The following is a 60,948-nucleotide window of genomic DNA, read 5'->3' on the forward strand; positions in this document are numbered from 1 at the left end:
CAAAGATGCCCACTTTCACCATGCTTATTTAATGTAGTATTGGAAGTCCTAGCCAGAGCAATGAGGCAAGAAAAAAAAATAAAAGGGATCCAAATTAGAAAGGAAGAAGTAAAATTGTCACTATTTTCAGATGACATGATTTTATATAGAGAAAACTCTAAAGAATCCATCAAAAAAAAACTATTAGAAATAATAAATGAATACAGTAAAGTTGCAGGGTACAAAATTAACTTAGAAAAATCAGTTGCATTTCCATACACTAACAACAATGTAGCAGAAAGAGAAATTAAGAATACAATCCAATTTACAATAGAAACAAAAATAACAAAATATCTAAAAATAAATTTAACCAAAGAGGTGAAAGACTTCTACACTGAAAACTATAAAACATTGTTGAAAGAAATCAAAGAGGACACAAAGAAATGGAAAGATATTCCGTGCTCTTGGATTGGAAGAATTAACATGGTTAAAATGTCCATGCTTCCTAAAGCAATCTGCAGATTCATTGCAATCCCAAACAAAGTTCCAATAACATTTTTCATGGAAATGAAACAAAGAATGTTAAAATATATATGAAACAACAAAAGACCCCAAATAGCCAAAGCAATCCTGAGAAAAAAGAACAAAGTTGGAGGTATCATTCTCCCTGATTTCAAAATATATTACAAAGCTATAGTAATCAAAACAGCATGGTACTGGCACAAAAACAGACACAAAGATCAATGCAACAAAACTTAGAGCCCAGAAATAAACCCACACATTTATGGGCAGCTAACTTTCGACAAAAGAGCCAAGAGCATAAAATGGAGAAAGGAAAGTCTCTTCAATAAATGCTGTTGGGAAAACTGGACAGCTACATGCAAAAGGATGAAAATAGACCATTATCTTATACCATACACAAAAATTAACTCAAAATGAATTAAAGACTTGAATCTAAGTCCTGAAACTGTAAAACTCCTAGAAGAAAACATAGGCAGTACACTCTTTGACATCAGTCTTAGGTATATCTTTTTGAATACCATGTCTCCCCAGGCAAGGGAAACAAAAAGAAAAATAAACAAACAGGACTACACCTAACTAAACTTCTGCACAGCAAAGGAAACCATCAACAAAACGAAAAGGGAACCTAACAACTGGGAGAAGATATTTGCAAATCATATATCTAATCAGGGGTTAATATCCAAAATATATAAAGAACTCATACACCTCAACAACAAAAAACAAACAACCTAATTAAAAAATGGGCAAAATGTCTGAACATTTTCTTAAAGAAGATATACAAGTGGCCATAGGCACATGAAAAGATGTTCAACGTCACTAATTATTAGGGAAATGCATATCGAAACTACAATGAGATATTACCTAATGCCTGTCAGGATGGCTATAATTAAAACGATAAGGAACACCAAGTGTTGAAGAGGATGTGGAGAAAAGGGAACCTGAGCACTGCTGGTGGGAATGTCAACTGGTGCAGACACTACGGAAAACAGTATGGAGATTCCTCAAAAAATTAAGAGTAGAATTACCATATGATCCAGCTATTTTGCTTCTGGGTATTTATCCAAAGAACATGAAAACATGAATGCAAAAAGATATTTGCACCCCTATTTTCATTGCAGCATTATTCACAATAGCCAAGACTTGGAAACAAGCCAAGTGTCCACCAATGGATGAATGGATAAAGAAGATGTGGTATATATGTGTACAACAGAATACTACTCAGCCATAAAAAAGATGAAATCTTGTCATTTGCAACAACATGGATGGACCTTGAGGATATTATGCTAAGTGAAATGTCAGATGGAAAAAGCCAAATACTATATGATTTCACTCATAAGTGGAAGACAAAAACAACAACAACAAATAAACACATAGACATACAGATTAGATTGGTGGCGACCAGAGGGGCGGTGGGGAGGGAGGAGGGTGAAAGGGGAGATAGGGCACACATATACAGTGATGGGTGGTAGTAGTCTTTGAGTGGAGAACATCAGTAGTCTACACAGAAATGGAAATAGAATGATGCACACCTGAAATTTATATAATGTTATAAACCAGTGTTACCTCAATAAAAATAACTTTAAAAAATAATAATAAAAATAAACAAATGAATAAGAAATTGACATTTCCTGTGCTTAACTAGAGAATTTTCTTTAATCCTAAAAGGAAGACAGCAATGAAACAATAACCAGGACTCAAGGCCTGCACACAGGTCCAGATGGACCATTGTAGAGCCAGGTGCTTCTAGAGTCTAGTCCCCCAAAGTGCAGATGGGGAAACCGAGCCTTCAAGACAGGGAGCAACTTACCTAAAGGTGCACAGTGAGCCGTGATGGGCTGAAAACCATGAAGAAGACCCACAAAGAGGATGTGGAAGATGTTACTGTAGACAAAGCAACTTTTTGTAACCACCAGGTTAATTCGCGTTCAGTATCACATTGTAAGCATTTATAACCTAATGTCACAGTTCATTATTTACATATAGATATTTTACTGAGTTTTAGTTACATCTCAAAAATTCGTTGAGTGTTTGGGGCTGATGTGTCATGTGACATAATTTATCCCATTCAAAATAATAGGAAGTCGATTATCAGTTAGCGTGTTTGCACAAATCATGAGATTTTTAGAAGCAGATGCTGATACGAAGAAGGGTGTTTTTTTCTCCCCTCAACAAGTAAATATTTTGTTATTGAGAAAGAGATGTAATAAGGACTCTTATTCAACTTAAAGTAACTGGAGAACAAAAGGAGACTGTGTGAGAAGGATCCTGGGAACTTCCAGGGAACAGCCACTCCCAGGAAGGAGCGTGAGGCAGTCATGCCTTGGGGGCAGCGCAAACCCAGGAGTCAGGCTGCATCCTGGCTTCCACTGCCTCTTCTCAGGTCAGCTCTCTGTGTTGACTTCATTCCTCTCTCTCGATGTGCACCAGCTCTGTCCACAGCTCTTGAGTTTTACATTTGACCATTTTAGACGCCAGAAGGAGACTAATCTGATGTTCTTTCTGGTCCCAGGAAATCCAAGAAAGGAATTCATTGTTTCAGCTTGGGTCAGGTGGCACCCCGGAACCCATCAACTGTTGTTAGGGAAGCGCGGGTAGAAACCGTAACTGATATGGAGGGATAAGTTCCCTTCAGAATGTGGGGGGAGGGTTGCTGAGCAAATCATCTCATAGACATCCATGACAAGACTTGAAGAAAGAAAAACGAAATGAGGAATAACCATTGGGCAGAGTCCGTCTCTAGCCTTCAGCTTTGCTCTTTCACGAGGCACAAGAACTTCCCCCAGACATGCACCACGTGTGGGATCAACAAAGGAAAGGCTTGAAATGTGGATATGAGACCTAGTTTTGCAACTCACAAGCCATGTGACCCTGCATAAGTCATCCTTTTAGAATGGGGCTAATAAGTCCTCCCTTGTTCGCTGCTGTGGTGAAGAACCACTGCTGAGAACTGGGTGGTTCTTAGAGAGACAGCAGAGCCAGTTTACTGGGTACAAACACAGACTCTAGAGCAGTGGTTCTCAACTGGGGTGATTTTGTCTCTTGGAGGACATTTGGAAATGTCTGGAGACATTTTTGGTTGTCACAGTAGGAGGAGTAGGCTCCTGGCAATGGGTGGATAGAAGCCAGGGATGCTGTTAAATATCCTGCAATGCCCAGGACAGCCCCCGATATCAGTAAAGCGGAAGCCGAGCTACCCTGCTCCAGAGCCACGTTACCTCAATTCTAGTTATAGCTCCGCCATTTCAAAATCTGGGAAATTACCTCACTTTTTGTGCCTCAGTTTTCCCACCTCAAAATGGGACTAGTACTGGTACCTATCTCTTAAGGCTATCGTGAGGATCAAGCCAATTAATACATGAAAAGAGCTTAGGCCCTGCCTGATGCATAGTAAGTATTCACAAAATGTAAGCTGCTATCTCCCCCAAACCCGGCCAAGCATCAGAATCACCCTGAGACCTTGTTGAGTAACAGATTCCCAGGCTCTGCGTTAGGTGTACTGGATCTGAATCTTTGGGATTTGGGATCCAGGAATCTATGGGGTTTTTTGAGTCCCCCAGCTGCTCTTGATGATCAGCCAGGTGAGGGGTGACTGCTCTGAAGCCCGGCTATGCAGAGTGTAGTCTTCAGACCAGCAGCATCAGGAGCGCCTCAGAGCGGTGCCACCCAAACACCGACGTGCACGCAAAGCGCCTGGGGGCCTTGTCACGCTGCAGGGTCTGATTCAGGAGGTCAGGCGAGGTCTGAGAGTCTGCGTTTCTAACAAGCTACCAAGTGAGGCCGATGTGCTGGTCCTCTGACCACGCTTTGAGTCACGAAACTCCAAAGCACTTCATATATGCCTGTTATGGTTCCCAAGCCCTCAAAGATGCGAGTGGACCCCAAAGCCTGTTGAATGCCAAAGAGTTGAGCTAAAACAGCTGCCACTGTTTTTTTTTTCTACAACCAAAAAGCAGAGAAAGGACACTGGATATGAGATTTTTGTAGACAACCAACTCATACCACAAATAAGGAAACTGAGGTTTCTTCAGTCCTGGTGCCAGTATGATCTACATCGCTTTTCCATCCTTTGGGCAGAAGCTGTTGCATATTCTGGTGTGTAACATACTCTCCCCTCTCCCCGCCAAGCAAAAGGAATCCAAAATGATACTGCAGACCGCACACCTGCATTTACTGCTGGAAAGTCAGTCACCTTCCAGACCTGAAATTAGGGATGGTGCTTCCCCTGGTGAGCTGAGCACAGAAGAACAACTCCTGCAAAGACAACAGCTTGTACATTTCAACTGTGATTCTATTATTTATTTAACTATTAATACTGTAGCAGCAATCATCATCATCATCCTCGTTGTTGTCGTCATCATCATCATCATCATCATCACCATCCTGGACCACAAAACTGCTCAGAGGCAGAGCCCTTCCTGAGTGTGAGGATGCTCAAGTGCAGATGGCTGGTCTAGGTGACTTTTAAGGTCTTTTCAGTCACTGACTTTGTTATAATTCATTGGTTTCTTGTGCCTAGAGGTGCCTTGTCTTGGAGTTTGTTTTTTCTCTGTTGAGCGTTTTGATAGCTGAGATGAATGAATTTAGAATAATAAACAGCAGGTAAATGAGGTCTCTATGTAAATAAGGAATCACTGTGTAATTATGGTCCTTCCATTTGCAGGTTTTGCTTCTGGAAAATAAGATGCAGGACCCTGCCCAGTTTCCACTCATCCTTTATAGGAGGTTGTTCATGATCACCACCCTGTGCATAAGCCTCAGGCCTTGGCTACCTCAAGTTTGGGGTCACCACCCAGGCAAGCATCACCCTCAACCTCCCCAACTGTTGGTGAGTGAGATCAGGCCTCAAGTCAGAAGGATGCCATGCAGGTGGGGCTGGCTTGGCTTCCCCTTATCAGAGGAGAGTAGCAAGGTATGAATGAGGATCGTCTCCAGCATGGAGAAGAGATGCCAGGAAACTGAACTGTGGAAAGAGGTAGACCGGATAAATCAGGAGACCCGGATTCTTGTCCAACATGGCCAATTAGTTCTCCTGTGTTCTGGGCAAGATATTTCTCCTCTCTATACTTCAGTTTCCCAAAGAAAGGGATTAGACCAAATGGTTTCTGAGTGCCCTCCCAACTTTGACTGATGTGTTAGTCAGTTCTCTCATTTGCAAATGACTGAAAACCAATCTAAACTGGCCCAAGTTTTAACAAAAAGCAGACAGAAGTCCTTGCACATATCTAACTTCAGGCATGGCTGGATCCAGCTACTTAAATGGTATCATCAGGACTCAGTCTGTCTCTATCTCCTAGGTTTGTTTTTCTCTGGGTGGACTTTATTCAAGTAGACTTCGCACGCACACAGTGGCAGATAACTGCTGGCAGCCTCTCAGTTATCGGCCTTTCTCTCATCAACCTCGACGTAAAGAGAGTTTCTCTTTTCCAAAAGGCCCATTGAAAGCCTTGGGATTAATTCTAATCCCCACAGCTTGGGTCACATGTCCATTCTGAACCAGTCCTATGGCCAGTAGATGAAGTATGCTGATTGGCTGGGCCTAAATCACATGCCTTAGTGGGATGGGGTCAGGAGTTCCCTGAACCTAGCGAGCTGAGAGTGAGGACAGGGTGACTTCAGGTTAACTGAAGAGGTAATGGTTGCTGGGTCAATTAATCCAACCAAGGTCCCTTAGAACATATCATAATTACAGTCAAATCTGGGGACCACAGATCATCTCATAGACACTCTTACAACTTCTCAGGAAGCCAGGCAAGCTGTGGGGATCATTGCAAAGGGCAGTAAGGGGGATGTCACTAGAGGGTGGCCAGCAGCCTCTTCTCCTTTTGCTCACCATCTTGACTTTCTACAAGCGCTCAAGTTCTCAGGCACATGGACCTTTTCTCGTATTCTGTTCCCTGCTCTGAGCCCTCACATTAACATCCTCACTGGGAATGTGCTGTGTCTGTGCTCAGGGTGAATACGAATGTGTTGGGTCCTTACAGGTAGATACAGGAAGCGTCAAGTGATGAGCTACAGCTGAGCGCTGTCTACCTGGGGGCCAGGATTGGTGCAAGGATCCCGTGAGGTGAGGTTATGGAGGTGCTTTATAAACTCTAAAACTGTGATTGGGTGCTAATTGCTATTAATTTACCAGGCCCACCAGGAAGTCTGTGTGGACCCATACTGCTCTGGCCAAAATGCTTATGGTCCAGGAAATACTCCTGCTTCTCTCACATCTTTCATATCACTGTTGATGACAATGTGGGTCACAGAACTCACTTACATGGAGAAGCCATCTAGCTGAGTCCTAATGAAATGCTTAAGAATGTGGTTTGTGAAGTGAGTCAGACCTGGGCCTAAATCCACGCTCCCTGCTTGCTAGCTGCATGACATTGGGAACATCTCTTCCCCTCTCAACGGCTCCGCTTCCTCACCTGTAAATGGGATGATCATAGTACCCACTTCATAGGGTTGTAGTCAGAAATAATCTGTGTAAGTCCAAGTAAAGAGCTTAGCACAGTGCCTGTCACGCAGAAATGACTCCATAAATTTTGGTTATTAATATTATCTTCTCCCAAAAATGCAATCCCATACATGTCATTCCTCTTTCTTAAAAAAAAAAAAAAAAACTAAACCAAGATACATTTTTTTCCTTTGTGTGTGACCCCTAATTGATTTTTGACTAATATAAGTTTAGCCCTAAAGAACAGAAATTCACATTTTTAGTCTAATGTATAAATAATATTTAGAAAAATACACTGTGATAACTTAGATTTAGTTTTCTGAGTAATTCACACACATTGTTAAGAAGAAGAAGAAAGAATAGCGAGTATTGATTGTTTCCCATGTACTAAGTGGTTTGCAGGCATGAGCGCGTTTGTCGTGATCACAGCCCCATGTACCCCCTGGAAGACACAGTACCAACTCAAGGAAGCGGACATGATTTGGCCACATTTCTAGCATCATAGAAAGGCAGAGACACACACAACCAAGTCATGTTCCCTGTGAGAGGCTCTGTCACCTGGGTGAGGGCTAAGTATTACAGGGCCTCAAAGGGAGGAGAATTAATCCTGACCAGGGAACAGAGAGGCATCACAGAAACCTCTGAGATTTGAACAAGGAGCAGGAACGTGGCAGATTACAAATGGAGGGAAAGGGCGCTCTTGGCAGAGGGAAGAGTACGTGCAAAGGCCCCCATCGTGAAGGCATATTGTGTGCTCGGGGAATGGCTCTAATTGTCTGTTATGATTGCAGAGTCGAGCACATGAGGTGGACACAGAGGGAGCGGCTGTTGTGAAATGAGATGGCTGGAGATTGGACTTGCCATACGATGGGCTTTGAATCCCCTGCTCAAGCTTAGAACTCTTTCTTGTAGGTTGTGAGATACCATTAAAGGCTTTTCGAGCATTACAGTAACACAATCTCTAAGCTTTTCTCAGTCTTATGTCCACTAAAAAGCAGTGTCTTTTTTCTATTCTTGATAAAAATGAGTCCCATGTGGTTATCTTTTCATGATCATAGAATTTCAGAGACCATCAGATCCAGCCCCTGCCTTTTAGCAGGTACAGAGTATATGTCCCCATTTCACGGATGAGGCAAATGAAGTTCAGGGGTGTAAAGACCTAGATAGTGTAGAGGCCAAATTAGCATTCAGGTCTCCTGCAACCCAACACAGTTTTTCCAACATACACATCATACACTCTCTGACTGCGTGCAAACTCAATTATGAAAGAGCAGGAGAGCTATTTCTAAAGTGCAGACAGTTTCACCCATCACTGCCCTCATTGAATAGATGTCCCTGAAGGATTGAGATGGGAAGTGTGACTCTACCATCTTCTCTGTAGGTCTTAGTCCCTTCATGCTCTTCATAGAGTGAGACTTTCATGCTTAGAGCTATGTGTATAATATTTTCTACTATATGGCCTCAAAACACAGTGCTGTATTGTAGGATGTTTAAGGGATTATTCAAGGTAGTTTCAACAATTCCCAATTTCTGCCTCATGCTCTGGTATGACTGGTCTCCCTGCTGTCCCTCCACAGGTCTTCCAGAGGCTACTGGTATCTGCAGATGGATCTTTCTGATTCCCTTGGCCGTCCGCAGTTTGAACCAGTCTGTCAAGCTCCTCTCCTTGGACCGTATCTGCCTCACCTACCCCTGCAATTCCACGTCCCCTTGGAGATCATCACACCATTCACCATTTCCCGGGTGCTGAAGCGCCGGCCTTCGTGGTAAACCTGGACGTCCACCCTGCCATGGTCTGTCTGACCATGAGTAAAAGGCAAGCAGCCTTGCTTCTCTCCTGTCCGTCCACCAAACCCCAGAAGTTTCCAGGAGTCAGGCCGCCAGGACCTCCCCAGCGCAATGCAAAGTTCCAGGCACAGTAGATGTTTGTGGAATTAAGGTGAACCTAAGTGGGACTCATCCGTTAGGTTCTTTGGTGGCAAGCAAGAGAATACAACTCTGGCCAAGAAGCTAAAACAAAGGGAATTGGGGGTTCCTAACAGAGTCGAAGGAAGAGCTAAAGAAGCAGATGTCGAAAAAGACCAAAACCAGGCAAAGCCTGAGATTGGAGTCAGAGGAATTAAGAGACTCTGCCTCTGAGATAAATTTCTTCCAGCTGTTTTCCATCCTTGGGCTCTCTGCTCAAGATGCAAATTCTATGGAGAGAGAGTCCAATCACACATGCCCATCCAGTGGGCAAGGAATGGTGGGGAATTCTGATTGACAATGCCACCAAGAACGCCATGCAGTGAGAGAGGGATGATACCTCAAGTCAAACATGGGGTTCTGCACCAAAAGAAGGGGGAATCAATGGTGGGGATGTTAATAGCAGCAGTCTAATTTGTGTGGACATCACCATCCAGATGACAGATGTCACCAGGTAAGGGTAACTGTGAGAAACAGGGAAGAGTCAGATATGACATTAGCCAACTTAGAGAAATGGTCACAGCATCTTGAAGTACTAAAAACAGCGAAAGTTGTAGATCAGGAGGAAACTAAGTTCAACACCCAGCTCTCTATTTTTAAAAGGCTTAATCTGAGAACCTGAACAATGATCCCTGAGCTTCCTGGAATTGTGTGCAAACACGGTATGCAAAGGCATGTGTTATTGTTGGTTTGTTGTTGTTGCCATTGTTTTGGGGTGTTTTTTTGCAAGGAGAATCCCTAGTTCCCACCGACTTGTGAAAGTGGTCTGTAAAACATTATGAATCTGTTAACAAGGAGGCTGCCCTCTCTCAGACAGGTCCCAGTCAGAATCTCCCTCATTGGAGCTGTGGGGCGCCATCTTGGTCGCTATTTCTACCAGGCACATGGATGAAGATGGAAATAGCCCCACTTTCTCAATTTGAAAAATGAGAGTCCAGAGGAAACCGTCTCAGGCATTTTCAGTTTAGATGGTGATTATGGATTCTTTCTCCTTGGAAATTCCCAGGATCTCCACAATCTGCTCAGAACTAGGTAAAAAATGTGGTTTTCTCTCACAGCCTACCATGAGTAATTTGAGCAGGGGCCATGGCCACAAAAGGGTGCACAGTTCAGTCTAAAGTTCCCCATCTCCAGGGAGCGAGGGCCCAGGGTAGGCACATTTCCAAATTTACAAGAAGCCAGAAAACTTGATTTTACGTATATGTATGTAACTTTTCCAATTTTTAAATAGTTTCAGCTAATTCAAATTGTTTTTTTTTAAAGATGTGGCCCTCAGGTGGCCAATTTGCAACTAGGATCTAGATTTCATTCCCCAGGTATTTATGAGGGCTTCTGAGCCTCTCTCTCTCTCCTCTCTCATATACCCAAATGCACACTTCCTCACTCTTATTTAAAGAAAATGAGATTGCTTGATAAAAGAGGTTTCCTTCTGTTTCTTCTGGCTTTGTATTCTTTGTTGGAAGATCTTCAGTTTCCCCAGTGGCTATTCAGTAAGGTGGTTTTAAGTCCACAAATGGCAAGAGTGGAACTGCTTATATTGTGAGGTTGGAATAAGCATTAATGAATGAGATGTTGAGGGGGACATATTTTAAGCTCAGTAGAACAGAGAACTGCCTTCTGCTGGATGAGAAGGGAATAGTGAATGCCCCATCTCTGAAAGTATTTAAGCAGAGGTAGGTCAACCACTCATCAAGGGAGGAGTAGTTCTGCTATATGGCTTATGAGAAGTTCCTTCCAAGTCTGAGAGTCCTTTTATTTACCTAATAAATCAGTAAAAAAAAAAAAAAAATTTGGTGATTAAATTACTGAATCTAAAGGATGATGTTTTTGTAGCCATTGTCTGAGGCATTGTAAATAGTAGATTGTGGATGTCATGAAACATATCTGTGTGGCCTGAATACGTTTACTCTGGATGCATAGACTGTTTTCTACACCTTGTCTGACTGAAATACATAACCCGCAGATTTCTCTTCCTCCATTGTTTCTTACTGACTCACCTCTAAAATTTATGAACTCAGTTGGAGGTACACTGAGTCAAACCTCTCCAGCAAGTAACCAGTAATTCATGGAGCATCAGATAAGGGAGCTGAGGGCCAGAGACCAGAGGCTGCATGTTGGGTTACCCAGAGATTGAGTTTCAGAGCCAGGACTAGAACATAGGTCTCCTGATCTCTGAGCTAGGGGCTATCATGTCATGCAGGTTACACTAGGAGGGTTTCTGTAGTATAAAAACATTTCACAAATTTATGTAGAACTTCAGAAATTAAGACATTTACCATGACTGGGGTAAGGTTGTTCTTAACATTCCCTTATTACCCTTTTAATGTCAGTAGGATCTGTAGCGATGTCCCATCTTTCATTTCTGTTATTGGTGATCTATGTCTTCTTCCTTTTTTTCTTGATCAGTCTAGGAAGAGCTTTATCTATTTTATTGATCTTTCCAAGCAAAGAGCTTTTGGTTTTATTGATCGTTTTTCTGTTCTCAATTTCCTGGATTTCTCCTGTTATGTGTGTTATTTCTTCACTTCCACTTGCTTTGGGTTAAATTTTTATTTCTAGTTTCTTGACATGGGAGCTTAGATCATTGATTAGCATAAGCATTTAATGCTATAAAATTTCCTTTAAGCCTGCATTAATACAGTATTCACTAACCACATGTAGTTATTAAGTCACTTGAAATGTGACTAGTCTGAATTGAGATGTGCCATAGTGTAAAATAAACACCAGATCTTGAGAATCTAGTATAAAAAGTGTAAAATACACCATTAATAATTTTTATATTATTACACGTTGAAATAGTAATTTTTATTGTGTCCAATAAAATATAATACTAAAATTGACTCCACCTGTTTTCTTTTTGCTTCCTTCAATGTGGATAGTAGACAAATTAAAAATACATATATGACTTGCATTTGTGGCTCAAATTGTATTCCTATTGGACAATGCTGCTCCAAATCTTGCATTAGCTGCATCCCACACATTTCAATACATTGTGTTTCTTTTTGTTCAATTCAAAATATTTTCAAATTATCCATACAACTTTCTCTTTGATGCATTTAGAAGGGTTTTATTTAATTTCCAGGTATCTGGTGGTTTTCCAGATACCTTTTTGTTATTGATTTCTAGTTTAGTTCCACTTTCGTCAGACAACATTCTTTTTTCATGATTTCATTTCTTGTAAGTTTGTAGCTTTGTTTTATGGCCCAGAATATAGTTTATCTTGGTGTATGCTCCATGTGCACTTGAAAACAATGTGTATTCTGCTGGTGTTAGATGGAACATTCTATAAATGTTAAGTAGGTCAAGTTGATTTATCTTACAGAGACTTGTTGATTTTCCATCTACTTGTTCTACTGATTATCAGGAGAAGAGTATTGAAGTCTCCAAATATATTTATGAACTTGTTTATTTCTTCTTTCAAATCTATCAATTTTTGCTTCATACATTTTGAAGGTTTGTTGTTAGATGCATACACATTTACATCATTTAGATTTGTTTTGATAAATTGACCCCTTTATCATGACATAATGTCTCTCTTTATCTCTGACAATATTCCTTTTCCCAGAGTCTACTTTGCCTAATATTAACACAGCCACTCTAGGTTTCTTTAAATTAGTTTTTGCATGTAATACATTTTTCCCCTTAAGTTTAACAAGTTTATGTTTTTATAGTTTAAGTGGGTTTCCTGTAGACTGCATTTAGTTGGATCTTGCTTTTATATCCAATTTGACTCTGTCTTTTAATTATTGTGTTTAGACCATTTATGTTTAATGTAATTATTGACGTGGTTGGATTAAAATCTACCATCTTGCTAATTGGTTTCTATTTGTTCCATCTTCTCTTTGCTTTTCCTTCTTTCTTCTTGCTTTTGGATGAATTGATTATTTTTTAAGATTCCATCTTATTATGTATACCTCTTTTAACTGTTTTAGTAGTTACCCTAGGATTTTTAATATATATCTTTAATCACAGATTACTTGAAAATAATATTATATCATTTCATGTGTAGTATAAGAACCTTACAGTAGTATACTACCGAGTCCTCCTTCCCTATTTGTCCTATTTTTGTCATATATTTATTGTTATATATGCTATAAACCCATAATACATTGCTAATTTTTTGCTTTAAACCAGGGGTTGTCTAACCTTTTCTTAAAGGGCCGGATACTAAATATTTTAGGCTTTCTGTCCATACAGGCTTTATCACAACTAATTAACTCTACCGTTCTTGCTCAAAAGTAGCCATAGACAATATATAAACTAGTGCGCATGGCTGTGTACCAATAAAACTTTACTCGCAGAAGTAGGCAGCCAGCCCACAGGCTATTGCTTTAGATAGCCTTTGCTTTAGATAACAAATCTCTTTGAGTAATTAAAAATAAGGAAAAAAAATATCTTTTATATTTACCTTTCCTTTAACCATTTCCAAAGATCTTCATTCCTTTTTGTAGATCTCTAACTGTCTGATGTCATATTCTTTTTCCCTGAAGAACTTCTAACACTTCTTGCAGCACAGATCTGCTGGTAATCAATTATCTCAGTTTTTGCCTGTCTCAAAAAAGTCTTTATTTCTCCTTCATTTTTGGAAAATGTTTTCTCTGGATGTAGAATTCTGAGTTGATGGTGTTTTTGTGTCAGCATTTTCAAGATATCACTTCATCGTCTGCTAGTTTGCATGATTTCTAACAAGGATGCTGCACTTCTTAGGTTTGTTCTTCTATATGCAAAGGTCTTTTTTCCCTGGATGGCTTCAGGTTTTTCTCTTTACTTTTGGTTGTGAGTAGTTTGAATAGGTGTTGGTCTAGTAGTTAAGATTTGGCTCTCTCACCGCCTCAGCCTGGGTCCATTTCCCAGTCAGGGAACCACCCCACCCATCTGTCAATTGTCATGCTGTGGTGGCTGTATGTTGCTGTGATGCTGAAAGTTATGCCACCAGTATTTCAAATACCAGCATGTTACCCACAGTGGACAGGTTTCAGCAGAGCTTCCAGACCAAGACAGATGAAGAAGAAGGGCCTGGCTACCCACTTTCAAAAAAATTGGCCATCAAAACCCTGTGAATGGCAATAGAGCATTGTCTGGTACAGCACCAGAAGGTGAGAGGATGGCACAAAAAGACCAGGTAGCGTTCCACTCTGTGGTACACAGGTCAGGTCACTAGGAGTCAGAATCAACTCAATGGCACTAACAACAACAAAGTTTGAATATGATGTGTCTAGGTGAGTGTGTGTGTGTGTGTTTTAGTGTTTATCGTATTCTGGTTTGGAGTTTTTCTCTGAACTTTTGATCTGTAGTTTTATGTCTTTTGTTATTTTCTGAAAATTCTTGGCCATTATTTTTTCAAATATTTCTTTTGCCACATTCTTTCTTGTCCCTCTGGGATTTACAATATATTCGTATGTTAGACTGTTTTATATTGTCTTATAGCTCTCGGATGTTCCAGTTTTTTCACTCTTTTTTCTCCTTGTATTTCAATTTGAGTAATTTTTACTGAGCTATCTTCAAGTTCACAGATTCTTTCCTTGGTTTATTGAGTCTACTGATAATCCTATCAAAAGAATTCTTCACCTCCTATCAAAAATTCTTCATAGTAATTTTTTTATTACCAGCATTTCCATTATGACTACTTTTTATAGTTTTCATCTCTCCACTGAGTTCTCCATTTGTTCACACATGTTGTCCAGATCAACTGCAGAAAAGTCATGAAGTACTCAGAAATAGTCATGTCCTCAGTTCTCTCTGCCTTCTGGGATGGTGGGGAGCAGGCTTGGGGCTGACTTTGTCTGTGAGAAAAACCTTTTGTAGAGGACAGCCAAGATAACAACCTAGAGATTCTCCAACAGGGTCACGGAATCTCAGAATTCTAGAAGTTTCTCATTTTGGAGTCTGGGAAGCTAGGGTTCAGAAAAGGTTCCTAAGATTTTAGAGTTGAGTTTTAGAGCTTGAATACCACTAGAGATGGGAGTTCACCAACTTACAAGGGAGATCAGGCCAAAGAGAAGCAGCTGCCTTCCTTCAAGTAGGGTGATGATGTTAATGCACCACTAGAGGGAGGCCAGTGCCTGTTCAGAGTGTCACGGTCACAACAGAAGCAGGACCTTCCCTCTCCCCCCCCCCCCCACGTGCCCCAGGAATGACAGAGCCACCGATCGGAAGAAGAAAAACAAAGGGAGAACAGTACACCTTTGTCTTCTCTGAAGTGTCATGTAATGCTGTGGGGCCAGGAGTCTTCATTCCTTCTCATAAAAGAGATAAAAAAAACAAGACTATGTCCTAACTTTCTCGAACATCTTTTTCCTTAGGTTTCCTTTTCCAGATCTTTGTTGATAGTTGGAGCTGAGAACAAAACAGATTGTTACTAACTGTAGATTATTTTAACCTCACTAAGCCTCAATGACCTCATTTCTAATGTGGGATCAATTTCTGTTCTGCTTTTCTATTAGGCTTTAAAATGCTGTAATATAACATCACAAAATACTAATGATATACTGTTAAGTGAGAAAGGCAGATAGTAGGACAATATGTATCAAGCAGCATCATTTGTAAGAAAAATGAATGTGGATGTGTGTGCGGATGGGGGTGTGTGTGTCTGTGTCTATGTGTGTCCAGAGGGGGAGATCATAGTTGATCTAGGTAGTGGAATTGTGTATATGTTTGTTTTCTATTTGCTTATGTATATATTCCCATTTTTCTACACTGAATGTAGTTTTTAGAAAGCCAGATTATATTAAAAACTCCAAAGTTTGATACAAATATAAGGAATGATTGTCATTGGTCCATGCAAATTCCCTACCTCAATTTATTTATTTATCTTTCCCCTTTATTTACACCAGTGGTTCTCAACTACAGGCAATTCTCTCCCCCTCCCCAGGGGGACATTTGGCAATGTCTGGAGATACTTTTTGGTCATCACAAATAGAGGAGTGGTGTTATTGGCATCTGGTGGGTAGAGGCCAGGGATGCTGCTAAACATCCTACAATGCACAGGACAGCCCCCCACTTAGAAGCTATTCGAATCAGATACTGGCCCCAAGAAAGTTGACATTGAATGAGAAAGTACAGATTTTATATTATAATCTATTTAACCCATCTTGTATTATAAAACATTTAATTTGTTTCCAATATTCTGATGTTATAAATGATGCTACAAAGAATATTATTATATATGCATTCTTAGGAAATAAGAGAAGGTTTCTTCAAGATGGATACCAAGGAGTAGTGTAGCTGCACCAATGGGCCCATCCGTTCTTGGTTTTAACAGTAGCTGTAAACCTAGGAAGATGGATAGTGTCTAAAAACAGAGACTAAAAAAAAAACGAGAAACAGCATGAGATTTTAACATGATACCATTTACATTAAGCAAACACAGCAACAAAGCAACAACACACACCTTAGAAAAGTAAATATACAACTGTGTATGCTAAATACATCATCACTGTCGCCCACGGTGGGAAAAGGAATGGTATGAATCAGTGTTTCTCTACCTCAGCACTACTGACATTTTGGGAGGCATAATTCTTTGTTGTGGGGACTGTCCTACATGTGCATTGTAGGATGTTTAGCAGCATCCTTGGCCTCTGCCCACTAGATGTTGATAGCAGTATGACAAGCAAAATGTCTCCAGACATTACCAATTGTTCCATCGTGGGGTGGGGGGGCAGGGGGAGCAAAATTGCCCCCAGCTGAGACCACTGGTGTAAATAAAGAGGGAGGATACCTGAGTTTACTGTTAGGAACAGGGTACGAAAGGACTTCTTTCTCTACATTTTCACCAAAACCTGCTATTATTAAGCATCTTTTATGTTTTAACTTTTTATTTTACCAATGTGATTGGTAAAAAACAAAAACTCATTTCCTTGCTTCCGTCACATTGAGCATCTCTTCATGCTTATTGGTATTTGGATTCCTTCTTCCATACCTGATTGGTACTTACCTATGTCAGTGTGTGAGTGCTTGACGTCCAAGGGGAGGAGGCAAAGCCTTCTGGGAGAAGTTTTCTTCATAAACGTAGAAAACTTCCATTGCTTCCTTCATTTCTACAGCAGACTTTGCTAACGGCTAAGCACTGGGCTGTGCTACATGTTTTCTGCTTAAGCAATGTGGAAGGCATAGGGCTCAGGTCCTTTCTAGTATTACAATTCTAGAAGACGATGCATTGACATGAGAGGAGAGAAGGTTGCGTGGAGTGGGGGGGAACCCGAGTCTTTGTGTCAAAGACCAGCTGAGTAGAGGCTTCTCAAAGCTCTGAGTTCCTGTAGCTGGAGTCCTGCAGACTCATTCATTCAACACCTACTTACTGAGCGTCAGACCCTGTTCCAGATCCTGATCAGCTCCTGACAAGGATTGTTCTCTTCTCTTAGAAACAGCAGAAGGCAAAAGTCAACTGTTCAGTCTTTAGGCTTAAAGATATTCTCTACCAACAAAACTGTTTCCTGTCATTTATCAAGCTTTCTCCTGGGCACCTAACAGCATTTTAAGGACATTAATTATTCTCCTCTCTCTTCAGAGGGAGAAGTTATAGCCATGCAGTAGGTAAAGACCCAGAAGAAAGGATTGTTCAAGTTCACAAAAACAACGGGGAGACCATATTACTAAAAGCCAGTCTCCAATCTCTAGGTTTGGAAAAAATTTTGTTCCTGAAGACTTAAGAAAATTACTTTGTCTCTGAGCCTCAGTTTCTTTCCTGCCTAGCCTACCTCATAGGATTTATAGAGATCATAGAAGCTAATTAATATGAAAAAAGATATGCTTTGTTGACAGCAAAGCAATAAACAAATGCAAAGTATCATGAATGTTGCATTAGATCACTGAATATCAGAACAGGGAGAATTTGCTAATAATTTAGCCGAAACTTCCCCTGAATCATCATCCTCCCCATTCTGCCAGTTTATGGACAAGCAAATGGAAGCTCAGAGATGGAAAGTGATTTGTCCAATAGTGGTAAAGAAAATGCCAAATAGTCTGCAGTCATTTTGACTCAGAGGACATTTTGTTGTTGATACATGAAAATCCATAAACTCCAGCTTTTCCTTCCATGTGATGGTTAAAGGGACTTGTTCCTTTCCTTGTTCCTGAGTGTGCCTCACTCCTAAGTACACTCCAAGGTTAAAGGGAGATAAAGCTCAAGAACAGGGTGAGGAATATTTTCTCACATTGCTTGATAATTTTATAAAAGACCAAAAGTTTAATGATTTCAAGCTTTATCAAACCCCGGCCTCAACATAGTCACATTGAAGTTACCCTGCCAAAATATCCTGCTCCGTAGAGCGTTATCAGCAAAACAAGGAGACTCTCTATGTTGTCCTGTGAAATGTTTTCCAACACTCCGCCATGCTAGGACTCTGTAACTGTAGATGTCTTGCCTCCAGGGCCATGGGAAACCAGGTGTCTTCTTCAGCTGCAGGTTTCATGGCCATCCTCATCCCCTGCCTGGTCCTCTCTCTGGTGGGCTCTGTGAGCAGCAACACGCTGGCCCTCATCATCTTGTCCTTCCTGGAGATCACCACCTACTACTCGGAGGGCATGAGCCCCCCCACCATTGCCAAGGACGCCCTGATCAGCATCCTGGGCTTCGTGGGCTTTGTGGTGAGGACCTACCAGGCCCTACACAATCTGTTCCAGCCTCAAGACTCTCTCACCTTTCCCAGTTCCACTGGCACCTTGGAACAGTGTGACCAGTTTTCAACTTGACACTTCTCCCTCCACTCCCTAAACTGACATTCTTGTCTCTTTCATTGCTAATCTCTATATTTTTATGAGGCCACCATGGTGTTGCACAGAGAGGACAGAAATGGAGTCAGAAGATCTGAATTCTATTCCCAAGTTCCATGACTTACTCGCACCTGATCTGGGCTGGGCTGTGTCTCCTTGGGAGCCTTCGTTTCACATGCGGTTGAAGAGTCCAGCCTCACCCACCGCAGAATGTTGTGGGAAAAAGTGAGGATATGTGGACGAACACACTTTAAAAAGATCAAGTGCTTTACAAATGTCAGTGATTCTTATTTCACTATTTTCTCCTGTGAGGGCCAGAAGAGGCATGAAAGGAACCCTTCTTTCTCCAAGCCAGGCTAAACTATCTCTTGTCTTGACAGCTTGGAAGCTGAGCAAACACTGATCTGTGATCCAGGAGACTTGGTTATGGCAACCTTAGGTACAGGTGGCACTGATCGAGGCTAGCTGCGGGCCAGGCAATGTACAAAGTGCATCCCATACATCATGTCACTGTCGTCCTCAGAACCCTGGACAGTAAATAGTATTCCCTCCATTTTACAAGAGAGGATACTTGGGCTCTGAGAGGTTAGGTAACAGTCTAAGTCAAGCAGTTAGTAAATGGCAGAGCCAGAATTTAAACATTTGATGGTTCCTAACCCTAAACACTGTCATTACCTCAGCTACCTGACTTAAGTGACCTCTCTCTGGAACAGTTTCCCCAGGCTGGCCTCCGTTCTTGTTGATGGGGCGAACTATGGCTTTGCCTCCTACCTCCTGTACCCCCCTGAGCTGCTTGCAAGTAGGGACAGGAATGTTGGTGTGTCTGCAATTATTGGGCACCTTAACCAGAGGAAGGTGCTGTTGAGCTCTAATGTATCATCTATATGACATGGGCAGCATCTTGATTCAGGCGGAACAGCACTGAGCAGGGGTTCCTATAGAACTGGATTTTAGCTCCAGGACTACCTCTAGCTAGCTGGGGAGAGTGAACATCTGGGAGGATTCACCTTTCCAGCATCCTTCCTCTCCTTCTGGAAACAATGCCTTGATTTTGCCTTAAAGAACCACCCTTTCTCCCCTCCCAGTTTACCAGCCAAGGGAGGTAATCTGCTCACCACAAGACATGCCAATAGTCAGGAGGAAAGATGGTAAGAGAGAAAGCGTTTCTTTATTACAGCTTTCTAGCAAGAGGGAAGATGACCGACTAACGTCCGAAAAAACTATCTTACAGAGCAAAGACTACAGGCCGGTTATATAGGGTATTTGTCTCCAGGTGGGGACAGACATCTAGTCCGAGTTCCTGATAGTCCTTTTTTTTACTAGATATGCATCAGAGACTGGAGCAACACCCTATACCCTGATCTTTCAGTTGTCATTGATGATGGCTATCAGCGTAGACTCACATTCCTAAGGAACTCAGAAGAACAAAGCTGTCAACTTATAGCAGCTGGGAGGGGCCGTAAAATCTACAAAGCCTGCAAATCCCCCAGAGACAAACCCTTATTTATCTAGGCCAACTAAAGCAAAGATTCAAAGGGGCTGATGAGTCAGGATTAGTTCATCAGAAGTCATTCAAAGTTACCAGGTGGTTTCTTTTCTACCATATGGCTTTCTTCACGTCAACCTTGTGTTGAGCTGGTATCACCAGTCTGTGTGATTTCAGGGGAGTGTTACCAGATACAAACATAGGTTCTTCACCTGCCACACAAGAAGGGCCAAATAAAACCAGAACACCAGGCTTATGGCAAGGAAAGTGTTTTTATTTCGGATGACATCAGCCAGGAGATGAGAGTAAGCCCTCAGATTTGTCTCATCTCCCCAAAAGATGGGAGGCAAGGGGTTTTTAAGGGTTACGAAGAATGTGGCTGCTCATGGGGGGGGGGGGGGGGGGGGCCTCTGGCCTTGCTGGTTGGCGCTTTCCTTCCAGCCTGTGTTTGGCCTTGAGAGGCTGTTTGCAGGAAGGGGGATGGCGAGATAAGGGGATCCACAGGTGGATGTTCTTGGTTATTTCCCTCCATAGTAGATAGTGGGTTCTGGTGCCAGGAAGCCAAGGAGTAAGCAGGGAAAGGGGATGAGTGCTTTGGTTTTAACCCCATAGATGCTGGGTTTAATGTAGGGGAACTGATATCAGGAGCAGATTCCACCCTGACTCCGGGAGCAGGCACATGAGCCAGGTTTGGCAAATCAGTGCATTCAATCCCTCACCCACAGTATTTTATTCTGGGATGGGCATGTGATCTAAGGGCTTTGATCAGTGATATCAGGATGGGGGTAATCTTTCTGCTGGGGTTGCTAAACCCAGATGAACTCACCTGGTATTGTAGTAAACAGATTCTCAGACTGCACAGCAGAAGCACATCTCAAACAGAAGGAAATGGAACCAAGAGATGGAGGAAAGGCCTGTTGACATCATTGGAGCTCCTTCTTCCACTGGTGTCTGGTACAGGTTCCATCTTGTACTTTCCAGTTACCCAGACCAATTTTCTTTTTGCTCAAGCCACATTAGGCTGGGTTTCTCACATTAGTAACTGAAAGAACCCCGACTAAATTTCTCAGTGACCTCGAGCAATTTCTTTCACTTCATTTAGAGTTCATTGCTTCATCAGAAATAAGAGAGTTGAAACTCTTAGATCCTTAATAGTATCAGCATTCTATAATTCTGTATTATATTTAAAATGGTATTTCACTACACATCCATCAGAATGACCATAATCAAAGAGATGGACAATACCAAATATTGACAAGGATGTATAGAAACTGGAACCCTCATACATCGCTGATGGGAAAGTAAAATGGTGTGATCCCTTTGAAAAAACAGTTCGGTAGCTTTCAAAAAGTGAAACATGTACTTACCATACAACCCAGAAATTCTACTTCTAGATAATTTACCCAAGAAAAATGAAAACAAAACACATGTCCAGGGCCAGCCCAGTGGAGCAGCGGTTAAGTGCACACGTTCTGCTTCAGCAGCCCAGGGGTCACTGGTTCGGATCCCGGGTGCAGACATGGCACCACTTGGCAAGCTATGCTGTGGTAGGCATCCCACATATAAAGTATAAGAAGATGGGCATGGATGTTAGCTCAGGCCCGGTCTTCCACAGCAAAAAGAGGAGGATTGGTAGCTAATGTTAGCTCAAGGCTAATCTTCCTCAAAAAAAACCCCGCATATGTCCACACAAAGATGTGCGTGCAAATGTTCATAGCAGCATTAATCATGATAGACCCAAACTAGAAATAGTCCAAATGTCCATCCACTGGTAAATGGATAAAGTAAATGTGGCATATCCATACAATGGAACATCATCCAGCATCGAAAGGAACAAACTATCCATGCCTCCTATAGCATGGAAAAACCTCAAAAACATTATGCCGAGTGAAAGAAGCCAAATGCAAAGACCACGTATTGTGTGAATCCATTTATCCATAAATTTACTAAAATCATTTAATTGTATGCTTGCAATCGGTGAATTGTATGGTATGTAAATTATAACAATAAAGCTATTTAAAAAATGGAATCTCTTCTCTTAGCCTCTCATTTGCTAGCTGAGAGTCGTTCAGGAACATTAGAAGAAGAAAAAGATGCCTCCTTCAGAAATTGCCTCTTAAAAATCTCCTTTTCAGTATAAGTTTATGTTTTCCTCACACCTCTGTTTGTATCAGGAGAGATTCATTAGGGGTGTGGGTTGGGTAGGGTAGCCAGGAGAGTTCCAAAACATTCATGGATGTTGTGCAAAAGTTAGGTGACTCAGGATGGTGTGGAAATGTTAGAAGCTGAAGAAATGGTGGTTTAAACAGTTATCATTGATCTGGAGAAAGAAAAGCATCTGTCTGACAAGTGTTTTATGGCTCTAGGACTCAGTAATTTGCCCAACCCACTCTCTGATATGACTGCATTCGAATCAGTGAGGAATTTGTAAGAAAAAAGTCAATTCCTAAATCAGCCCTCTAGGGTGGGGCCCAGGACTCAGTACTTTAACAAGCTGCCCGGGTGGTTGTCCTGCCCATTGGAGCTTGAGGACCCTTGTTCCAGCCAAGTAGTGATGACTGATGGGGTGCGGGTGGAGGAATTCCTCAGGGAACATGTAAAACAAGTCACAAGATTCAGGTACTAATCCTTTACAATACCAGTGGATTTCTGAAAGTGAAAGAGTGAGAAGACACAGGGTTCACATTCAAAAAAGTTGTATTGACTTAGCTCAGAGGTTAGCAAACATTTTCTATGAAGGGCCAGGTAGTAAATATTTTAACTTTTGTGGGCCATACAACCTGTGGCCACAAAGCAACTCTGCCGTTGGAGCGTGAAAGCAGCCATAGAAAGAGACAGAAATCTTGGGAATGAGAATTTTCTGGTTGTCCATAAATGAATGCGCATGGCTGTGTTCCAATACAACTTCATTTACAAAGACAGGCATCAGGATAGATTTGGCCAAAAGGTCATCGTTTGCCAACTCCTGCTGTAGATTGTCACAAAAGGAGAGAGAAAGCAAATAATAAGATCAGTAGCACTACTTGGCCAAGACGGCATCCCACTCATCTTGTAAGGAAGTAGAAGTCAACAAAGTCTCTTACTCTCCAAAAACAGCAATGGAAGCTCCATCTCTCCCTAGGCAGAATATCAACCCTACCTGGCTGGTGCCAGAATGGCTCCTTTTACTACAAAGGAGAGTGGTAGGTTTTGTCATGCTGATAATGGCAACCAACCACCTTTCTCCTGATGCCTACTGCCTGTTATCACACAGTGCTCAACTCCTTAGCTATGTGGACCTGTGGCTAAAGCCAAGAGGGAGGGCAGGGCTGACCTAGAATCAGACTTTTGTGAATGGGACACTGAAATCTTGGGAATGAGGATTTTCTAGTTGTCCACCACCACACATGGTCATGTTATTAAACCTCTCTGGCCTCAAGTTCCTCATCTGTAACAGGGGACTATAATCCCTTCCCTTCTTCCTCCCAGGTTTGTTGTTAATATCAGTGGGCTTCTGGGTGGGTTAAGTCCTGGGGAACTGCAGAGTCCTGTACCCACGGGAGCACCCTGTCTGGGTAAATACTCTGTTAGCTACTAGATCTCTTTCTTTGGCCCCAGTTGGCTCCCTCTTTTTTTCTGCCTTAATAATCCTCCCTTTGAACAGGGACTCATGAGCAGGTAGAGGGGAAAAGAAGTTAAATTTGAGGAAGAAAATTGTCCCCAGTTCTGTAGCATGTTCTTTCCTGAATTTATAGCAGAGAACTATAGCCAACCAAACAGGTTGACCACAACCTAAATCCCGGCAGTTGACTGATGTGGGAGGATTTTTTGGAACTGCTTCCTTCCATGTGTCTGTGTGAGTGGATGGGAGGGTGGCACTTGCAACCAGACTTCAATGCTTGAATTTCTCCTTCCAGAAGTCAGGAGAGAGCCAGTTCCTGACAGTAATATCAGGGAGGGGACTGAGTGCAGCAGAGGCACCTACTGCATGCCTGACACGGTGCTAAGAATGAAGAGGAATGCAAAGATGATCAACACACAGCCCCTCTCCTCCCAGAGAGTGCTGTCTCCTCCTGGGAGGGGTCATGAGCCACAGACATACTTCTTACCTTTCTCTTTTTCTTCTGGCACTTTATCAGATCCCCCTGTATTCTTCACATACTCTTTTTAAAATTTTGACTTTTGTTGCAAAAATAGTGTATGTGTCTTTAAAAATCAAAGCATTGAAATTAAAACATGAAATTCCCCCCCTGCTTCCACTCATAGGTCTCCACTTAGACTCCTACAAGGTAAGAGGAAATATTGCAAATTCTTTCAGAACTTTTTCAAACATATACAAACATGGATATAATATGTGTGTGTCTTAGTCCATTCACGCTGCTATAACAAAATACCACAGATTGACTGGGCAGCTTAAAAACAACAGAAATTTATGTCTCACAGTTCTGGGAGGCTGGAAGTCCAAGATCAGGGTAGCAGCATGGTTGGGTGAGGGTCCTCTTCCAGGTCGCAGACTTCTCATTGTGTCATCACGTGGTGGAAGGGGCGAGGGAGCTCTCCAGCATCTTTTATAAGGGTGCCAATCCCATTCACGAGGCTCCACCCTCATGACCTCATCACCTCCCAAAGGCCCCACCTCCTAATACCGTCACTTTAGGCATTAGGATTTCAACATATGAATCTGGGGGGACAAACATTCAGATCATAGCAGCATGTATGTATGTGTGCGTGCTTTCTATGTGTGGGTATTTGTTGGCGGTTGTATCTCTGTGTGGTTTCTTTCTTATTTTTAGAAAAATGAGATATTATGCTTAGTGTGTTGAGAATTTCATAATTCACAATAAAATATACTGAACACACCTCCACATCAGTATACCCCGATGTATTTGAGTCTCTTTAACAGCTGCAGTAACTCAGTGGACTTACAGTAATTTATTTAGTCATTATCCCCTCCATGTACATGCAGGTTGTCTCCAATCTTTTGCTGGTGTGGATAACACTGCAGTAAACACCCTCATGTACTGCAGGGCAAATGTCTCTATAGGATGGATTCCTAGAAATGGAATTGCTGAGTGAAAGGGGCTGTGCTTTTTTAAAATTCTGATGACTGTCACCAAATTAACTTCCAGTGCTGCATCCCTGTTATTTTAGTGTGCTTGGCTCTGGTCAGTGGAGAGGTCTTACCACACCATCCCTTGCATTACAGCTCCTAATGTTCAAGTTTTATTTCTCCTACGTGATGAACATCTGTTTCTGCTGCCCAGCATCCAAGACCCTTCTTCTGGTAATTGTTCCCTAATTTTCCTTTGGAAAGCCACTTCTGCCACCCACCATGTACATGATTCTGGTGAGGCTGACTCTGTCCCTGGCTCCAGGATTCAACAGATAACCTAATCCTGGACCATCGGAGTTGCTATCACTGGTTCAGGCACGCACGTGTGTCCCAATCTAGCAATGGCAGTTAGTGCCAGGATTGTTTCTGGAGCTCCTGAGAAAGAGGGAAAGTAGCCCTGGAACCATCTCTCCTTCCTGTCCTCCTACCAACATAGAGTCCAATCCAATGACCACAGCTGAGGGATGGGGCCCCAGGCATAGGGCAAGGTCAACTTCCCTGGGCCTGTTTCTCCATCTATAAAATGAGGAGGTTGGGGGCTAACCCAGTGGCATAGTGGTTAAGTTTGTGTGCTCCACTTCAGTGGCCCAGGATTCCCGGGTTCGGATCCTGGGTGCGGACCTACACACTGCTTATCAAGCCATGCTGTGGCAGCATCCCACATACAAAATAGAGGGGGATTGGCACAGATGTTAGCTCAGGGATAATCTTCCTCAAGCAAAAAAAAGGAAGATCGGCAAAAGTTGTTAGCTCAGGGCCAATCTTACTCACACACAAAAAAATGAGGGGCAGGCCCGGTGGCGCAGCGGTTAAGTGTGCATGTTTCACTTCTTGGCAGCCCAAGGTTCACCAGTTCGGATCCCGGGTGCGGACATGGCACTGCTTGGCACACCATGCTGTGGCAGGTGTCCCACATATAAAGTAGAGGAAGATGGGCACGGATGTTAGCTCAGGGCCAGGCTTCCTCAGCAAAAAGAGGAGGACTGGCAGTAGTTAGCTCAGGGCTAATCTTCCTCAAAAACAAAAACAAACTAATGAGAAGGTTGGATTCTGTGATCTCCAATATTTATCTGAGTAGGAGATCATTTCCTCCACAGTAGCTATTCTGCAAACCATACCTAATAAAATGAAGACATCAGTATTTACCAGGCTGAGTTGAAAACTGCAAAAAACATCCACATGGATGTTTATAGCAGCTGTATTTATAATTGCCGAAACTTGGAAGTAAAACGTCCTTTCATAGGTGTATGGATAAAAAAACTGGTACATTCAGACATGCAATGTTGTTCAGCACTAAAAAGAAATGGGCTATCAAGCCATGAAAAGACATGGAGGAACCTTAAATGAAAATAATGAGGGAAAGAAGCCAATGTGAAAAGGCTACATACTGTATGATTTCAATTACATGACATTCTGGAAAAGGCAAAATTATGGAGACAGTAGAAAGATCAGTGGTTGCAGGGGTGAGGGGCGGGAGGGCTAGGCACAGCACAGAGGACTTTTAAGACAGAGAAACTATTCTGTGTGACAACACAATGGTGGCTATACATCATTCTACATTCGTCCAAACCCATAGAACGGACAACACTGAGAGTAAACCCTAATGTGAACTATGGATTTGGGGTAATGATGACGTGCAGTGTAGGTTCATGGATTGTAACCCACGTGCCACTCTGGTGGAGGATGTTGATAGTGGGGGAGGCTGAGGCTGTGAGTGTTTAGGTTCAGGGGATATACGAGAATTCTCTCTTTTCTGCTCAATTTTACTACAAACCTAAAACTGCTCTGAAAAATAAAGCCTATTAATAATAAAAAAATTTTTTAAAGATAGTGTCAGGTTTTTGTAGTCAATCCCTAAACTGGGAACCATATTTTGGGTTTTCTTCCTGGCTGTATCCCAAACACAGTGTGTCTCTGTCTGCTCACTTCCTTTCTCTGAGCCTCAGTTTCACAATCTGTGGAATGAAGAGACTAGTCTGTGCCTGCAAGTACTACAAGTCCGTGATATCTGAGTTACAAAGGAAGGAAGGAGAGAGAGAGGAGGAGGAGGGAGGGAGTGAGAGGTGGAGGGGGAGAAAGTAGGGGAAAGGGACAAAACAATCACAAAATCATCAAGTGGTAGATAAGGAACTAAGGGAGAAGTCAGAGTGAGCCGGAGCCATCGGCACTATCCTCAGGGTAGATATGGAAGGAAAATGGGTTGGCGCAGGAGCCACATGTGGGTCTTTAGTCCCGACTGCATGAGAATGCTCTGAAGCCCAAGGGAAAGCACTACATGAGGAGACTGAGCACACAGCCACACGCTAGGGACTCTAGCCAGACAGGGAAGAGAAATGCCTGTGTGCAAACACTACCGCCTGAAGGTCAGCAGTTTGCTTCTGAAGTCAGACAGATCTGGGATTGATGATCAGCTATGTAAGGGTGATAGGGTGACCAACAGCCCCAGACGTCCATGTCCAACTCTCCAGAATCTGTGAGTGTTACTTTATATGGCACTTTGCAGATGGGGATCAATTAAGAATCTTGAGATGAGGAGATTATCCTGGAGTATCCAGGTGGGCCCAAACTGTAACACAAGTGTCCGTATAGGAGGGAGGCAGAGGGAGATTTGACTACTGACAAAAGAGAAGAAAACCATGGGATGGAGACATTCAGAGACAGAAGCCACTACATGAAGATGAAGGAAGAGGCCAGGTGCCAAGGAATGCAAGGAATGCAGCTCCAGAAACTGGAGAAGACAAGGAAATGGATTCTCCCCTGCAGCCTCCAGCCTCTGGAGGACACGAGGCCTTGTCAACACCTTGACGTTAGCCCACTGAAGGCGATTTTAGGCTTCTGGCATCCAGAACTGTAAGAGGATAGATCTGTGAGGTTTTAAGCCACTGAGTTTGTGGCAATTTCTTACAGCAGCCAAAAGAAACCAACATAGGCAACAGCGAAGACTTTACCTCTCCGAGCCTTAGTCCTCATGTACAAATGGGAAAAATAACACCTTCATTCATCATGCTTATGATTCATTCAAAATATTTTTTGAGAGCCTACCATGGACCAGGCTTAAGCAATGGGGACACAAAGATGACCAAGTCCTTCCCACTTCCATGGAGCTTCTATCCCAGTGAGGGAGGACAAACAGGAAGGGGAAACAAGTACGTAAGCAAGATCATCACACGTGGTGAGAAGCAACGCGAGGGAAAACAGCCGGGCAGCGACTGAGAGTAACGAGGCAGGCAGAGGAGACTTGCCTCAGATCAGGTCATCAGGGAGGTCCTTGGAGGCAAAGTATCACTGTCATTTCTTAAGAGAAAGAATATTTCAACTTCCCAAAGCTGGAAGGACGTAAGCTCAGGAGAAAGGACCATGTTCGCAATGCTAAGAGCGCTCACTCCTCCCTTCCCAGCAGGTTGCTGAGCCTCACCTTGGGGTTTCCCATCCGTGAAAAGCTGCTGAGGGTCTCCCCTCTCGAGGCAGGAGTGAGGAGTAAGTGAGAACAGGGGCATGTACAGTGCCTGGGTCACAGTCGGGGCCCCACAGAGGGAAACTACTTTTATTCTCTCATTTTATCACTAGGGGGACCTGAAAGGTCATCTCGTTGAGCTGCACTCTCTCTCCAGTCGGGGAACTGAGGCCCAGGAGGGGAAGGGACACAGTGAGTTAACAGTGGTGCCATGGCAGACCGAGACTGTAACCCAGCTCAGGTGTCTTGGTTTCCAAGCCCGTCACACTTACCACTTCTCAGGTGCCTTGAAATGCAGGGCCAATGGGAAGATTCCCTCACTCAGCCAATATTGACCAAGTGCCCACCGTGTGCCAAGTGCTATGGCAGGAACTGGGGAGAACGTGATGAGCAAACAAAACGAGTGCCTGTGTCTTAGCTAGAGCTGCATAACAGAAGACCACAGGCCGGGGCTGAGGAGGGGGTGGTGGTGGGCAGCTCAAACACCGACATTTGTTTTCTCACAGTTCTGGAGACTGGAAGTCCCAGATCAAGTTCTGGCAGCATCAGTTCCTGGTGAGAGCTCTTCCTGGCTTCTGGATGGCATGTGTGTCTCCTGTGTGTTCTCCTGGTGTCCTCACATGGCCTTCCTTGGTGGATGTGCTGCAAAGAGAGCTTGCTGGCTTGCTGCTGTTTCTTCTCATAAGGATACTAATCCTACTGTCACCTACAGGTTACATTGAGGAACTCAAGGGTGGGTTTGGATATTTTAACTGTTTTTCCAAGTTGTTCTTTTTCCTTTTGTTATGTTAAGGAGATACAGTCAACAAGCACCCTGAACCAGACCAAGCCTCACCATAGGATCTACACCTATGACCTTTGCTTTATTTTGAATGCTAAGATCTCTCCAAGAGGGGCTTAGGCCTTATTACCATAACCTGCAGTGTATGTGGAAGCATGTTTCCCAGCTGAGCCTGTGCAAGCAAATACCCACCTCTCCCTTTTGAATCTTCATTCCCCATCCAAAATAAAAGTCCCTGCTTCCCTTTGTCTGGGGATGCCATGACTTTGGAAATGATGTCGCGTGGTCTCCTATTTGATACTTTACTTTGTGAGACAACTCCTTCTGGTGGAGCGTCTGATGTAACTCGCCAGGAGGGAATCCACTTCAGTTTTGGTGACACTATTGGATCAGGGACTCACCGTTATGAACTCATTTAACCTTAATTACAGTCACACGTCGCCTAACAATGGGGATACGTTCTGAGAAATGCATTGTTAGGTGATTTAGTCTTTGTGTGACCATCACAGAGTGCATTTACACAAACCTAGGTGGCACAGCCTACTACACATCTAGGCGATATGGGACTCATCTTACGGGACCACTGTCTTATAGGCGGCCTGTCATTAACTGACTGAAACGTCATTATTTGGCGCGTGACTGTACTTCCTTAGAGGCCCCATCTCCAAATACAGTCACACTAGGGGCTTAGGGCTTCGACATATGAATCTGGGGGGGACAGAAAAAATTCGGTCCGCGACAACCTGCCAGACTGCTCACAGTGTAGTGCAGGAGGCAGACAATAAAGGAGAAACAAATCCCAAATTGTGGTAAATGCCTTGAGGGAAACGATGGGGGTGCAGTCATGGAGGGATGACGAGGATGGGAGAGAAGAGGCAATTTAGGTACATTTGTTAGGAAAGGACTTTGAGGAGGTGGCCACTGGAGCCAAGAACCAAAAAGAAGAGAAGGAGCCAGCCGTGGGAAAACTGGGGAGAAGGGCGGGGTAAGGAGTTGTCAGGTGCTCCAGGCAGAGCAGGGTAAGGGAGAAGGCCTCCTGGGCAGGACGTTTGAGCAGCTGAAAGTAGGCCAGGACAGCGAGTCCCATGATGAAGAGGACAGAACCTGAGGGGACTGCAGAGGCAGGTAGGGGGCTGTGCCGGGCTGGTAAAGAGTTTGGATGTTTTCCAAGTGTGCTGGGAAGTCACTGAGGAGGTTTAGAAAGATCTGAATGGAGAATGGACGTCAGAAGAGCAAGAGAGGAGGCAGGAAGACCAGTGAGGACATGATTGCTGACCAAGTGAGGGATGATGGGGCCTTGGGCTGCTGAGGTGGATGTGGAGAGAAGCATGCGTGCGTGTGTGTGTGTGTGAGAGAGACAAAGACAGAGACAGACAGAAGCAGAGAGAGAGAAAGGCCCAGTCAATGACATCTTGAGGAGTTTTCATGCAAATATTATATTAGGTCTAATCTCTAGAGGTCCACTGGACTTACCATGGCATTTATAAAATTAAAAACTATCCCTCAGAACCCCTAAGTGGCCTGATGATGTATTCTTGTATGTGAGTATGGGCTCTGACACATTTCTGGGTTTCTGAACTTGCTGAGGGGGGATGAGTGGGGCAGGGAGAGAAGGTCAGTGGCTTCACCTGGTGAACAGGAATGAGGACACAATGGGGCCTCTCTCACCTGTCATGGGCGTCAACTCTGCTCCTACTGTCCAATGTGAGTCACTCAGTTAGGTTTGTTTTCAGCAGAAGATAATGATGCTGATATCATAACAAGAGCTACCATCTATTGAGCACTTCCTATGTGCCAGGTACTTAACACTCATTGTGTTACTTAATGTTCACAGCAGTTCTTCATCCTCGCCACCTCCACGCTTGTCCAAGCCAGCATCTTCTCTCACTTGGACGACAGCAAGAGCTTCCTACCAAGTTTCCTTGCCTAAAATCTACATCCTCATGGTAGCCAGCGATGATGCCACCGCCTTGCCTAAAAACTCCCCCTGCTCCAAACTGCCCTGAGAATGCAGTCTAGACTCTCACCACGGCTCACGAGCTCTTGTTATGATATCAGCATCATTATCTTCTGCTGAAAACAAACCTAACTGAGTGACTCACATTGGACAGTAGGAGCAGAGTTGACACCCATGACAGGTGAGAGAGGCCCCATTGTGTCCTCATTCCTGTTCACCAGGTGAAGCCACTTGCTGAAGCCACTGACCTTCTCTCGAGGCCCAGCGTGCTCTGACCCCGCCACTCGTCCAGACTCACCTTGTGCACCCCTTTCCCTGGAGCACCACACTCAGCCACAATGACCTTTTTGTTCTCCACTAAACTCTGCCCTTTGCTCCATGGATATCTGATTTGCTGCTCCCTGTGCCTGCACTGTTTGTCCTGTGGTCTTCTGTTATGCAGCTCTAGCTAAGACACAGGCACTCGTTTTGTTTGCTCATCACGTTTTCCCCAGTTCCTGCCATAGCACTTGGCACATGGTGGGCACTTGGTCAATATTGGCTAAGTGAAGGAATCTTCCCATTGGCCCTGCATTTTAAGGCACCTGGAAGTGGTAAGAGTGACGGGGCTTGGAAACCAAGACACCTGAGCTGGGTTACAGTCTCGGTCTGCCATGGCACCACTGTTAACTCACTGTGTCCCTCCCCTCCTGGGCCTCGGAGGGGACTGGAGAGAGAGTGCAGCTCAACGAGATGACCTTTCAGGTCCCCCTAGTGATAAAATGAGGGAATAAATGTAGTTTCCCTCTGTGGGGCCCCGACTGTGACCCAGGCACTGTACTTGCCCCTGTTCTCACTTACTCCTCATTCCTGCCTCGAGAGGGGAGACCCTCAGCAGCGTTTCACGGATGGGAAACCCCAAGGTGAGGCTCAGCAACCTGCTGGGAAGGGAGGAGTGAGCGCTCTTAGCATTGCGAACATGGTCCTTTCTCCTGAGCTTACGTCCTTCCAGCTTTTTGAAGTCGAAATATTCTTTCTTTTAAGAAATGATAGTGATACTTTTAAGATCCTTCCAGAGAAAAACGAGAATTTGGCCATCTACGCCAGTCCCTAAAATTCATTTGGAAATTTGGTTGATACATGAAATCCCAGTCTTAAACCACAGAAACTATGTGCTGGAAGGGTTTTTTTTTTTCACTATAATTATTTGGAGTTTCTAATATGCATTTAGCAGAGTAGGTGAACACAAGGGTAACTACACTGTTGCTTCAGAGGCACGTTCCAAGAGGCCTGGATTCAAATCCAAGCCCTGCCTCTAGCACTGAGTCGCCTGAGGCAAGAGAAGTAACTTCTCTGAGCCTGGGTTTCCCCCTCTGTAAAATAAGAGTAATAATAGTGCCTACCTTACATAGCACACTTAGCCTAGAGCTAGGCACACAGAATAGATCAATGCATGGGAGTTATTATTATTCTTATCTAGGCAGGGGGAAGAGCCACGGTAACCAGCCACAGGCTATATGGAGGCACGTGGGGAACAAGGGCCGGGTGACAAATTCCATCTGGGTAGGGGTTTCATTGTTGCTTCTGGAGTCTCCAGCTTCCAGCCCACAGGAGTACTTGTGTTCACTTCCACCAGATTGCACAACCTCAGGCAAAGCATTTCCCAGCTCTCTGCCTCGGTTCTCTAAACCATCAAACAGGGGGCCGTTCCTGCCACCCCATAGAACATCAAACCCGGGCCAGTATCAGAACCACCTGGGGAACCTGGTGAAAATACAAAGGCCCAGAGTCTCCCTACTGCAATGAGTCTGGGTCTCTGTGTGCTCTATTATCTCCCCAAATGATTCTGACACACACCTTTCAAAACCACCGTGAAAGAATGAAAGAAACAAGGCCCTCTGTTTACCATGAAGGGTCATAAAAGATTATCATTATTTAAGCCCATTCAAAGCCGTCTATGGAGATACCAAGTGCATAGGCTGTCCTCACACGAGTTGCATATACCCCAACCCAAGGGAAGCTGGGCCTGCATCTCAGCCTCCAGTGGAGATGACAAGCACAGGCCCTGGGGTCCTCAGTCCTCTGGAAGTTCTCTACCATCTAGTACCCATTTCACAAGGCGGGAAGAGAGGAGCAGTACACTTCCCAGGGTCACAAGAGCTTCATGGCAGAGCCACAGTGGAACCCAGAGCTACAGACGCCTGGGCCAGTGTTCAAAGGGCTTATTTTGGAGGCTCCCATAGTGGAAGAAGCCCTCTGGCCTGCTGAAAGGGGGTGCAACAAGCTGCAAGTCTGCTGGCACTGCCCAGCGAGTTTCCTTTGAGCTGATGATGCCTGGGAAGGGCACCACACAAATTCTGATAGTCTGAGGCCCCTTTCCCAAAGATCTGAAGATTAAGTCATGGTTCTTCTCACACCCTGGAGAGGAAAGCCAGAACTAGCCTCGTGTCTAAACATCTCAAGCTCTAGGGGCTTCCCAGTGGTGTAGTGGTTAAGTTTGCATCTTCTGCTTTGGTGGCCTGGGGTTCACGGGTTCGGATCCCAGGCACAGATCTACACACTGTTCATCAAGCGATGCTGTGGCAGCATCCCCCATACAAAATAGAGGAAGATTGTCAACAGATGTTAGCGAAGGGCCATTCTTCCTCATAAAAAAAAAATTAAACATCTCAAGTTCCTTGACAATCTTATTTACTGCTCTTGTTGCTGGAGTGAAAACAAAGATCTGTCAGTGGGATGGGATCTGAGATTAGAATCGAATTATGGAATCTCAGTGCTGTGAGTGAGCAGGCCAGAGGATGCCGCTGTCAGGCCCCATGGACCCAGCAACACTGCCACGTCATGGTGCCAGACAAGTGAACAGAGGACATTTCTCAAACCACAGTGAGTGTTGCAGTTGATTCAGGACAAGAAACTCGAAGGGTGGGACCAGGATTCAAACCAAGTATTCAGTGTGGTGGTCAAAGCCACAGGCTTCAGAGATAGAAGGATCTGGCTCGGGTAGAGTTTGGGCTCTGACATCGGGCAAGCTTTTCTTTACCTCTCTGAGCCTCAGCTTCCAAATCAGTTAAAACAAAATAACGATGCTAAAGCCCCCAGGCTTTGTGGAGCCTGAAGCTTATACCACCGGGGAGGGGATGGGGAGTAGCAGTAAGGGGTGGAGAGGGCCTCGCTAAGAAAAAAGAATACAAAATTACAAATTCAAAATTGCACACAGGACCTGGGAAGGGATCCATGTAAGGGAGGGGCCCCGACAAATCTGTCTCAGATGCTACCAGTTAGTGGTGAAATCATTTAAGCAAAGCTCGCGGCACATGAGGAGATGGCACGGGGAGTGGTATGGCTTGAGCAAAAGGCTATAATTTTGAGAGAGGAGGAAATTTTGGCCCGTCCATCTGTCAGAGATAATGACAGAGAATGGAACACTAGAGAAACCCCCAAGGCCGCCTTTAGCTGCGGAGTTCTATCCTGAAGGTCCTGGCGCCAGCATCCTGTCCCATGAAATGCGGCTGGGAGTTGCACAAGCTCCGCCTCTCCCCTCTTTCCAAAAGAATCCCCACTGCTCTCGCCCTGGAGCCTCACAAAAGCGAAGAAGCAGTTAGAGCTGAGTGATTGCTCCTTGTTTTTCCAATTTAAGAAAAGGGAGCTCTCCAAAGGACGCCTTACAGCAGATGTGCAGCCAGTGGGAAATGGAGCCCCCGCCCCTGCGACGCATAAGGAGGTGGGGGTGTGTAGGTATTCTCCTGGAGGTGACAAAAGGGTATTGGTTAAAAAGTCTGGCAAGCTGGGCTCCAGTCCTTACTCTGGACCTTACACTTTCTAGGTATGTGACCCAGGCAGGTTCCTTTAGTTCAGAGCCTGATTTATTATTTAATTATAGGATGAAATGAGAAAATATAGGTAAAGCATTTAGAAGAATGTCTATCCCTTAGTGAAGTGCTTAATAAGTATTAGTTATTAAAATGATCAGCATTGTAGTCGCTGTTGCCATTTCTGCTGTTAGGTAAGGGTGGGTGACTCCCTTCCCAAATCCCTCCCCCCCCCCTCCTCCCCCGCCCCCTCCTCCGGCGGCGCTCCTCTTCCACAGGGCTTCTTTAGGCGGGAGGAGCATCCTCTGGGGAGGTGGGCGGGGCCTCATTCCAGCTTGGGCAGAGCCTGCTAAGGCACACGCTGCTGAGACGGGGTTTGCACCTGACTAGACACCTTCCTGCTTGCCTCCTTCAGCTCAGACCTCCTCATCACAGGAGGCCTCTCTTTCCGAAGCAGTCATGCCCGTGACAAAGAGTGCGCAGGGTCCCCAGGGAGCTGTTGACCTCAAACTGGACCTCAGGTGCCCTCCCGAAAATGCCAAGAAGCTGCAGAACAAGGACTCTAGTTTCTTGAATGGAAACCCTTCTGAGTCACCAGACTCGGAGAAGACCAAGGGCATAACGTGAGTGCTCTTTTCTGCCATCCCTATCTCCTCCTTGCAGCCTGGAAACTTACATTGGCAAAAAACCCAGGGGGGTGGGGGTGGGGGTGGGGTCTGACCCCCAACCCATTGTGCAGCTGGGGAGACCAAAGTTGCAAAAATTGTAGTCAGAGGCTGGGTCAAGATGCAAACTTAAAGGGGCAGGAGTGGAGACTGTCAGAAAGCCCTTAGGGATGTAGTGATCCAGCTCCCACCATGTACAGGTGGGCAAACTAAGGCCCAGTTACCCCAGGCCACACACTGGGTCATTGGCAGAGTGGGGGCTAGAATCCAGTGCTGGTCCTAAAGTCAGTTTTTCTCCTGGCCAATCCTGACAATGTTGGGGAAAGGGGCAGAGTCCCAACTTCTTGCAGGAGAAGGTGAGACCTGAGCAGGAAAGCAGTGTCCTCACTGACAGCAAGCATTGCCTCCTCCCTGCCTTCTGCAGATCCCCCGGCCTCTGCTTCCACTGAGAATTGCAGGGATGGCATCAAAAGCACAGTATGTGGAAGAGTCTAGTTTCTGCCACCTCCCAGGGGTATGTGTGTGGGGGGGATAACTCACTAGGTTTTCAAACCATGAGAAGAAGGGATCTGCAGAAGGAGTTCAGGCAGAGAAGCCAAGCTACAGGGCTCCAGCTCCCTTCACCTCCACCACTAAAGCTGAGTAGCTAGTTCACTTAAGAAGAGTGGGTGGGGTGGCGTGGTGGTGAGAGTTCTGCTGCTTTAAGGAAAATGTTTTGACACCATTGGTATACTGGAAAGAACACCTGCCGTTCAAGTTGTGATTCTGCTCCTTCCCTTCTCTAAGCCTCACTTTCCCCATATGCAAAGCAGGGATAAATTGGTGGCAGTGTGAATTTAAGGAGATTGCCTGGAAATTAAATCTGTTGGGGGGGGGGGGGGGGGGGGGGGGGGGGGGGGGGGGGGGTGCAGCAAGGCCGGAGAAGTTACTATAAGGGGCAGGTAACCCCACTCTCTGTTGCCACCCTGCAGGACAATTTAGAGATGGACACAATGTCTGGCACTACAACATGGTTCAGTTGCCCCAGGGCTAGTCCTGGGGTTGCTAAGAACTGGTGACCCTGAGGGTGAGCTTTCTAGGCCTTGAGGCCATCCACTGCCGGGAAGGGGTATTTCTCAATCAGAAGCCTTGGGGGAACCAACTAGCTCTTGTGCCCTGAACTGACACATGGTTTCGTGGCAGTCTCAGCTACTTGAGAATCAAAGAGGTAAAGCAAGTGAGAACCAGAGGGGCCCTCGTGGCTTGGAGCAAAGGAAAGCATGGTACCTATGGGGTCAGCTCACCTGGCTTCGAATTCCCACTTAGCTGCTTACCAGCTTGAGCAAGTGATGGAACTTCTCTATCCCCTAGTTTCTCCTCTGTGAAATGACAGTTCACTCCGCCTAGGATGGCTGCAAAGGTGATTTGCACATAAAGCTCCCAACCACAGTGCCTGTAAGCTGCTGTGAATACAATGATGGTCCAAGGTCACGAAAGAAATGAGGGCTAGAACCCAGGTCTCCTGCCTCCCCACTCAGTGCTTTGCATAACTCACAGCACTGTTTTTAAGTTGGCTGAGTGGCCCAAAGTTAAATTCTGATTTCCTAAGTCCTTTACTTAGAAATTTCCAAAGTGACCCGTTGACCCTTTTCTAGTTGCAAAACAAGCCCACCATTGGAGGGCTGTAGGGCGCAGTGCTCTGTCAGCGATGCTGACACCCACAGGGAGAAGAAAGGCACGCGGAGACTCTCCACCCCCTTCTCCCCTAATTGTTCTCTTTAACCCTTAACCAATCAAGGGGCAGATCCTCAGGAAGCCAGAAGATTTAGGGCTTTCACATAAAGAGATGGGTGTTTGCGGCGGTTCTTTCAAAATGTCATTCCTCCCAACATTTACAGACGCTCAGCAAAATGGACACATTGCCCAAGATGACATAGCTAGTTAAGCAGTGGCCTTGAGATTTAATCCCTGGTTTTCCCAACCTCAGAGGCCAGGCTCCTTCCAGAATACCTCCGCTGCTCTTCAAAAAAGTCTCCTTCCTGGAAGGTTCTCATGAGGAATTCCCAAGGCTTCTAAACTCTGGGTGTAAACCCAATACACACCTTGCTTTAACCTGGCCGGGTACAAAGAGATGTAGAGATAGCTGCGGTTTGTAATTCACCAACAGAGAAGGTATATCCCTGGAATTTTACCCCTGAGGGTATCCTCTGGACTCCCTTCACATCTGTCTTGAAGGAAGAGTCTGAGTTTTTGTTTCTGTTGTGGGTGGGAGGAGACATGCCATTCCCCAGCTTGATATTTTGGCCCGAGGAGAAAACAAAATTCCTCTGGAGCCCAATCCCCAAGGAACCCTGTCCCAACAGACCCCATCTGGGGACCCAAGTCATCTGCTATTTATTCAGAAGTCACAGTGATTTCTCTTTGCCCTTATCCCTTTTCTCTGAGTTCAGTCCTGTCTCTGCTGCTACTCTTATGAACTTGGGCTATTTACTGCCTCCTCTCTGAACCTCAGTGTCCTTGGTTATGAAATGGGGTTGTCCCTTTATTCATCTGTCAGGGCCTATTTCCGGGAGGCAGTCCAGTAGAAGTAGGGCAAAGAACAGGGACTCTGAAGCCATCCTGGGTTCAGATCCTGGATCCCCAGTATATCTTTGCACAAGTCATTAAAATAAATCTCTATGCCTCAGTTTCCTCAACTGCAAAATGAAAGCAATAACCTACTTCCTACTCTTGAAAAGAGGACTAAATGAAAAAAATGCATGTAAAGTACTTAGTGTAGTGTCTGTTAAACAGTAAGCGTTATAGTGGCACGCATTGAGTATTTGCTAAAACCAGGACAGTTCTGGGCAAACCCGGATGCTTGGGGGAGACCCAGAGGTGCCAGGCAAGTGATCTTACCAGCTTCACTCAGCTGCTGACCAGCTAAGTGGGGACTGTGAGATGGCCAGGAGCCCTCCTCTCCAGCTGAACTCAGGTGTCGGCTTGCTGTGAGGGAATGCCATGGGATTGCCTCACCTCCGCACACCCACATGCTCACGTCGTTTTCCTCTGCTTTAGAGAGTTCCAGACCTTGGTTCACCTGCTGAAAAGCAACATAGGCACAGGGATCCTGGGCCTCCCCCTGGCTGTGAGGAACGCAGGCATCCTGGTAAGAGGGGCTACCGCAGGTGGGGCCACCATGGCTGGGTGGTAGCAGGGAGGCGGGAGGAGAGGCTGTAAGGGTTTATAGTGGCTTGCAATGCCTTTCTGGGAGGCAGCTTGATCTGGACTTGGAGTCTAGACGCCTAGCCTGGGTTGAGTTCTGACTCTGCTACAGACTTAGAGTGGCCTCCACAAGCCATGTGTCCACTCACTGGGCATCAGTTTCCTCCCTTGTGGAATGCAGGGGTCAGACTAGGACTAGTTTTCCAGTTGTGCTGTATAGAACACTAGTTCTCAGGGATGCCTCAGAGGCCATGAAGGGTCAGAATTCTGGGTCCCTACTCTCACCACAACACCCCGTTGTAATTGCTTTATGTACTTTATCAGAGTATTGCTTGATATTATATTTGAAAGAAGAGCTGCTACTGCAGAAAAGGGCTTGGAAACCAGTTTGCTAGAAAGTTCTTTGAGTCCTGAATGATATCTGCACTACCACATCCCTCCCCACCACGTTCTTCACAAATCCATTCTCTTCTCTCTTCCCTTGCCCCTTGGCTTCCCCTTCCCCCAGATGGGCCCGCTCAGTTTGCTGGCAATTGGCTTCATCTCCACCCACTGTATGTACATCCTGGTCAGGTGTGCCCAGCGCTTCTGCCACAGGTGAGGAAAACAGCGTCCTCATGTCAATTCTTTGGGTGCTCAGTTCTCAGGGACATCTCAGAAACACCCTACACGTAACAAGAGTTTACTTCTTAATTTCCTCCAACATGGCCAAGAAAAAGAGAAAAGCATTTGGGGCAGGAACCTAAGGCTAGGTTCTGCTGCGTGACTTGTTAGGCAGTCTCAATCAGGCCATTGTTCTCATCCGCTTGGCTCATCTGTATAATGGGCATAAACAATCCATGTGTAACCCTGCCTCAGAGAATTGTCGTGAGGATCCAATGGGATCATGGATATGAAAGTACTGTACTCAAGCAAGGTGTGTGTTATTACCCTTGTTATGCAATAACCACCTCGCTTGACAGGAAAGGAAAACAAGCCACCAAGAAAATGCCACCAGGTGTCAAAATCTAAACTAGAATTTGGGTCTCTGCCACAGTGTTCTTTCCACTCCAGCTGGGTTTTGCCTTGCTATGTGTCTCTTGACTTTTCTGTAGATGATCTTAGGTTAAACTACCTCTGGGTAACTGTAGGCACTTTCTCCTACAGGCTTAACAAGCCCTTTCTGGACTATGGGGACACGGTGATGTATGGACTCAAAGCCGGCCCCAGTGCCTGGCTCCAGAACCACGCCCATTGGGGAAGGTGAGTTGCTCTTGCTTTGTCTGCAGTGGGGTAGGCTACAGGAGGAGGAAGTGCGGCTATCAGGAATGCCTTCTTCCTTGGAAAGCTGGCTCACATGGCACAGAATGTTGGACTTCCCATGTGGAAGGGGTTCATTGGCAACATCCCTGATCCAGCCCCCCTTCTTGTATACCGCCAGCAACAGGGTGCTCATTCCTTTGCCATGCAACCTTAATATTACTCACTTTTTTATTAAACCACATTTATCCAGTTGCTACTATGTACCAGCCCCTAGAAATACCACGGGGAACAAGGCAAACAAGCCTTTGCCCTCACAGAACCCATATTCCAGTGGGAAAGGCAGACATTAAACAGCTTAGGATAGAGTTATTTAATAACCACTGGGATAAGTACGATGAAGGAGAGAAGTACTAGTTGAAACTGAGGCAGGTAAGGAGATGCTGAGATGCTGAGCTGGGGTGGGCTTCCTAGGATGGAACCGTTGAGATGAGTTCTGAAGGAAGGAGTTCTGAAGAATGAGGAATGACTAGGAGAATGTGGGCAGGAGCCTGGAGGGACTTCCAGGAAGAAGGAAGAGCAAGGTGTGACGATGCCAAAGCAGGAAAGAGTGCATGGCAGGTTCAAGGCACAGAAAGACCAGGCAGCTTGGGAGCAAGAGTCAGGGAGATGAAGCTGGAGGAGGAGCCAGGTGCCTGATCAAGCTGTACATTTTAGACCCTCTTAAAGATTCTTTTCTTTTCTTAAAGCAAGAAGGAAGCCATTGGAGGGTTTTAATCAGGGAAGTAATTAAATATGCATTGTTTAAAGATCTGTCTGGCTTCTGTAAGGAGAATAGATTGTAAGGGAGCAAGAATAGATTTGGTCAGACCCACAGGAGGCTATTGACACTGTCCAGGCAAGTGGCAACAATGGCTGGGATCAACTGATGGCAGTAGGGACAGAGAAAAGTGAATTTGGTTGTGATTTGGATCCCAAGATTGCCAAGAATAGGAAAGAGTCAAGGTTGACTCCGATTTCTGATGACTTCTTGGGGTAAGTTGGGTCTGAGGTGCCTGAGAGACATTCAGGTGAAGATATCAAGTGGGTAGTTGGATGGAGGAGATACAGAATTGAAGAAGCCATGGGCAGAAGAGCTCACTTAGGGAGAGAGCTCATAGTGAGAAGAAGAGAGAGAGAAAGACCAAGACTCTAAGCCCCTTTGGTGAGCTGAAGTCTTCCTCCTACAGCTCCCACCTTTTAGCTCTGACACAGAACAAGTCAATCCTCATCTTCTTTTTTCTCTCTCTCTTTCTTCCCTTTCCCAAAGAACTCCCACTCAGGTATTCGTTTTTTAAGGAGGCTTTCTGTCTGCTTCATAATTTGGATAAAATGCCCTTTTTATCCCAGCCCTTGGTGTCATATTGTTTCTTTGTCCATCTCACCCGCTAGTCTATAAACCACTAGAGGAAGGGACCATGTGTCATTTGTCTGTGTATCCTTAATGCCTAATATGATGTCTGGCACATGGGAGAAAAAAATTGTAAATGTTCATGATAGCTAATAAAAATGTTTTGCCTACTGCCCTCCATCAATTACTACCAATTACGAGGAATGCCGTGGAGCCAGGTGCGAGGGGAGGCTCCTGACCAGGTAGAATGTTACCACTTGCAGAGCTGGCTGCGAGGGTGGTTGAACAACATCTTTTAAAAGAACTATTGTTACCTCACTTCTTACTGCCCCATTGTTGATTGTAGTGGCAGGCCTGAGGGTGCTGGTATAGGGTCACCAGCCCCTGGGGACAGAAATGGAAACGACAAGCCAATTCTTCTTTTATAACAAGTTTTCTTTCTCTCTCTCTCCTCTCTTCCAGGCGTATCGTGAGCTTTTTCCTTATAGTCACCCAACTGGGCTTCTGCTGTGTGTACATTGTGTTTCTGGCTGATAATTTAAAACAGGTAAAGTCTTCTAGAGAAGATGGGTGGGAAAACAATATGGAAAAGGAGGGTCTTCTGCTAGTCATTCGACAAGTGGCTTCTTCTCTTTGGGTCCTAGTGTCCTCATCAGTACAACAAAGGAAGTTAAACTGGCCATTATCGAAGAACCCAGACTTCCCCTAGTGCACATGTCTGCAGGTTTCTAGAAGCGGTTCCTTTTTCCACGATACCCTTTATCCACTATCTTGGACCTGTCCTCAAGGTTGGTCTCTACAATTGAGCTGGAAGGACCCTGGATTTTGTCACTCATCGTGCCTTGGAGCTTAATCCTCCTTAACTCTTCTGGAACTGATATGGGTCTTTCTGAATGATGCCTCATCTTTGGGCCTTCTTAATCTGCCTTTAACTGCTTAATCCCTATGGCTTCACAGTCGTCTCCAGGAAGTCCTTTTATCTAAACCACAAGTTATCTTGTAGCTTCAGCAAAATAATATGGGTAATAACAAAGGCCATCCTTAGTCAATCAATAAACTTAAAAAAGAAAACTATTCTTTAGGACTCTTTTCTGCTTATAGTAATATCAGAAATTTGGAAATATTAAAAAATTAGAAAGAACAAAAAAAATAGTGAACATTCAGAGTTGGCTTCTCTTGTGTCAGGTGCAGTGCTGAGCATTTTATGTGCTTTTCTTCGCTTAATTCTCTCCACGACCTCATGAGAGCAGGCACTGTGCTTATTCCCATTTTGCAGACGAGAAAACTGATGCTAGGGGCCGGCCAGGGGGCGCAGCGGTTAAGTGCGCACATTCCGCTTCAGCGGCCCGGGGTTCACCGGTTGGGATCCCGGGTGTGGACATGGCACCGCTTGGCACACCATGCTGCGGTAGGTGTCCCACATATAAAGTAGAGGAAGATAGGCATGGATGTTAGCTCAGGGCCAGTCTTCCTCAGCAAAAAGAAGAGGATTGGCAGTAGTTAGCTCAGGGCTAATCTTCCTCAAAAAAAAAAACAAAGAAAAGAAAAAGAAAACTGATGCCGTAAACTCTATAAGGTATATAACATCACAGAACCAAAATTAAAAACGCAGCCCTTTTAATGTCAGAGCTCAGGTCATAAACACTATGCTATATTGCTTCTCAAAACAAAACAAATCAGTCTTAATCCAACTACTCATGGTTATCGTTTTAACTTAGTTTTAACTGGTTAGCATTTTGCAATGTCCCTACATTTTTTTCATGTAATTTTTAATACTTTCATAATATACCATCACACAGATTGGCCATGATTTAGTCTTTTATCATTGGATATTTTCTTTGTTTCTCTTTATTTTCCTACTATAATCTGTTTTTCTATTATCATCTCTACGAGTCTTTGTACACCCCTTTATTTATTAGTATATATTTCTTAAAGTAAGATTTACTGGGTCAAAGAGTTTGTTTTGAAGGCTCTTAAAACAATTGCCAGACCGCTGCTTAGAAATCGATCTCATCTATCAGCAGAATTTTATTTATCACCTGTAGAGACAAGGCAAGCCTTGCCTGGAGGAGCTTGCAGGCTAAGTGAGATGTGTTCTGAAACATATAAAAAGTTAAATATCCATATGATATTTTGGTGCCGGGTCAGGACACCACTAACAACACCCTGAGGTCAGGGATGCTCAGTTGTGAACTAAGGGGCAGAAAAGTACAGGGGCGGGAAGGATGGTCGGAGCAAGGGAAGGCTCCCTGGAGGAGGTGCATCTGAGCTGGGCATTGAAGGGGGGGTTGGAGAAGTGGTGGCACCCACGGTGGGAGAAGCGAGGAGTGAATACCTGGAGGCAGGAATGTACGGGACTTGCTCCGAGAGGCGAGGCAATTGTTTGTAGAAGAAGGTGTGGGACTTGGGAGTGGAAGAGCCTTCAAGGTTGAATGGGGCCCATTTATGGAGGGCCTTGAATGCCCAGCTAATATGTCAAGTATTTTTCCTACTGTAGTGAGGAATCAGAAAAAAACAAGAGCTAGTGATTCGTTTAAGTATTCATCACGTGTTGTTAGGTGAAAAGGAGATTTCAAAATAAGAGTGTAAGCTATGCTTGCAGCCTTGTTAAATAAAAAAGATGCATATAACTTATTATTTGTAATATTGTATAGAAAATGTATAGATGAATATATTCCAATATATCCATTCATTCATCCAACATCCATGGCTACTCATGGGTACTGAGATTATCAGTGCTTTTACATTTCCTCCTATCCTGACTCTAGTTTCTAGTTGGTCTATGGTGGATTGCACTGCTTGTGCAATAAGACTGTGTTGATTAAGTCATGCAGATTCTAAACAAGGCTGGTGCCATCCCTTCCCTCCCCCCAACTTTGCCAGCCGGTGTTTATATTGTGTGCAGGGGGGTGTTTCTTGTTTGTCACAATGATTGGGAGATGTGAATAGCTCCTATCGGGTGAGGTCCAGGGATGCTAAAGGTCCTGCCATGAATGGCCCAATGCTCACGAGGAAGAGTTCTCTCAGAACGCCAGTATTGGTCCAATTAGGAAACAGTAAGTGATGAGTTTTTTGGTTATAAGCAAAAGAAACAGATTCTGGGGAACTCAAGCAAAAAATAAGTTTGGTGGAAGAATGTTGGCTAACTTCCAAAATGACAAAGAAAGCTAAAAAAATGGGTCTCCAAAAAGAACAGGAAGCAGGGCAGCTAGGAGAGTGTAGATGGTAACTGATGAGCAGTTTCCTCAGGGAGCCCTGTCAGTTAATTTTTACCCTTTGTGAGTTCCGTCTTTGTGTCACTTTGCCTGTTGTTTAGACTCAGACTCCAGGGAGAGATTGTGAAGGCCCTGGCTTAGCTCGGCAGTGCGATGGTGGTTTATAGTCCTCCAAGCTGGTATTCACTGAGGGAGAATTCACCAAAAATAAATCAACATCAGCAGGAATGGATCGTGGGTTGCCAAAAGCCAACCAAGAGCCACTATCAATCCAGTTATTTATTTTTTATTAAAGTTATTTGTGCGGCATTTTTTAGGGAAGTGTGGTGCCAAAGATTTCTAAGAAGAAGTCCTAAATTCACCCTAACTCGCTGAGACCCTAGACGTTCCAGCTCTTTATGAGGGAATTTGATTATGGCCCAGGCACTGAGCGAATCGTGTGGCCAGAAGATTTAGTGACTCTTCCGCTTGCTTTTCCCATTCCCTCCTTAGGTCATGGATGCAGTTAATAGCACAACCAACAGCTGCCATTACAACGAGACAGTGATTCCGACACACACCATGGATTCTCGACTCTACATGCTCTCCTTCCTGCCCTTCCTGTTGCTGCTGGCCTTTGTGCGGAACCTCAGGGTCCTGACCATCTTTTCCATGTTGGCCAATATCAGCATGCTGGTCAGCTTGATCATCCTCACCCAGTACATCGTCCAGGTTAGTGCACACCGCACACCTGACTCCTCCAGTGGGCAGAGCCTTTTATCAATAACAGACTGATACCTGGGGCCAGCCCTGAGGGTCGGTAAGTGAGGAACTCATTCTTCAGCCTAGTGCTCACCTCATTGTAGCATTTCTTCCACAAAGTTATCTCTAGGCAATCTCATTCTTCTGGATGTCTCCTCTTTCACGTTGCTTCTTCAATACTTGTTTTTATGTTAAATTCTGGCTTTAAAAAAAAAATTATGCTTTGCTAGAAAACATCTTGATTGGCGATCTATAGACCGCTCCTGTAGTGGCTAGGGAGTAGCAAAAGGCAGATGAAACCAAGATCTTCTGCTACAGCTGAAACTTAATAGAATTACCCATAGTCTTACATCCTCTAGGCCACAATTCCAGGCACCCAAAATTACCCCTAGGGAACTCAAGAGAAAAAAACCCAACTAATATTTAGTCACAGAGGTAAAAATAGGGAGTTTCAAAAGACCACAGGCAAATCTATCACAATGTAAATTACAATGTCTTTGAAGATGAGTTATGGATATTGATTTTCCATCAATTTCCTACTCTTCTATTCTGCCTAATTTTTATTTTATAATGGACATAGAAGTTTAAACCCAGAAGTTCCTTGGCATACTTAATAGCTTTCAGATGTTTTTCTCTTTCAGAAGTCACAAGAAAAAGAAGTTATATTGTCCATGGAATTCAGGAAAAATAACAAATTAGTCAAATATTTTAGGATAACTAAAGATAAGTCTTATATTCCTTAAGGCAATATGATAAATTCTATGAAATTGAGTTTCCTAATAAGATAGCTACTTCTGATTCGTTTTTGGACTATTCCAGAGCTTAGCCAATTAGAGGAATGATTCTGTAATTATTTTCACATTCTGGGTCACAGGGTACATAAAACATTTATTCTACACACTTTCCTCTCTTTCAGTTTATAGCTCATTGAAGAAGAAAAGGGGACTTCCATATTTAACCAATTGCTTTGGGCTCCCTAGAATGTCACTGTAGCTGTAGTCACAGTAATTTCCAATACCCATAACCACCAGGACGTTCAAAGTGTTCTTAGGCACTTTAGGCTGGTACTAACCTGTGGTGTGTAAGATTCTCTTCTGGAGGATTCTGATAAACTGAACTCTCTGTGGGATACTAACCTTTCAGTACTTTAACAATGCCTCAATGTTTTTTCCTCTGGCTCTTTGGTTGTGCAGGGTTAAAATCAACTTTGATTGTCGCCTACTTCCTTTTGAAGTTTTCTGAATTTCTCTACATTCAATTTTTTTTTAAATTCAGGTCTACTGTCAGAATACTCCACTCTTAAAGGAGCTCAAACATGCTTCGAGAGTAAATGTCTTCCTGCATTTTTCTCTCCTATAGGGAATTCCAGACCCCCGCGGTTTGCCACTGGTAGCAAGTTGGAACACCTACCCTCTCTTCTTTGGAACAGCCATGTTTTCATTTGAAAGCATTGGCGTGGTAAGCTTTGGGTTGGGGCAGACTTTCCCAGTGCTGTCATGGCCTTCTGAACAGGAGCTGGGAGCTCTGGGTTTCTGGGTTTCTGTGGGCACACGGGAGAAAGCAACGTCTGGCCTCACTTGGGTTAGTTGTCACCAGCAGAAGAAAAGTAGGTTACAACAGAGAGACAGAGTTTTATTCTTGTCCCAATACATCTGTTAAACATTCATCTTCATATCAACATGTGTTTCCTAATCTTTTAAGATCAAGACGGAGGTATACAATTTAAATTATAGGATTTAATGAAACATAAAGGAACTTTAAACTAGAAAGTATTATATATTTTTAATGGATTATTACACAGTCTCTACTTCCACACTTGAGGGAGGATAGTGCTGTATATATAATTTTTAAGTTTACTTTTAATTTACACACAGTACAATTCACCTTTTTTTGGTATACGTTTCTGTAAGTTTTGAGAAATGCCTAGAGTCATGGATGCACCACAGTCAGGACACAGAACAATTCCTTCACTCTGTCGCGCTGCCCTCTTTGTAGTCGACTTCCTCCCCCACTACTAACCTCTGGCTCCACCTTCTGTTCTCTGTAAATAATAATGCTATGAAAATCCATATGTAAGTTTTTGCTTGAACACCTGTTTTCGATTCCTGTGGAATATACCTATGAGTAAGGTTGCTGAGTCGTACGGTAATTCTGTTTAACATTTTGAGGAGCTGCTAAAATGTTTTCCAGAGCAGCTGTATCATTTTACATTTCCATCAACAACGTATAAGGGTCCCAATTTCTTCACATCCTTTCTAATACTTCTTTTCGGTTTTTGAAAAAATTTTATTATTAATTACGGCCATCCTAGTAGTTATGAAGAGATATCTTATTGTGATTTTGATTTTCATTTCCCTGATGACTAAAGACATTGGACATCTTTTCATGTTTTTGTTAGCCATTTGTATATTTTCTTTGGAGAAATGTCTGTTCAAGTCCTTTGCCCATTTTTAATTGGGTTTGTCTTTTTTGGTTGAGTTGTAAGAGGTCTTTGTATATTCTGTATGGATACCAGATCCTTACCAGATAAATTATTTTCAAATGTTTTCTCCCATTCTGTGGGTTGCCTTCTCATGGTCTTGATAGTATCATTTGATGCACAAAAGTTTTTAATTTTGATGAAGTCCAGTTTATTTTTTTCTTTTGCTGCTTATGCTTTTGGCATTAATATCTAAGAAGATATTGCCAAATCCAAGGTCATGAAGATTTACTTCTATGTTTTCTTCTAAGAGTTTTTATAGTTTTAGGTCTTACGTTCAGATCTTTGATCCATTGAGTGAATTTTTTCTCTTTTGGTGAGGAAGATTCTCCTTGAGCTAACATCCATTGCTAATCTTCCTCTTTTTTTTTTTTTTTACTTGAGGAAGACTAGCCCCGAGCTAACATCTGTGCCAATCTTCCTCTATTTTTTGTATGTGGGATGCCTCCACAGCATGGCTGATAAGTGGAGTAGGTCCATGCCTGGGATCCAAACATTATTATGGTTATTAGGCCTGCATTTTATTGTTTCTGTTTTAGCCTTCCTTTTGCTTTTCTTCTGTTTTCCCTTTCTTACCTTCTTTTGGATTATTTGAATACTTTTTAGCCTTCCACTTGAATTTGCCTATTGGATTTTTTTGCTCTCTCTCTTTCTATAATACTTTCAGTGATTGCTCTAGGGATTGCAATATACATATATAACTTTTCACAGTTTACCTAGGGCTAATATTTTATCATTTCTAGTAAACCATAGAAATCTTACTCATATAGATCCCTTTAATTTCCCCCTTTTATGTTTTATTGCCCTTATGTACTACATCTGAATACGTTAAAACACCATCAGACAGTATTTCAGGTTTTGCTTTCAACAGTCACAAATACATAGCTACTTATAACAACTTACTTATCACAAACTTACTGGAGAAAAATAGTCCATTATATCCACCCAGATAGTTACCATTCCTATTGCTCTTTCTTTTTTCTTGAATTCACAGGTTTCCCTCTCATATCATTTCCCTTCAGCATGAAGAACCTCTGTTAACATTTCTTTTATAGAAGTTCTGCTGGTGACAAATTCTCTTCAGTTTCTTCATCTGAGAATGTCTTTATTTTGCCTTTATTCCTGAAAGATATTTTTGTACAATATAGAATTCTAGGTTGACAGTTCTTTTTTTTTTTCCAGCACTTTGAAAATGTGGTTACCCCTCTTGTACTCAACAGTTCTGAGGAGAAATCTGCAGTTATTTGAAGCATTGTTTCCCTATATGTAATAGATTGTTTTTATCTGGTTACTGCCAAGATTTTTTTGTTACCTTTGTTTTTCAAAAGTTATGTCATATTGATATAGTTATTTCATATATCTGATATAGTTTTCTCTGAGTTTGTCTTATTTGAAATTCACTTACTTTCTTGAATCTGTAAATCTATGTCCTTTGCCTATTTTGGGAGGTTTTCAGCCATTATTTTTTCAAAACAATTTTTTTCTGCACCAATTTCTTTCTTGTCTCCTTCAGGGACTCCAGTGACCTGAATATTAGACTTTTGGTACATGTCCCACAGGTTTCTGAGACTCTATTCATTTTTTAAAATCTTTTTTCTCCTTTTATGATCAGATTCAATAATTCCTGTTGATCTATTTTAAGTTCACTGATTCTGTGTTCTGTCACCTGTGTTGGGCCCCTCCAATGAGGTTTTTCAGTTCTAAAATTTCCATTGGGACCCTTTATATTAATTCTACTTCTTTGCTGAGAACTCGTATCTGTCTGTTTATTTCAATAATGTTCTCCCTTACTTCATGGAGGATGGTTATAATAGCTGCTTTAAAGTCTCTATGGGATATTTGCAACATTGAGTCGTCTTAGAGTTGGCCTCTGTTGTCTTTTCCCTTGAGACTTGTGGAGATTTTCCTGGTTCTTTGTATGTTGAGTCATTTTAGACTGTATCCTATACATTTTAAATGTTATTTTATGAGATTATGGAGCCCGTTAAAATCCTCTGGAGAATATTGATTTTTTGGTTTTAGCAAGTAGCCAATCTAATTAGACTCAAACCACAAGTCCTGACCCACCTTCTGTGGGCCTTGGTTCCAATATCAGATTACTTTGCAAAGCCTTTGCAGTGATATTTGGCTCCATCCTGCCTGTGTGCCATTTGGGGACCAGTCTGGGATGTAGATGGTGGTCTGCACAGTGGGTCAGTTTTCAAAGCCTCGCTTTGACGCTTCATGTCAGTTCGACACGTGTGCAGCTCAGGGCTAAGCCCTGGACTTCACTCATAGATGCAGGGGATCATTGTCCCCAGCTCCCTCCTCTCCGTGTTTCCCTGCACATTCAACAGCTCCTTTTTCTGGTCATCTGCTGGAAAGCCAGGGTTTTAGCCTCCCCCCACTGCTATGCACTGCCTGCGGCTGGGTCTGACTCTGGGGTTAGGCACCGAGAGAAATGGAGAAGGAAGAATATTTTCAAACCAATAGGGATCCTTCCAAGGCCAGCTTCACAGACATGCAACCTGTGTGGTCACAAAGGGCCCTTGCCTTGGGAGGGATCCCACACTTGGTTTAATGTTCTGCTTTCATCATCTTGAAATTCTTGATTTTTGACCAAAAAGCCCTGCATTTTCATTTTGCACTGGACCCCACAATTTATGGAGCAGTCCTGATTCTCCCCACGCTCTTTGGACTCCCAAACCCCCTTTTCCTGATTCCTCTGCTCAGAAAGAAGGATGCTGTCTCAGATTCTTGGATGCCTGCATGACCACCACAGTCGTTGATACAGCAGAACGCTGCTTTGTGACTGGGACTCGCCTCGGGGGCTGTGGCCCGGAAAGCAAAAAAGGAAACAGAAAAGTAGGGATTCTCGCCATCCTCTGTCCCACAGGGACCCCATTCTAGGTCTTCTGGCCAGAAAGAGGGTTTCTCTTGGAGTTTTTTTCTGTCCGCATCCACCGCATAATTCTAGGATTTCAGCTTCCCTTGAGTCTAAACTAGGAGATGCACGAAGAAAAACATCAGGAAACTCGCTGCCCTAACGGTCATTTTTGCTGGTTTTGATCTACCTGCTATTATTTACTTTTCAGAGTCCATAGACCGTTGCTTTAAGTATTCTGCCCAGCGTTTTTAGTTTTAGTCAGTGAGAGAAATATGATGGCGTGTGCTTATACCATCTTAATGGAACTGGAGGCATTTTATATTCAGGATTTTGGACAGTTGTGGCAAAAAGCAGAGTGCAGGGGTTGAGCAAATGACTTTGGAGGCAGAATGTGCCAGAATCTTACTTTGGCCATGGGCTACTCTCTGGACTCTAATTCCCCAACTATAAAATGATGATATTTGTTCAGTAAGCATTGGTTGAACACCTACTGCGTGCTAATGATTATTAGTATCAAAGTTCAAGTTATCTTTAGAAATCTTCTAGCCCAGTGTCCGGTGTTACCGAAGACTCTAAGCCCCCAAGAGGGAAAGGGTCTTGAGTGGGGTCATCAGCTGGAATCTGCTGCAGCTGTGGCTAAAACCAAGTACCCCTCACTCCCAGTCTAGGGACCTTTCCACTCTATGTCAATGGCCATTTATCTCTTTGATTGATTGTGGAAGGAGAGAGAGGAAGAAAAACAGCTACATAGTATGATCTGGCCTTGTAAAAAGATCATTTTTAGCCTGGAGAATTTATGCAGCAAAAATGTATTGCAGGATAGGAAAGCTCAGGTTGGAGTATCTGCTCTCCACATAATCCCCTGGACATTTTTCTGAGCACCTGCTGCATCTAAGAACCTGCCCCTAGCCCAGAAGAAAGTGGGAAGGCACAGCGATGACCCCGACATGGCACTCCCCTCAAGCATCCTCCATGTGCATGGTGAGGGGAGGTGCACGTAGGACCAAAAAGGAGTTAACAGTACAAGGGAATAGATGCTAAGTTCCTACTGATAATAAACACACCCAGTGCTGTAGGAATACAGGCAAGATTGAATAGAAGACAGTACTTGGACAGCCCTGGCCTGCAGCCTGGCCCTGCCACTTTCAAACTGTGTAACTTGGGGCAAGTTACTTCATCTTCAGAGCCTGTTTTCCTCATCTGTAAAATAAGAACTATAGAAGTACCAGGTTCATAGAGCTGTGGTCTTCACAGTATTAAAAACATTAACAGCTAACATTTACTAAGCCTGTACAGTGTGTCATTATGGTCCTCAGGTAATTCTCCAAAAAATTCCAACAGGTAAGTGTTCAGATAAGGATACTGAGGCACAGATCAGCCTATTGATGCATGTAGTATGCCTAGCCCACGGCCTGATCAAGGAGAAGGAAAAGGTAGGGGTAGGCTCTCGGCCCGTAGAAGCCTGAGGAGGAATTTATGGGATGAGAGGCCGGAGGGTTGGTGCCAAAGACAGAAGTGCCCTTCGGATGCCCAGCAGACTTGAGAGGCAGGATGGTCTCAACTTGGATTCTCTTAGAGCCAGGTCTGCATCTGGGGAAGAAGGATCCTGAGAACATGGTGTGTGGAGCAATGTGCTGCTGGGGAACCAGGAAGCTCTAGTCCCAGCTCTGCCACCAGCCCACTGTGTAACCTGAGTCTCAGCCTCCCCATCTGTACAGAGAGGGGTGAGTGCACTAGAACTTGGACTCTCAAACTCAAATGCCTTTGGAAGGCAATGTGGGTGAAGCGCCATGTATATGTCAGCGTGAGGGGGAGAGGTGGGTCTGGTGAATGGGGGAAGAGTGTTGTCCTAAAGACATTCATATTCCATTGTCTAAAACCTATGCTGGCCACACAAAATGCATCTGCTGGCCGGACTGGGATTCCCCAGTGGGCTGAGCCCCTTGGTCTGAACAACCTGAGGGGCCCCTCCAGTTCTGAATGGTCCAGGGCTCATCTTGTGTCTCCAGGCCTTCTTTCATTTTTTTTCTTTAATTGTGGTAAAATATACCTAACATAAATTTACCATCTTAACCATTTTTAAGTATACAGTTCATTGGCATTAAAAATATTCACATTATTGTGCAACCATCACCACCATCCATCTCCAGAACTCTCTTCATCTTGCAAAACTGAACCTCTATACCCATTAAATAATAACTCCTCCTTCCACCCTCCCCCAGACCCTGGAAACTACCATTCTACTATCCGACTCTGAATTTCGCTACTCCAGGTACCTCATATAAATGGAATCATGCAGTATCTGTCATTTTGTGACTATATTATTTCACTTAGCATAATGTCCTCAAGCTTCATCCACGCTATAGCATGTGTCAGAATTTCCTTCTTTTCTGAGGCTGAGTAATATTCCATTGTGTATCTATATACCACATTTTGTTTATCCTTTCACCCATCAATGGACTCTTGCGTTGCTTTCACCTTTTGGCTATTGTGAATAATGCTGCTATGACCACAGTTGTTCAAGTCCCTGCTTCCAATTCTTCTGGGTATACACCCAGAAGTGGCGTGCCTTTCTTCTTTATGTTCATGCTCCTCTTTCTGCTCCTCTCTTCTTACACTGTGATATTTCTGTAGGTTCTGCCTCTAGAAAACAAGATGAAGGATGCCCGCCGCTTCCCAGCCATCCTGTACTTGGGAATGTCCATCGTCACTGCCATGTACATCGGCATCGGGGCTCTGGGCTACCTGCGGTTTGGAAATGACATCAAGGCCAGCATAACCCTTAACCTGCCCAACTGCTGGTAACTTCATGGGCCCTCAGGTGACGGGGACTCAAGGCTAGATGGGAACGAGTAGATTATTTCCTCCTCCTTTCCACAGATGGCAAACTGAGGTCTGGAGAGCCTCTGCAGTGAGAAGCAGAGCTGCCGTTGGAACCCTGGGCTCTGGATTCTCTGTCCAGGGAGCTCCTCCATCAACAACAGCCTCCCATGTTGAGTGAGGCCTTGAGAGCTAAGTCTGAAGAAGGACATGGTTTAGGAAGAGAGGGAAGAAGTGAGAGTCCTCGGTCACCTAAGGAAAGAAGGGAGAGGCCCTGGAGAAGGGCAAGAGACAGAGAGGAGTCCGTGGATGGCAGCACTTCCAATTACATTTACTAAGGCTGTGTTACCAAGTCTAGCTTGCCATAGTCAATGGTGCACATCCCCCAAGTTGGAGTAGCTAGGATGAAAAGTAGTAAAACAGGAACCAGTTGGGGCATTCAAATGCACCCAATTCATGCAACAGTTAGCTGACCTCGACTTCATCAGTGTTGTATCTAAACAGACCCATGAGCCCGTATCACGTTGTGAGCATTTTCTCCTACACTGAGGCATGTCATTAATTACAGGACGCCTGTCTTTTTTTTTTTCTTGATGAGGAAGATTGTCCCTGAGCTAACATTTGTTGCCACTCTTCCTCTTTCTGCTTGAGGAAGATTGTCCCTGAGCTAACATCTGTGCCAATCTTCCTCTATTTTGTATGTGGGATGCCGCCACAGCATGGCTTTATGAGCAGTGCAGTCTGTGAACCCCAGGCCGCCAAAGTGGAGCATGCAAACCTCACCACTATGCCATGAGGCCAGCCTCAGGATGCCTGTCTTTTTAAAAGTCACTTGGAGGCTTAATTTGCCTTGACGGGGCTCCTTTCCGAAGTTGATAAATGTCATGGGTGTGGAAGGTGCTGATGTGAGTAGACTGTGATCTTGAGCTTCACTACCTTCCCCAGCTCATGATCCATGGGAATGGGGATGGAGAGATGGTGTAGAGACACTAATATAACGTAGACAGAAGAGCCCTACAGGGTAGCGAAGAGACTTTGGGGACTTCCAAGGAAAGAAAGTACATCGGGATGGGACAATAAGGAATCTGGTTGTCCAGCAAGACAATTCTGTCCAAACAAGGACAACTCTGGCACTCCTGGGTCCAGGTCCCAGTTGCACTGCCTCCTAGCTTGTAGTCATGGATGATTTACTGAACCTCACTGACCCTCAGTTTCCTCATCTATAAGGCAGAGTTGTCATGAGGATGAAGCTGGGCATGTCTAAAAGCATCTGGCATGTAGTACCTACTCGAAAGATGGGAATTTCAAAAAACTGGTGGGTTTTGGACAGATGGAAATGGAGTAAAATGGTGTTTCCAGGCAGCAAGACTAATGTGACCAAGAAACACAGAAATGTGGAAGTTAGCTTTTTTAAGGAATGCACTAAACACACACACACACACACACACACGCACGGGATTATTAAACATGGGAGATGCATCTACCACTTCAGTGGACAAAAGGAAAAAAGTCATGGTTCCATAGGTCAAAAAAGGCTTTGATGAAACCCAGCATCCCTCTCACATGCTCTCTCTGCCCCTCCCCCTCCTTTTACCCTACAAGCCCCACAACACAGCCCTATTTGTAGACTGCCCCTTCCCCCAAGGATGCAGGATTCTGCACTTCTCTCGACCTACTAGAAGCATTTGTGGGGGACCTGTTATGTGCCAAGAGCTTTGGGGGATCCAGAAAATTCCTCGGGACTGACAGAGATCACAAGGGACCAGAGTCTTCTGGACCTAGGGTTTTTGGTCTTTCCCCCTTATCACTTGTGTCTCCCTGGGTAAGGTCCCTGGCCTGCGCCTCTCTTTCTAAACTCTAAAACTGAGCATCAATTGATCGTGGTCTGTGAGGGTGTTGTATATACCCAGGCTCAAGATGCCTTTTATTTAAGATGACCCTCTCACTGTTGCCATTCGAATCCATGATGCTTCACTGTATTTCACTGCGTGCTCTGCTCTGACTCCCTCTTGGCTCTCAGAAGGCCCCTCCTCATCATTTTCAGACAAGGAAACTGCAGCCCAAGGTAGAGGTCCAAGGAGACCGGGTCTCAGAGCGTGGTGGCCTCAGAGAGCATTGCTCTGGTTTGTCCTGCAGGCTGTACCAGTCTGTCAAGCTCCTCTATGTCTTCGGCATCCTGTGCAGCTACTCCTTGCAGTTCTATGTCCCTGCAGAAATCATCGTCCCCTTCGCTGTCTCCCGCGTGTCCAAGCACTGGGCGCTGCCTCTGGACTTGTCCATCCGCCTCGCCATGGTCTGCCTGACATGTGAGTAGAAGGCCGAGTGAAATGTTGCTCTTTTCCTGAGATCTATCAGGAATCAGCCAGATGGTGAAGGATGGTCAGGAACCAGCGCTGATTGAGCACTAACTATTTCAGTGATCATGCTAAGGCTTTCCAAGTAGTAGCTCGTTTAAGCCTCAGGAACAACCCAATTCTTACATGTCCCTAATTACACAGATTTACTGGTGTCTAGCCTAAGGGAGGGACACAGCTTATGGAACAGTAATCATAATGATAAGAGCTGATATTTATTAAACACCTACTGTGTGCCAGCCACTGTGCTAAGCTCTTTTTAGTCCATATTTCACAGTATTGTATTCAGTTCTGCAGGAACTCTTACAAGGTAGGACTCTGAAAAACCCTACTTTACAAGTGAGAAAACTGAAGCAGGGAGTGATAAGTAATTGCCAGGGAAGTTCTAGAGGTGGGATTTGAACCCAATTCATCTAAGTCCAGAGCCAGCGCCAGTCACCTCCAGGACAGACGTTGCATATGGCGGCAGAGGCGTGTCATTTGACCCTAACAAATAAAAAATTTATGTCAACATTAAAAATGTGGGACATCTCATATACAAATCCAGATTTCTAATATTTTTTGGGAAAAAACCCAAAATGATTTGGCAAGCCTAGGGTCACATTCCCCATTGGCAGTGGTCAACTGGATTTGCCCCCAGGATGGGCTTGCGCTCACCTGTTGGCTTCAGCTCACTCACCCCCTCGCAGCCCTCCCCGTGCTCTAGGCCTCATGATCTGGGGTGCCCCATTCCTGCAAGTATTTTTTCAGGGGCAAAGGGGATGGTAGAGATTCCTGCATTGAGTGAGACCATGGCCCAGCTCTCCCTAAGGCCCCTTTTAATTGTGATCCAAGAATCTCCCATGAAGAGATTGCGGCTTTTTGCTGTAGACCAACCTGTATAATTCATTGCATACTGGTTTTCTTTCTTTGAAGCGATTTGTTCCAATTTACCGTAAAAGGCAGGGACATGACCATTCAGAACCCCAGAGAGATCAAGGAGTTTATCCCAAACAAGAAGATAGCAATTCCTGAAGGCTAAAACTGCAGCTTCTGCGTGCATTGCCCCAATCAATGCATATGAGTAAATAAATTGACGTAATAATAAAGATAACTTTTCAGAGAGTTTTACAGCAATTAACTCATTTAAAACTTTAACACCATGTGCAGTATAAACCATAATACCTAAGGATAAGTATCATTTAGCCCCATTTTCTGGATGAGGAGACAAGCTAAGAAACAGGCAGAGACTTACCCAAGACCACATAAAGAGAAGGCGGACTTCTGCCTCCCAGACCTGTTTTCCCTCTGCTGGACCACACTTCTGCTCGCCCACACTTCTGCTCCACAGGAGGCCTGGGCAGGGCTTCTGCGTTTTCTTGGTGAAAATTTTTCATCCAGTAAAATAAAAAATGGAAAAGCCCAGGCCTGTAAAGCATCCTATTTAAAAAAACACAATTTCGAAATCTTTAGCTTTTCCTGTTTTTGTTGGATGTTTTCTGACATGTATGAAACCTAGCGAAGACACTCTTTAAAAGAGACCCCGTGACCTTGTTCCAACTGAAGGCCTCTTTCTCCTACAAATAACTTCACATTCTAATCATTTGCAAGTAACAGGAGCTTGTAGTCATGTTAAGTATTAGAAAGTTAGCCCTACGAAGGGAGGGTTGTTTTTTAGAATTTTTGTGTGTTTTGTACATCGATATACCCAAAACAGCTAGGGCAGTTCCAAGCACTGTTATTTAAGTGTTATTTTTTAAGTAAGAGCTTAATCGTTGTTGAATATGTAGGGTTTTAAAATGTGCCTCAGTGGCATAAAAATTATTTTAAGCTAAAAACATTTTTGAACAAACAGAAGCCACAGGGGGGAAAAAAAAACCACAGCCGCCATAAATGCCCTCTCTGGGAGGTTTTCAGACAGAAAGGAGACTAACCATTCTCTTGAGTGAGTAGTTACTTAAATGAACTTATCTGACACTGTCATGCCTTCTTGTTCTTGTGTAGCAGCTCTTTCTGCCCCTCCCCCTTTCCCCTTTTGAAATGGGTGTATAAAGCCCTGTCTTTAGCTGTTCAGACAGCCAGTTCATGTGAAGGCTCCCTAGACTAAATAAACTTTGTCTTTTCTCCTGTTAATCTGTCTATTGCCACTTAAATTTGCAGGCCCCCCTTACTGAACCTAAGTGGATAGAGGGAAAGTTTTACCTCCCAACAATATGAGTGTATATGTTTGTAGCATGATTAGAAGGAGACATACCAAATTTTTAATGTGTCACCTCCAGTGAACGTGATCGGGGGTATTACAGAACTTTCAACTGTTTCTTTATGTAACTGAATGTATGAAAAACAACTAGTTTATGTTCTAAGAAAAAGATTTTTAAAACAAACTGCAAAAGCTTGTGTAAGCCTGGGATGATGCATCCATCCTGTATCATCTCCCGCAGGCATCTTGGCCATCCTCATCCCGCGCCTGGACCTGGTCCTCTCCCTGGTGGGCTCCATGAGCAGCAGCGCCCTGGCCCTCATCATCCCTCCCCTCTTGGAGATCACCACCTACTACTCGGAGGGCATGAGCCCTCTCACCATCATCAAGGACGCCCTGATCAGCATCCTGGGCTTTGTGGGCCTAGTGGTGGGGACCTACCAGGCCCTGGACAATCTGATCCAGCCAACAGACCATCTCACCATTTCCAACTCCACCATTTTTACTCAGTGAGAATGGTGCTGCTCCTTACCTGCCAGCATCTGACTTTTAATGACATGGATCTCTTTTATATGCATTATCTTTATTTTGCTACTTTCCCTTTTCTCTGGGCGAAGTCACGCTGAAACAAACAAGCATTCACCAGCTACAAGGTCTAGATGGTAATTTTTAAGTTTTTTTGGTTTGTTCTGTTTCTTTCCATCTCTAGCTTTCCACTATGTTGAGAGCTCTCCCATGGAAGGCTCTTGATTCCGTCCAACTTTTTGGCAATTTACGCAGTGAATTTCATACCTTGAGTGGGGCTATGCAAGAAGAGGCCACCAGAGGGCACCCAAGTGGCAACAGCTGGCGGAAAGAGGAGCAGGCAGCTAAGGCTGACCCCGATTTGGTAGAAGCAGCATTTCCCCTTTTCCAGATCTGTTCAAAGAGCGAAGACTAGGAGTGGGGACACAACTTATAATCCAGAAAAATGTGCTCAGCTCCAGCGTCGAGATGGATAGGGCCAAGAGGTCCATGTGTAAGCTGCAACTCTCAGGCAGAAAGGAGCCATCATATTTAAGTCAAGAGCAATAAACTTTCTAAACCAGTGGATAAAGTTTTGTCCCAGTTCAAAGATCCCGACACTGGATTAAGCATGTCCATGGAAGCCTGGAAGTAGATTTGCCAATGGCAGAGGAGAAGGCAGTAGACAATGACCTGATTTGGCATTATTTCCCTCTTAATTTTTGCAACAAGCTTTCTTGATTACCAACTGTGTGCCAAGCATAGTTCTTGTAGTAGATTCCAAAACTGGCCATAAATTCCTCTTGACAGTGTGACTTTGTAGCTCCTTGCATCAAGAGATGAAATCTATATCTCTACCCCTTGAGCCTGATCTTGGCCTTGTGACTTCCTTTGGTCAATGGGACATGAGTAGCTGTGATGTAAGCAGAAGTTTGGTGATGGCTTGTACATCGAGACCTTCATCTCTTGCTGTATTATGGAGCCAAGACCACCACATAAAGAAGGCTGACTAGCCCACTGGAGGATGAGAGACCATGTGGAGCAGAAACAAACCATCCCAGTTGAACCCCGTCTCCCTGATCAATCAACCGGCCAACTTCCAGACACATAAGTGAAGCCATCCTAGACTAGACCCAGCTCCAGTCAAGCTGATCCAGACCATGAGAGTTGCCAAGATGATCCACAAAACTGTGAGGTTTAATAAACGTTTGTGGTTTTAAGTCAAAAGGTGTGGGAATTTTTATGCAGCAAAAGCTAACTGATACATCACTCTAAAGGAGATATACAGGTGAGTGAGAAAAGAATCCCTGCCCTCCAGAAGCTGGTCTACTGTCCACTGGGGAAGAATGACAGGTAATCAACTAAGTTGATGCCGTCATGGGTCCTTATAAGGGCAGGGGAACACTGACTGCTCTGGAGCGCTAAGGATGACTTTGCACAGGTGGTGCCATGGAGTCAGATTTTGCATAGAACTTGGATCTCTCAACACTGCATCTGGCCCTCCTTCCACTCAGTCCTGCTGCCCTGACATTCCAGTGTCTTTTCTCATGTCTGACCTTGGCTGGCAGCCGGTGAACCTGAGACACAGCTTCAACCTTCCTGGTGGTGTTTGCTCCCTCCCTGCCCCCTAAAATTGGGAAGATGCCCCTAGATAACCGAGCAGACATTATAGGCAGATCTGTAGTCCCAGGGGACTCTCTGGTTTATGGGAGGGACCTGTGCTTCTTTCAGCCTCAGTTTTCAGAGAATATTTGAAAAAGCCCTTTCTGTTTATTTTCAACCATCGTCCTCCCTGTGCCGCCTAGGGAAGATGTGGGGAGTGTCTGCCCTGATTCCCAAATCCTGATCTGCTCCTTTTGTGTTTTGCTTTCTACCTAGTAGACTTCTAGAAGGTCCTTCGTGAGCACAGACCCCTTTCAGGTGGGGAAAGGGCCAGCTGACCGAACCCAGATCCCTAGTCTGCAGAGGACCTGCTGGGAGATGGGACACCCATCACCTGTGCAGTGGTCCACAGCCTACCTGGTCAGCGGGGTGGCTCATCATTTCCACCCTGCACTTCTCTGTTTCATCGGTGGACCCAAAGGACTGCCACTGATTGGTTCAGAGCCACAGCAAAGCCGTCATCCTCTCTCTGAA

General features: G+C 44.2%; 1 protein-coding gene across 3 annotated transcripts; it reads left to right on the forward strand.

Annotated features, from left to right (window-relative positions):
• The first annotated feature begins 30,479 nt into the window (after positions 1 to 30,479).
• LOC124242934 (proton-coupled amino acid transporter 2-like) lies at positions 30,480 to 60,032 on the forward strand. 3 transcript variants are annotated; one of them, XM_046668383.1, is made up of 11 exons: positions 30,480 to 30,557; positions 35,593 to 35,800; positions 38,879 to 38,969; positions 39,534 to 39,622; positions 40,172 to 40,267; positions 42,117 to 42,201; positions 45,362 to 45,580; positions 46,970 to 47,068; positions 53,590 to 53,756; positions 55,912 to 56,081; positions 58,550 to 60,032. In XM_046668383.1, the coding sequence occupies exons 1-11, from the start codon at positions 30,518 to 30,520 to the stop codon at positions 58,819 to 58,821; spliced, it is 1,536 nt and encodes a 511-aa protein (XP_046524339.1). In that variant the 5' UTR covers positions 30,480 to 30,517; the 3' UTR covers positions 58,822 to 60,032. The 3 variants fall into 3 exon arrangements, with proteins under 3 accessions (XP_046524339.1, XP_046524342.1, XP_046524341.1); XM_046668386.1 differs by having other exon boundaries at positions 30,533 to 30,557; positions 35,613 to 35,800; XM_046668385.1 differs by lacking the exon at positions 30,480 to 30,557 and adding an exon at positions 31,323 to 31,570.
• The last annotated feature ends 916 nt before the right edge of the window (positions 60,033 to 60,948 follow it).

Source organism: Equus quagga, chromosome 7 (genome assembly GCF_021613505.1).
Source record: "Equus quagga isolate Etosha38 chromosome 7, UCLA_HA_Equagga_1.0, whole genome shotgun sequence".
NCBI lineage: Eukaryota > Metazoa > Chordata > Mammalia > Perissodactyla > Equidae > Equus > Equus quagga.

What these genes read in the sequence shown, in the direction of transcription:
- LOC124242934 (XM_046668383.1), top strand. Translation starts at nt 30,518, where the DNA reads ATGATGAAGAGGACAGAACCTGAGGGGACTGCAGAGGCAG. An exon ending in GCCCAGCGCTTCTGCCACAG is followed by an intron (nt 39,623 to 40,171) that starts GTGAGGAAAACA and finishes TTTCTCCTACAG; the next exon opens with GCTTAACAAGCCCTTTCTGG. An exon ending in CATTTGAAAGCATTGGCGTG is followed by an intron (nt 47,069 to 53,589) that starts GTAAGCTTTGGG and finishes ATATTTCTGTAG; the next exon opens with GTTCTGCCTCTAGAAAACAA.